Genomic DNA, 71,670 nt, shown 5'->3' on the forward strand with positions numbered 1-71,670 from the left:
CCCGACGCCCCACCCCGTCCTACATAATGTTCTCTGCCGGGAGGGCAGCGCCGCCGCGGACCGGCTGAAAACCCCCAACGGCCCGGTCCTGGTCCGCGGACCGGCGGTTGGGGACCTCTGCTCCAGACTATACAGATTGAGTTCATGAAGTCTTTCATGATACGTTTTATGCTTAAGGGACCGCCTTCTGCCGCACGAATCCCAGCGACGTTAGGTCCCACAGAGTTGGCCTTCTCCGGGTCCCGTCAACTAAACAATGTCGGCTGGCAGGACCCAGGGGAAGAGCCTTCTCTGTGCCGGCCCCGACCCTTTGGAACCAGCTCCCCCCAGAGATTAGGATTGCACCCACCCTTCTTGTCTTTCGTAAACTTCTTAAGACCCACCTTTGCTGTCAGGCATGGGGGAATTGAGACATCTCCCCCGGCCTATATATTTTATGCATGGTATGTTTGAGTACGGTATATGTTTTATTTTAAATAAGGGTTTTTTAGTTTTTTAAATTATTTAGGTTTTTTTATTATTAGATTTGTTACCGTATATTGTTCTTGTTATTGCTGTGAGCCACCCTGAGTCTACAGAGAGGGGCGGCATACAAATCTAATAAATAATAATACTAATAATAACAATAATAATAATAATAATAATAATAATAATAATAATAATTTATTAGATTTGTATGCCACCCCTCTCCGAAGACTAATAAATAATAATAATAATAATAATAACAACAACAACAACAACAACAACCATCTCTCTCTTTTTGATTCACCAGCAGAGGGCAGAGAAAACTTTATAAAGAGAGTTGCCAGAAGCTGATTTAAAGGGCTTTCCCCAATTCCAAACCCTGAGCAATTAAAATTCCTTCCAGACTCGTGCCGAATGTACTTTGTGGCTCTAATCCAGATCCCCACGTTAAAGCAGAAATCTTACTCAGCACTTTTTGGGAACGGAGGCCACACCGCATTTTTGGAGTATAAGACGCACCTTAGTTTTTGGGGAGGAAAATAGGGAAAAGAATCTGCTTTACCAGATGTTCCTCTGGCTAGCATCCTTAGCCTGGTCAGCTTCAGCACATTATTTTATCCCCTGGCTAGGACTTTTAAAAAAATCTTATTTGGAGAGAGTAACAATGAAAGAGCCGGTAAGAGCTGGGAACATCATTAGCACCTGGAAAGAAATATTCAGAGCAAGTAAAACAATGGAAAAAACCCTGCAAAGCTTGGAAAACATTTTTTGCAGAGAGTAACAATGAAAGAGCTTGCAAGCCGGTAAGAACTGGGAACATCATTAGCACCTGCTTAGGGCTGGAAAGAAACATTTGGAGCAAGTTAGACCAATGGAAAAGCTGAATCTACCTAAGATGATCAAAGGCGTAGAGACTAAAACGTATGAGGAACGGTTGCAGGAACTGGACATGGATAGTTAGGAGAAGGACCAGGGAAGACATGATAGCAGTCTTCCAATATTTGAGGGGCTGCTATAGAGAGGAAGGGATCAAACTATTTTCCAAAGCACTTGAAAGCCAGTTTTTGGTGGTACAACTTATTTTCAAACCATTGCTAAAGTGACTGAAAACACAACTACTGGCATATGTTGTGTACACAGAGAGAGAGAGAGAGAAAGATCACAACTCTAAAAGCACTCGGGAATCATCATTTATTGCAATGGGATTTACTTTGGAGTAAACAGAGGTTCTCACACTTACAATTGGGGGAAAAAAAACCTGTGCAAAACCAAAATTCAAGCAGACCCACATCTGCAACCAAAATTACACAGTTATTCCTGAATCCTTAGGAAAACAATCGTTAAATAATTCAAACCTTGTAGAAGAGAGTCAGGTTAAGTCTATGGTAGCAAAAATAAAATTAAAAAAAAAAAAACTCAGGAAGAATCCGGTGGCCTCTATTTTGACCAGTAATTTTTTTTTTTAAATTAAAAATTCATCTGCTTTTGATAAAAGCTTGGGCCTTTTAGTAAAGGAATAAGTAGCAAAGGGGCTACTCGGTTCTTCCTGGTTTGTGAATATTTTAAGCTTCACATTAACTGGATTGGTTTTTATGCAACGGTTCTAAATAAAGTTTAAGTTAAATAATACCTCTCGACCGAGAGGACTCTGTGAAAAATAAAACTCGCGTCTGCTTCGTTCAATTCTATTACAATATATAGGCAGGCGTCTCTACTCAACAATGTAGGAACTTCGCTTGAAAGGCAGCTGCTGAAAAAAGGAACGTCGAAAAGAAAAATATATTTATATATTAGAATTTGGCAGAAAAAAGAGACTCAAAGGGAGACTCCCTGGGATTTCCAAGTAAACTTTGCTTGGCATTGCCCTGCTGGTATCTCCTGTCAAATACTTAGCACTGTTTCTGGGACCATTAGCACTGTTTCTGGGAAATTATTGCAGCTTAGAAAGAAGGGAATTATTAATTATTTCTTTCTTCAGAAGGTGGGAAGAACTTCAAGTCCTGAGAATTTAAGGCCTTCCGTAAAGTAAAGTTCATTTGTCTTCGGGCACAATCAGTTGTGTGTGAGAGAGAAGGCCTCGGATTGTGCAAGGGCATTTAACTCTCCACCCCCCACCCCGGTCACTTCTGAGTGAGGAAGAGGAAGGTTAAAATGTTCCTGATGCCTTTTAGACGGGCTTTCAACGAGGTCATCGCTAGGAAGGGAAGCTGAGCTTTGTTCTCCAGAGGAAGGACGGCCAACATCCACCAGCACCAGGCGGGACCATCGGGGTTCACCTGTTAAGGAAAAAGGCACACCTGTATTAAACCTGTAGGGCAGGGGTCCCCAAACCTTTTACACAGGGGGCCAGTTCATTGTCCCTCGGACTGTTGGAGGGCCGGACTATAAAAAAAAACTATGAACAAATTCCTATGGACACTGCACATACCTTGTTTTAAAGTAAAACAAAACAAAATGGGAACGTACTATTTAGAGGGAGAAGGTCTAAAATTCATTTATGTTTATGTTTTGTTTTTAATTTTCTTTTGTTAACATCTGATTGGCTATACAAGGTTTTCTTGGTTTATAGAAAAATGTATAAAGAAAGAAGGAAGCACTTTGGCATAATGGTTAATAAGTTAGAAATATAATTGGTGTTGCACTTTTTGAAGGAACATTAAGGAGGAAATTTAATTAAAAGAAAATGAATGTAACTGGATGACAAAATCAGAAAGAAAAAAGTTTTGCAACTTTTTTGATGATTGATATTAGTTACTAACAAAACACTGCATTTTATTCAGGAAAAATTAAATGGTACACTGTGTTGTTTGAATGTATGTTGAGAGAAATTTTTTTAAAAATTACCCACCCAGCCCAAAACAGTCCTTCCTTCCTCTGTCCCTCCATTCATTTCATTCTTCCTTCCTTGTTCCCTCCATTTCTCCTTCCTTCCTTCCCTTCTTCATTCCTCTCCACTTCTCCTTCCCTCCCTCTTTCCCTTTTCTTGCTTTCTCTCTCTTTTCCCTGTGCTTGTCACTCACCGGCGGGCCAGATTAATGGCCTCAGTGGGTCGCATGTGGCCCGCGGGCCGTAGTTTGGGGACCGCTGCTGTAGGGGATGACAGGTCTGAGCTGGAAGGAGGGGTCAAATGTGTCATCAGTAACGAGGCTTTGCATGCCTTCCTTATCCCTCGCTCATTTCCCTTAACTGTTAGTTGGCCAGATTCTTGTAGAGAGCTTAAGCTTGCGACACACCTTGATACCTCTTTCAACTGCCTGAATCTTCCTCTTACCCAGGCTTGTGGTATAAATAAATAAATACCCTATTGTCATTGTATGTATATACACGGTATACCCATGCAACGAAATTCGTATGACGCCAAAGACTCATCTCAACACACATAACAATCTGAAAGAACATGCTCGATCCACCACAATTTCCCACTGGAACCATCCAACATCCACACAGCAGACCAAGCAGTATTGTCCAGCTGTTCACTCTCCATGCTTGCTTGCTCGCCGTACCTGTGGGTCTGGTTCTTTGACAGGCATGGGGCCGAAATGACGGATAATACGCACTCTGAGTGCAGATTTCAGATTGTTGAACCAGGTGTGCGCCTGGTCATAGACGGCACTGTGGAGGATTGTCAAGTAGTCAGCAGCTGCTCCGTTGACCTAAAACGGTCACAGAACAGAGCAAGAGGTTAGAGGTTGAAGCGGGAAATATAGGAAGAAAAATGACACGATCATGACAACAACAACAAAAACAGAAAAATGGGTGGAATTTTATTAACTGGGTAGAAACTGAATATAAATGAATATTGATAGAAATTAAATTAGAATGAATAGATAAGAAGACTATGGCAGAATTAATGGGGGTAGACCCAGGTGACAAAATTAGATTGAAGGAGGCAGCATTAGACTAACAGTACATACCTAGAAACATAGAAGACTGACGACAGAAAAAGACCTCATGGTCCATCTAGTCTGCCCTTATACTATTTTCTGTATTTTATCTTACAATGGATATATGTTTATCCCAGGCATGTTTAAATTCAGTTACTGTGGATTTACCAACCACGTCTGCTGGAAGTTTGTTCCAAGGATCTACTACTCTTTCAGCGAAATAATATTTTCTCATGTTGCTTTTGATCTTTCCCCCAACTAACTTCAGATTGTGTCCCCTTGTTCTTGTGTTCACTTTCCTATTAAAAACACTTCCCTCCTGGACCTTATTTAACCCTTTAACATATTTAAATGTTTCAATCATGTCCCCCCTTTTCCTTCTGTCCTCCAGACTATACAGATTGAGTTCATTAAGTCTTTCCTGATACGTTTTATGCTTAAGACCTTCCACCATTCTTGTAGCCCGTCTTTGGACCCGTTCAATTTTGTCAGTATCTTTTTGTAGGTGAAGTCTCCACAACTGAACACAGTATTCCAAATGTGGTCTCACCAGCGCTCTATATAAGGGGATCACAATCTCCCTCTTCCTGCTTGTTATACCTCTAGCTATGTAGCCAAGCATCCTACTTGCTTTTACTACTGCCCGGCCACCTAGAACAAAGAGATACCGTATTTTTCAGAGTATAAGATGCAACTTTTTCCTCCCTAAAAGAGGCTGATAATTTGGGTGCGCCCTCCCCCTCCAGTCCTAACTAGTTGCTAATAATCTTCCCAGCTTTTACCTTGCAGGCTCTTTCATTGTTCCCCTCTGCAAAGAATGTTTTCCAAGCCCTAAGTCTTTGCAGGGTTTTTTTCATTGCTCTAATTTGCTCCGAATAAGTTTCTTTCCAGCCCTAACCAGGTGCTAACGATGTTCCCAGCTTTTACCAGCTTGCAAACTCTTTCACTGTTTCTCTCTGCAAAGAATTTTTTCCAAGCTTTGCAGGTTTTTTTTCATTGTTCTACTTGCTCCCAATATTTCTTTCCAGATGCTAATGATGTTCCCAACTCTTATCGGCTTGCAAGCTCTTTAATTGTTACTCTCTCCGAATAAAGTTTTTTTCAGCCCTAACCAGGGGATAAAATAATGTGCTGAAGGGGACCAGACTATGGACACTAACCAGATGAATACCTGGTAAGAAAATTCTTTTCCCTATTTTCCTCCCCAAAAACTAAGGTGCGTCCTTCTTCTTTCACAAAGTGAAACACACTTTGCTCTGGTTTAGTTTCAAAGCGAGGAAAAATCAGCCCACAAAGGTCGAAGTCAGCAAAGCAATCACGAAACACAACGATCAGATAATCCTCTACAATGGCCAAACCCACAGGCTGCTCTTTATAGCAGCCCCACCCAACCACAGGTGGCCTCATTTTCTTTGATAATAATCTCTCCGTTGTTGTTGCCTATGTATCGCTCTCCGCATGCATGGCTGTATCATTAACTCTTGTTCCGAATCCAAGGAGGACAGAGATAATTGATCTCCTTCTGAGCTGTCTGCCACACTCTCCTCCTCCCTGTCACTCATGTCTTCTTGGTCAGAGGAGCCTTCATCAGCAGATTCCACCGGGGGCAAAACAGGCCTGCAGCATGTGGATGTCTCCCCCACATCCACAGTCCTTGGGGCAGGAGCTGGGCCAGAGCTAGCCACAACACAAATGTATACACATGTACAAAAACACAGAGAAAGTTTATGTAAACAGTGACCTTGGCCCTCCCTTCCACCTTTGCAGCGCTGACCCACCTTCTTGTCTTCGATGTACTCAATGTCCGCTGTGTTGTAGCCGTCGCGTTTGCTGTGCTTAAGGACCTTAAACCGCCTCTTGCCAATGCTGTCCATCACCGAGCGCCCATCGGGGAGGATTTGAATGTTCCTTATCTGCAGGACGCAGCCGAAATCTGCAAACCTGTTTTCCAGAAAGCCGGAAGGCAAAGAGAAGTGGGATGAATCCAGGAATCTTGGAAGCTCACGTGAAGCCACAGATCTCGCCGCCACGGGATTCAAGGGCTGGCTAAACAAAAGCGGCAACTAGCTGGGTCAGTTAGGTGTGAGCTCTTCGACAACCTGTGGGTATGAGATGGATGGGAGGAGGACGGTGGGATCCATGGGGCGCTCGGAGCTTGGTTGTTTTCCCGAAGACATTTTATGGACAAACTAAGTAACATCATCAGTGTGAGAAGGGAGTGGAGTTTGCAGAGTAGTAGTAGTTAAATAATTAAATCTCTACCTGGAGAAACCAGGAGACGGTGAGTTTTAGTTCTGCCCCAGGCATGAAAGGAGGTTGGGTGACTTTGGGCCAATCACCAGGAGATTGTGAATTCTAGTCCCACCTCAGCTAACTTTGAGCCAATCACCAGGAGACCCTGAATTCTCGTCCCATCTCATCTGACTGACTTTGGGCCAATCACCAGGAGACCTTGAATTCTCGTCCCACCTCATCTAGCTGACCTTGGGCCAATCACCAGGAGACCCTGAATTCTCGTCCCACCTCATCTGGCTGACCTTGGGCCAATCACCAGGAGACCCTGAATTCTAGTCCCACCTCATCTAACTGACCTTGGGCCAATCACCAGGAGACCCTGAATTAATGTCCCACCTCATCTGACTGACCTTGGGCCAATCACCAGGAGACCCTGAATTCTCGTCCCACCTCATCTGGCTGACCTTGGGCCAATCACCAGGAGACCCTGAATTAATGTCCCACCTCATCTGGCTGACCTTGGGCCAATCACCAGGAGACCCTGAATTCTCGTCCCACCTCATCTGACTGCCTTGGGCCAATCACCAGGAGACCCTGAATTCTCGTCCCACCTCATCTAACTGACCTTGGGCCAATCACCAGGAGATCCTGAATTAATGTCCCACCTCATCTGGCTGACCTTGGGCCATCATCAGGAGACCCTGAATTAATGTCCCACCTCATCTAACTGACCTTGGGCCAATCACCAGGAGACCCTGAATTAATGTCCCACCTCATCTGGCTGACCTTGGGCCAATCACCAGGAGACCCTGAATTCTCGTCCCATCTCATCTGACTGACTTTGAGCCAATCAACAGGAGACCCTGAATTAATGTCCCACCTCATCTGGCTGACCTTGGGCCAATCACCAGGAGACCCTGAATTAATGTCCCACCTCATCTGACTGACCTTGGGCCAATCACCAGGAGACCCTGAATTAATGTCCCACCTCATCTGGCTGACCTTGGGCCAATCACCAGGAGACCCTGAATTAATGTCCCACCTCATCTAACTGACCTTGGGTCAATCACCAGGAGACCCTGAATTAATGTCCCACCTCATCTGACTGACCTTGGGCCAATCACCAGGAGACCCTGAATTAATGCCCCACCTCATCTGGCTGACCTTGGGCCAATCACCAGGAGACCCTGAATTCTCGTCCCACCTCATCTGGCTGACCTTGGGCCAATCACCAGGAGACCCTGAAATCTAGTCCCACCTCATCTGACTGACCTTGGGCCAATCACCAGGAGACCCTGAATTAATGTCCCACCTCATCTGGCTGACCTTGAGCCAATCACCAGGAGACCCTGAATTCTAGTCCCACCTCAGCTGGCTGACCTTGGGCCAATTACCAGGAGACTGTGAATTCTAGTCCCACCTCATCTGGCTGACCTTGGGCCAATTACCAGGAGACCCTGAATTCTAGTCTCACCTCATCTGACTGACCTTGGGCCAATCACCAGGAGACCCTGAATTCTAGTCCCACCTCATCTGACTGACCTTGGGCCAATCACCAGGAGGCCCTGAATTATCATCCCACCTCATCTGACTGACCTTGGGCCAATCACCAGGAGACCCTGAATTATCGTCCCACCTCATCTGACTGACCTTGGGCCAATCACCAGGAGACTGTGAATTCTAGTCCCACCTCAGCTGGATAACTTTGGGCCAATCACCAGGAGACCCTGAATTCTAGTCCCACCTCAGCTGCATAACTTTGGGCCAATCACCAGAAGACCGTGAATTCTAGTCCCACCTCAGCTGTGCATGGCCTCAGTTCTGATGTCCATCATCTGCTACTTACCCTTTGACGGGATCTTTAATGCACATGCCAAACTGCCTGGTTCCTGACTCCATACATCTCCGGACCATCAGGCGATAGCAGGGCTCAAAAATGTGCAGAGGGCAAGGAACGGTGGGGTAGGCCATCGTGCAGACGAAGATGGGGACGTTCTTATTCAAGCTGCAGTGAGAAATTTTGTATGAAGTACTTTTAAAAAAAAAAAAAAAGACAAGAAGAGAAAAAATAACTTTTGCAGATTGAATATTTTTGCAGTTTTGTCAAACTTTTCCGTAAGTAGATTTTCCCCCTAAACACACACACACTTCAAATTACACAGTACAGTATTACATTTCCTCTAGATTTGTTTTATAGAATAGAATTTATTTATTTATTTATTTTTGTTTGTTTGTTTATTTATTCAATTTTTATGCCGCCCTTCTCCTTAGACTCAGGGCGGCTTACAACATGTTAGCAATAGCACTTTTTTAACAGAGCCAGCCTATTGCCCCCACAATCCGGGTCCTCATTTTACCCCCCTCGGAAGGATGGAAGGCTGAGTCAACCTTGAGCCGGTGATGAGATTTGAACCGCTGACCTTCAGATCTACAGTCAGCTTCAGTGGCCTGCAGTACAGCACTCTACCTCCTGCGCCAGCGCCGGCTGTATTGTTATTGAAGAATGTATTGTTATTGGCAGTTCTGTGTTAGCAAAAACTTCAGAAGAGAAGGATTTAGGGGTAGTGATTTCTGACAGTCTCAAAATGGGTGAACAGTGCAGTCAGGTGGTAGGGAAAGCAAGTAGGATGCTTGGCTGCATAGCTAGAGGTATAACAAGCAGGAAGAGGGAGATTGTGATCCTGCTATATAGAGCGCTGGTGAGACCACATTTGGAATACTGTGTTCAGTTCTGGAGACCTCACCTACAAAAAGATATTGACAAAATTGAACGGGTCCAAAGATGATCTACAAAAATGGTGGAAGGTCTTAAGCATAAATCGTATCAGGAAAGACTTCATGAACTCAATCTGTATAGTCTGGAGGACAGAAGGAAAAGGGGGGACATGATCAAAACATTTAAATATGTCAAAGGGTTAATTAAGGTCCAGGAGGGCAGTGGTTTTAATAGGAAAGTGAACACAAGAACAAGGGGACACAATCTGAAGTTAGTTGGGGGAAAGATCAAAAGCAACGTGAGAAAATATTATTTTACTGAAAGAGTAGTAGATCCTTGGGACAAAATTCCAGCAGCCGTGGTAGATAAATCCACAGTAACTGAATTTAAACATGCCTGGGATAAACATATATCCATCCTAAGATAAAATACAGGAAATAGTATAAGGGCAGACTAGATGGACCATGAGATATTTTTCTGCCGTCAGTCTTCTATGTTTCTAGAATAGAATTCTTTATTGGCCAAGTATGGACACACAAGGAATTTGTCTTGGTGCATATGCTCTCAGTGTACATAAAATAAAATATAGATTTGTCAAGAAACGTGTGGTATAACACTAACATGATTGTCATAGGAGTCAAATAAGCAATGAAGAAACACTCAATATTAATAAAAATCTTAGGATACAAGGAATGTTACTTCAACCAGTGTACTTCAGTGTATTTCAGCCTTTGCCATTTTAACATGTCTGGACTTCAACACCCAGAATTCCCCAGACACAGCCTACCAAGCGTGGGAAATACTGTTCTGGATTTTGAAATTTTTTTTTAGTATCCTGGAGAATTAAAGTCCTTCTGCAGTCACAAAATGATGTCAATTCAAGTTGAGCTGCCAAATACGAGGGTCGCCCAGAAAGCAATGCAACACATGTTTTTTCTCAGCCTACAGTAGTAGTAGTAGTAGTAATAATAATAATAATAATAATAATAATAATAATAATAATAATAATTTATTAGATTTGTATGCCGCCCCTCTCCGAAGACTCGGGGTGGCTCACAACAACGATAAAAACAATATTATAATGGTACAAATCTAATATTAAAAAACTGAAAACCCTATCATAATTAAAAACCAAGCAGCACATACATACCAAACATAAATTATAAGGAGCCGGGGGGAAAGATGTCTCAAATCCCCCATGCCTGGCGGTATAGGTGGGTCTTAAGTAGTTTACGGAAGACAAGGAGGGTGGGAGCAGTTCTAATCTCCGGGGGGAGTTGATTCCAGAGGGCCGGGGCCGCCACAGAGAAGGCTCTTCCCCTGGGGCCCGCCAGACGACATTGTTTAGTCGACGGGACCCGGAGAAGGCCAACTCTGTGGGACCTTATCAGTCGCTGGGATTCGTGCGGTAGCAGGTGGTTCTGGAGGTACTCTGCTCCAATGCCATGTAGGGCTTTAAAGGTCATGACCAACACTTTGAATTGTGACCGGAAACTGATCGGTAGCCAATGCAGTGTTGTAGATACGTGGGCGAATCTGGGAAGCCCCACGATGGCTCTCGCGGCCGCTTTCTGCACGATCTGGAGTTTCCGAACACTTTTCAAAGGTAGCCCCATGTAGAGAGCCTTGCAGTAAAGGAACCTCGAGGTAATGGTGCGAATGCGAAACTTCAGATATACATTATTTGAATTGTCAGGAGCGCGTGTGTAAATTTTGCATTCAGATAGCGTAGCTGGTGTTTCGAAATGGCGTCTGTAAGTGATGGACGTTACAAGCAGCGTGTCGCCATTGAATTTCTCACTGTGGAGAAAGAAACTGTTGGGAACATTCACCAACGTTTGTGTACAGTTTATGGGTGTCAACAAACTCAAACTCAACCCAGACGAGACGGAGTGGCTGTGGGTCTTGCCTCCCAAGGACAATCCCATCTGTCCGTCCATTACCCTGGGGGGAGAATCACTGACCCCCTCAGAGAGGGTTCGCAACTTGGGAGTCCTCCTTGACCCACAGCTCACATTAGAGAAACATCTTTCAGCTGTGGCGAGGGGGACGTTTGCCCAGGTTTGCCTGGTGCACCAGTTGCAGCCCTATTTGGACCGGGACTCACTGCTCACAGTCACTCATGCCCTCATCACCTCGAGGTTCGACTACTGTAACGCTCTCTACATGGGGCTACCTTTGAAAGGTGTTCGGAAACTTCAGATCGTGCCGAATGCAGCTGTGAGAGCAATTATGGGCCTTTCCAAATATGCCCATGTTACACCAACACTCCGCAGTCTGCATTGGTTGCCGATCAGTTTCCGGTCACAATTCAAAGTGTTGGTTATGACCTATAAAGCCCTTCATGGCACCGGACCAGATTATCTCAGGGACCGCCTTCTGCCGCATGAATCCCAGCAACCAGTTAGTGGGTCTTCTCCGGGTCCCGTCAAATAAACAATGCCGCTTGGCGGGATCCAGGGGAAGAGCCTTCTCTGTGGCGGCCCCGGCCCTCTGGAACCAACTCCCCCCAGAGATTAGAATTGCCCCCACCCTCCTTGCCTTTCGTAAGCTGCTTAAAACCCACCTCTGCCGCCAGGCATGGGGGAACTAAGATACACTTTCCCCCTAGGCCTTTACAATTTTATACATGGTATGTCTGTATGTATGTTTGGTTTTTTTATTATAATGGGTTTTAAATTGTTTTTAGTATTGGATTATTGTTATACGCTGTCTTATTATTGCTGTTAGCCGCCCCGAGTCTCCGTAGAGGGGCAGCATACAAATCCAATAAATGAATGAATGAATGAATGAATAAATAAATAAATCTGCAGTCGACAGAAGTACGGTTAGTCGCGGGAGACATTTTGAGGATGGCAAAGTGCAGAAATGGCTTCGTAATCAGAACAAGGAGTGGAACCGACATGTGGTGCATTACTTTCTGGGCGACCCTGGTATGTATGACCATGCAGGACATGGAAAACTGCGATGACCTACTTGGAAAATTCAGCCATCTCTTCTTCGAAAAGCATTTTTCTTTCGGCGAGTTCTTTCGGAAGGTACTTGGCGATCAAGTCCTCCATCAACACCGTCTTGCACAGCTTCCTTATGGCCAGGCACTGGATTGGGGAAAAGAGACTGTTCAGAAAAACAAGGTGGCGTCAACTGTACCTCAAGAGGAATGATTAAAGCAGGAGCCACCACATAAAAGGCCCTTTTTTTGGTGGTCCCATCCTTCTTCACTTGCACAAGCTAATGCAGGGGGGCCCAAACTTGGAAACTTTTAAGACTTTGTGGACTTCAACTCCCAGAATTCTCCAGCCATGCTTTTACGAGAAGAATCCTCCAATAGAATATTTCATGCCACTGGAGTTGAAATTGTGGGCTTAGACAACTTAGATATACGAAGAGCAGTTGCAGGAACTGAGCAAGGCCAGTCTGGTGAAGAGAAGGACCAGAGGAGACGTGATAACAGTGTTCCAATAATTAACAATAATAATAATTTAATAATTTATTAGATTTGTATGCTGCCCCTCTCCGAATTGAGGGGGTCGGGCTGTTTTCCAAGGCACTAGAAGGCCAGACAAGGAACAATGGATAGAAGCTGACCAGAGACTGAACCTAGAAGTAAGGAGGAACTTTCTGACGGTGAGAGTGGTCAACCAGTGGAACAGAAGTTGCCTGTGAGATCTCCAACACTTGAGGACTTTCAAAGGGAGAGTGGACTGTCATTTGTCCAAAATGGTGTAGCTGGAGCAGAGGGTTGGACTAGATGACCTGCAAGGTCCCTTACAAATCTAATAATTATCTAAACTAATCTAGAACTAGGCCGCCTTAGGTCTGAGCTAAGTGTAACACGTAAAACTATTTGCTACTTTTGTCAATGACTACTTCAGCTTCAACCACAACAACACACGAGCACACAATAGATACAAATGCAAGATAAACCGCTCCAAACTCGATTGCAGAAAATACGACTTCGGCAACAGAGTGGTCAATGGCCTTGGATGGACTACCTGACTCTGTGGTTTCTTCCTCAACCCCCCAAAATGGTAACCGCTTAGACTGTCTACCGTCGACCTCACCCCATTCCTAAGAGGTCTGAAAGGGGTGTGCATAAGGGCACCAATGTGCCTGTCCCAAGGTTGCCATATACAGTGGTACCTCTACCTAAAAATGCCTCTACTTAAGAACTTTTGTAGATAAGAAGTAAGATTTTTTTGCCTCTTCTTAAGAACCATTTTCTACCTAAGAACCCGAGCTCAGAAAAATTTCCCAGGAAATTTGAGAGCAGCATGAAGGCCCGGCCAGTTTCCTGCCATTCCCCCTGGGTTTCTCTCTCTGGTGCAGTGTATGGGAGGCAGCCTTGCACCTGGTGTATGGGAGGTGCGTGCTTCTCCTTGCCGCCTCAAAGCCCCTCTTTTTTAAAAAAAAGTCTTAAAGTTTGGGACTTTTTTGATTCCCCTCACCTTACCTTCTTCCTTAGGCAGTGACTGTCCTCCTCCTCTTCTTCCTCCTCTTCCTCCTCCTCCCACCCAAATTCCGAGCTTTTATTTCTTTCCTAATGGGTTTGCATGCATTATTTGCTTTTACAATTATTCCTACGGGAAAAATGGCTTCTACTTACAAACTTTTCTACTTAAGAACCTGGTCACAGAACTAATTAAGTTCTTAAGTAGAGGTACCACTGCACTCAAAACCGTCTCATGTATGCATATTTGATACTTTTACCGTAATCTTATATATGCTTGACAAAAATAAATAAAATAAATAACACGTTGCCAGGTTTGTAGACCTCTGGGTTAATGGCTTCCAAACTCTACGTGCTGCTGTGAGTTTAGCCGTGCTAATTTACCTCCAAGAGGTCTTCTTTGCACAAGGGGCAGGCTGTGTTGTGGTCCAGGCATCGTTGAAGGCACCTCAGGCAAAAGGTATGTCCACACCGAGTGGTGACAGGTTCATAGAAGAGCCTGGGAGGAAAAAGAGAAACCTCAGAAGAAGAAATCGCAACAGCTTCCATGGTCCAGGTTTTTGATTTACAACCTTATAAGGAAACTCAAAGGTCTGAAGACACAAAAGCCTGAGCTCAGGCCAACAAGCAATGTGGCAGATGAGCTTGGCCAATCCAGCTTGGTCTTTTCCGGGGTCGGTTAAATCCACTCTCCGCGTTTTCCAGGATTCCCTCTCCATAGGGCCTATACTGACTTTTAAATCTGAGCAACTTGATTTGCTCAGGGGGCTGGACTAAAACAGTGTTTCCCAATCTTGGCAACTTGAAGAGATCTGGACTTCAACTCCCAGAATTCCCCAGCAAGCGAATGCTGGCTGGGGAATTCTGGGAGTTGAAGTCCAGATCTCTTCAAGTTGCCAAGGTTGGGAAACACTGGACTAGAAGACCTCCAAGGTCCCTTTCATCTCTGTTCTTCTGTTATTCATTGCAGAAAAAATACACCTAAAATGATGCAACCACAACTTTTGGAGCGTGGTCTCTCTTAGAACTGGACTAATGCTTTGGAACTGGCCTGGCCATAGCAAACCCCCCCCCCCCCCCCACACCAGATACCTCATGCACAGGGAACACTCCATGTCGGATGGATCCACACAATTGAAGCTGATGCCATTTTCAGTACTGGGTTCTTCTTGCTTGTTGCTTTCTTCTACCAGGAAGGAGTGAAAGAGAAGGAAGAGGGGAGGAGAGAGGAAGAGAGGGAGAGAGAGAGGAGATAAGAGGGAGAGAGAGAGGGAAAAGAAAGTGAGAGAGAGGAGATAGAGAAGGAGAGAGAAGAGAGACAGGGGGAGAGAGAGGGAGAGAGATAGGGAAAAGGTGAGAGATAGGAGATAAGAGAGGAGAGAGGAGAGAGAAGAGAGACAGCGGGGGAGAGAGAAGAGAGAAGAGGGAGGGGAAAGGAGAAGAGAGAGAAGAGAGAGAGAGAGAAGATAAGAAAAGGAGGGGAAAGAAAAGAGAGAGAGGAGATAAGAGAGGGAGAGGAGAAAAGAGAGAGAAAGAAAGAGAGGAGAGAGAGAAGAATAGTAGAGGGAGAGGAGCAAGAGAGAAAGGAGATAAGAGAGAGAGAGAGAGAGACCAGTGCAATTGTTAGGAAAAAATATATATGCAAACTTCACTCCCCCCACCCCCATCGCGATGTCTAAACTGCAAATGTGCAACCATCCTAACACACATTTGGTGCTTTCAGAGAACTGGAGCAGCTTCTTGGATGAGAAGCGAAACGTTTTCAAGGAAAAAACAACAACAACCCAAAAAGTCCAAAAAACCCACCTTTGGGACAACAGTGATACGAACATTGGAGAACATCCATAGATTTCCAGGCCCAGTTTACACCTGATGATTTGACCCTTGCCAAAGAGCTTGGACTGTTTAACCCAACTTACCCATTTTCACTATTTTGGGGGGCAGATCTGAGCCCGCAGCCCCTTCCGCACGGCGTTTGTTGTTTTGGGGGGTCCGTTTCTCAGCGAGGGTCTTCACGGGTGGGGGGGCACCTCCAGGCTTTTCATCCAGGCTTTCTTCCTGGCTAGGGAGGGGATTTCCTGAGTTGTTAGGGTTGATCACATTCTGGTCTTCACAGTTTTCCTGGTCTTTGTCAACCTGAACCAAAAGAGAGGAGGGATCGTCCGGGATCTGTTTTGGAGACTTCCCTGGTCCATCTTAGTCTGCCCTTATGCTATTTCCTGTATTTTATCTTAGGGTGGATCTATCTTTATCCCAGGCATGTTTAAATTCAGTTACTGTGGATTTACCAACCACGTCTGCTGGAAGTTTGTTCCAGGCATCTACTACTCCTTCAGTAAAATAATATTTTGTCCCGTTGCTTCTTTTTTTTTTAAAAAAAAAAGGTTTATTTAGTTTTTCAAATAGAAACATAGAAACATAGAAGGGATAAACATATATCCATTGTAAGATAAAATACAGGAAATAGTATAAGGGCAGACTAGATGGACCATGAGGTCTTTTTCTGCCGTCAGACTTCTATGTTTCTATAATATATTGTATAATAATACGAGGCAACTTTTTTGGAGTTTAAAACTCACCTTCACCGAATAAGGCTGGAGTTCACAGGTTTTTTTGGCATTCTGCAACGCCTCCTCGTACCATTTCAAAGTATAACTGATTTGTGACCGGTTGCGATGCAGCAAAGGATCAGAAGGAACTGTAAAACAGTGGAAAACATTGTCTTAAATTGTTTGGTAATGCTATTTGCACTCAGGGCTATTTCTACGTTTTGGGCATTTCCTTAAAAGAAATATTCCTTAAAAATATTTCCTTCTACGAGACCGCCTTCTGCTGCACGAATCCCAGTGACCGGTTAGGTCCCACAGAGTGGGCCTTCTCCGGGTCCCGACAACAGAACAATGTCGCTTGGCGGGGCCCAGGGGAAAAGCCTTCTCTGTGGCGGCCCCGGCCCTCTGGAACCAACTCCCCCCGGAGATTAGAATTGCCCCCACCCTCCTTGCCTTTCGTAAGCTCCTTAAAACCCACCTCTGCCGTCAGGCATGGGGGAATTGAGACATTCTTTCCCCCTAGGCCTTTACAATTTATGCATGGTATGTTTGTTTTGTATGGATGTTTAGTTTTATAATAAGGGTTTTTAAGTTGTTTTTAGTATTGGATTTACATGATGTTTTTTATTACTGTTGTTAGCCACCCCGAGTCTATGGAGAGGGGCGGCATACAAATCCAATAAATAAATAAATAAATAAATAAATTTCCCTAAGGGAAATATTCAGAGGGGGGGGGGGGGAAATCTTTTCCTGAAGATTAAAAATGAATGTTTCTATGATTGGTTTAATAGAAGAAACGAAATTATAAATTGAAATATAATAATAATAATACTTTCATTCCTTTTTTTGATATAACAAATTTAAAAAAAAGATCTATGTATAGTAATTTTTCAGGAAGATTTGTATGAATTTAAAGAAATTAAATACGAATTTACGAAGGCGGTTAAGAAAATAAAAATAATGAAAAATACATGGACAACCAAAAAGAAAAAAATAGTGGATACCGATGAGGACATACTTCACCAGAAAATAATTTGAAAATATAAGATGACTTATAACTTTCCCTCTTACAAGGGAATTTAAATTTAATATATAATATGTTTATTGTTATTGTTATTATTGTTAAGTGTATTTAAATAAGTAAATAACTATATTGCTAGGACTATCATCTTTTTTGTTATTGTTGTTGTTTGTTGGTATGTTTTAGTTTTTTGTTTCTGTTTCAATTTATGAATTATCTTATATTTTTGTAAATTTGTATATATGTGTTTTTTTAAAATTAATAAAAATTTATTTAAAAAAAATAAAAAAAATAAAAAAAGAAAAGAAAATGAAAAACTTTTTTTTTTATAAATGAACCGGAGAAGTTCTTTATTCTCTCTCTCTCCACTCCACCCTGCTGTTTCTCTTCGGCACTGCTGTCCTCAGCCATCCCATTTCTCTTATATAAGCACTTTGAAGGTTGCATAAATGTGTGAAATGCCAAAGCAAAAACAGCACCATAACAATCCCGGAAGCCAGAAGAGGAAAGGAGGAAGAGAGACAAAAAAGGAAAGCAATATTGCAATTACTATACCAAAAGAGGGTGGGAAAACATCGTAAAACTCTTTGTTGTACAACCTAAGTTTCACACACACATAAAAAAAAGCCAAGGGAGACAGCTGTCCGAATTTTCACACTGTCCGAATTTTCACACACTGTCCAATTTTTTTGGGTTCGCTTTCCAAGTACCAGGAGAATTCAAAATCGGACGTTTGCTGGAAAGCACCCCTAAAAAAAGACGTCCTCTGATTTTTACAACTTTCCTGCCATCATTAAAAGACCCCCCTGCCCAAAATTCGGCTGGGAGCGTCCGGAGGGAGTGGCGGACAGAGAAAGTCATCGCTGACCGTTTCTGCAATGGTAGCCATCTTAGATTGCGGCAGTAAAACTGAGTTTGATGGCAGATGCTCAAAGCCAGGCGGCTTTTGGTCACAAGTGAGAAATCTCACAGTGGAGGGGTGTGTGTTTAAAAACCTGTGCCGAGACCCCTCCCGATTCGATTGATGGTCCATCGCGGGTCAATTTCTGGCCAGAGAAGATGGGACTGAAAGACAGCAATGCGGCGTGGCAAGCTCCAATAATAATAATTCTCTTTTTAAAGTACCTTTAAAGGTTTGTGTTGTCTGGATAAATTCCTCCTCACCCCACCCCCTGGCAGGAATATGATCTCACTAGCTACACTTTGGAAATGAAATGGCACCAAGCAGGGATGTCCTTTATCTCCAAAATTATTTGTAATATCAATAGAGATCTTAGCTAATAAGATAAGACAAGATAACACTTGGGAAGGATATAGAATAGGGGAATTAGAAATGAAAATAAATTTATTTGCAGACGATGCAATTATATTGACCCAGACCCCGATGGAGATGATTAAAGGTATAATAAACATTTTACAAGAGTTTAAACAGGAATTGGGACTGTCGGTTAATATGGAAAAATCAGAGATTATGTGTTTAAATATAGGTCCGAGAGAACAGATAGAAATCAGGCAAGAATCAGGGTTGAAATTAGGACTTAAAAAGTAAAATACTTGGGAATTTGGTTATTGAAAAACCCAGTGAAAATTGAAGAGATGAATTATAGATTAATATGGAGGAAAATGTTGAAACAGATGAGGAGCTGGAAAGAGAAAAAGCTAAGGAGACTCTCTAAAACCCTCTGCCGTTTTTTTTTTTGCAACCTAGCCGAGTGCAAACACTTTTGCTGCTAAGTGAGAAATGAGTGAAATGACTCCTGCCCCATTGCGTAAATGAGCCACAGGATCATTCCACAAATCTGGACTTGGCTTGTTAGAAAGGCGTAAAAGGGGATCCCAGAACACACACACACATCCAGGGGGAAATTGCAACCGTCATAAATTGTGAGTCGGTTGCCAAGCCTCCAAATCTAAACCATGCAACCGTACGGATGTTGCCATGGTCGTAAGTGTGAAAAATCGTTGTAAGTCATGGTTGGTTTTTTTTTCCAGTGCTGTTGTAACTTCGGTAACTACGTCAAAAGCGATTGTGGCATTTAACACCACAATCTGGTGCAACCAATCTTATAAACCCTCCTTTTATCCGTTCATCCAATAGACAATAAACCCAACAAAGGGAATATTTGCAGGTTGAAAAGAGGGGTCCCAGGTTCTTTCTGAGCTTGGTGAGATTTTTTGGGGGGGTGTTTGGGTAATAAAATGTCGGCAAGACAATTTTTAGAGGTTTGAGTAATAAAATGTCTGCAAGACGGAAATGGATAGGTTAATATTAAAGATAAAGGATGAAGAAGATACAGAATATTTTTTAAACATGGGATTTGTTGCATCCATGGTTAGATATTAAGAGGTAGAAATAAGAAGCTGGATGAACACCACTATGTGCAAGTAAATAATATTATTGCATGAGTAAATGGACTCAGATGATACACTGTTTACTAAGCACTTATGTATGTTAAAGATAAAGGATAAAGAAGATACAAAATATTTTTTTAACATGGGATTTGTTGCAGCCATGGTTAGATATTAAGAGGTAGAAATACGAAGCTGGGTGAATACCACGATGTGCAACATTATTATAATTGTTATTATGTATGAGTAAATGGACTCAGGCGATACACACTTACTTATGTACATTAAAAGAAAAAACGTATCAATAATATGTTAAAAGTCTGCAAAAAAACCCCTCAGAGAGTAAACAAAGATTTACGATCGTAAACCCTGATTGCAGGACAGTTGAAAGGAAGGGAGGGAGGGCAGGTTAGGGGAATTTGTTGGCTGGTGAAAATGAACCACTTGGAGAAAAAAAAACCCCAGCTCAGCTTGTCCACCAAAGGAGACCTTGGAGGAGGAATCAACAATAGGTTGTAAGACATGGAGCAGGGTGACCTGCTGTTGATTTTTGCCATTTCTCGGCCTTTTCTTCTCCCCCCCATCCCTAGTTATACAACTGTTAAAAGTGGGAGAGAGAGAGACACTGGTCCAAGCTAGCTTATGCAACCAACTGTCCTTCTGACCTATTTTCGGTTCTGATTTCAAGAGAGCAGGCTGCCATTTCAACTCTGTGCAAAAAAACCCACCCCAAAACAAAAAAACTCCAGCCCATTTCACAGATGTGGGGATTTAGTAGCAATGTTTAGCCTCCTTTGGCCGGTGGCCCCAAACTACACACACAAAACCCCCCGATGCATTGATTTGCTCACACCTACAAGTATGCTGCTCGGAATCTCAGTTTATCGGGGAAGAGAAAGGTCACTCAATTTGAACCCAGGATCGTCCGACATTTATCACTGGTGCTCTGTTCCAAAGGTCAGGGCGAGACGTCAGAAACAAGCTACAATCTCCTTCAAAAGAGGCTTTCCTACAAAGTTCAGGCACCCCCCACCAAGAAATCACCACTAAAACACCTTGACGCTGTTTCTGAGTGGTCTAACACAGTGGTCCCCAACGTTTTTTCCACCAGGGACCAGTTTCAGCAAGACAATTTTTCTATGGCCCGGTGGGGGCGGAAAGGGGTGTGGTTGGGGGCGGGATTAAGCATGGGGGTGCTGGTCCTCCCCACCCCTCTTTCCCGCCATCGCCCTGTGGCCGGCAGAACCTGCCTCCCAAGCCCTCTTGCCCAGCGGGAGCTAAGCGCTGGAGACAGGGGGTCAGGCTGGCCCTCCTGCCTCCCCCCAGCCAAAAATGCAAAAGTGCCCCGCGGCAGAAGCCAAAAGAGGCTTGAGCCTCTCGGTCCTTCCCGCCCCTCTGTCCCGTCCATCGTCCTGTGGCCGGCAGAACTGCCTCCCGAGGCCTCTTGCCCGGCGGGAGACGAAGCGCTGGAGGGAGGGGGTGGCGGTATGAGGGCCGGCAGCTGCTGACTCCACAGACCGGTGCAACATGCCCCGCGGCCCGGTACTGGTCCGCGGCCCGGTGGTTGGGGACCCCTGGTCTAACACATGGCAACTCCAAATCTCAACTAGCAAATGCTCTGTCCTACACATTGGGAAGAAGAATCTGAACTCCAAATACGAACTGAATAATCAAATTATCACAGATAATCCCCACTCGGTTAAAGACCTTGGTATACTAATAACAAAAGATTTAAGTGCCAAAGCCCACTGCAACAATATAGCCAAGAAGGCTTCAAGAGTTGTAAACCTAATCCTACGTAGCTTCTGCTCTGGCAATCTCACACTTACAAAGCTTTCACCAGACCCATCCTCGAATTCAGCTCATCTGTTTGGAACCCATATCGCATGTCAGACATTAACACCCTTGAAAATGTCCAAAGATACTTCACCAGAAGAGCCCTTCACTCCTCCACTCGAAATAGAATACCCTACGAGACTAGACTTTCAATCCTGGGTCTTGAAAGTTTAGAACTAAGACGCCTTAAACAAGATCTAAGTATTGCCCACAAGATCATATGCTGCAACGTCCTGCCTGTCGACGACTACTTCAGCTTCAACCGCAACAACACAAGAGCACGCAACAGATTCAAACTTAATATTAACCGCTCCAAACTTGACTGTAAAAAATATGACTTCAGTAACCGAGTCGTCAAAGTGTGGAACTCATTACCGGACTCCATAGTGTCATCCCAAAACCCCCAACACTTTATCCTTAGATTATCTACGGTTGACCTATCCAGATTCCTAAGAGGTCAGTAAGGGGCGAGTGCACTAGAGTGCCTTCCATCCCCGTCCTATTGCTCTCCTATATCTCCTATACCTTTCTTCTATTCCTATATCTCTTCTTCTATTCTTTCATTGATATGTTCTATTACTGTATCTTCTTTTCTATTATTTTTTAGATATATTTTACTATGAGTATCTCCTCTATAACCTTCATCATGTATTTTACTATGTGTGTGTATATATATACAGTATATATTTTCGTAGATTACGTAGATATATATATACCCACTAAATCCCTCATTGTGTATTGGACAAAATAAAATAAATTAAATAAATTAAATAAAAGTTGGGAAAACATATTCTCACATTTGGGTACTCAGGACTGTCTGAGTTCGGGTATTTGAAACAATGATTCAATGACTTTTTTCCCCTTTTTGGGGGGGATGGTATATTCTGCATTAGTTCAACTCTTTTAAGCCTTGAATGAAGGCCTCCGAGCAAACCTGGGCTAATTTGAACTATGGTTTTTAACTTTATTCTGTGTCATTGTCCCTGAAGGATATATAGCGCCTTCTGTTTGAACAGGGGGTCGAGCTAGATGACCTCCAAGGTCCCTTTCAACTTTGTTCCTCTGTTAATAATAATTATCTTGCTATTGTCTTGAGCTCAAGGCAAAAAATATGAATTAAAGAAGGAAGAGAAGTCAAAAGATGTTTGAAGAATGCTTGTTAACCTCAATCAAGAGCCGCAGATGAAAGCTAGGTAAATAGGAAAGATCTGAGGAAGCGGGTTTTTCAAAGGACCAAGTTGGACCATCCTGGCTTAACCAAGTCTTGATAGTTAATCAAACCTCTGTGTAGATAATGGTTGATTTGTTGGCCTGTTTTCTTGGGGATAAATATTGCAATTGCTGCATTCATAATAAATAACTTTTAGGCTTTTACACTTATTAGGAGTTAGCACACATTATCAGTTTAGGAGAAAACTTGTATCAACTTCTGGAGAAGTTAATACCTTCACACGTTTGCTGAGCTAGGTTTCAGCCAAGCCTGTTGTATATCCCATCTTAACTACGTTACTTAGGGTTCTCCTGGGTCATCCAAACTCACAATGTTGGGCTAAAGGAATAAGCCACAATCATGATGGCTTGCCAATACAGGCCAGAGTTGATACGGAGGAGAATGGTTGTTTGAATATGTTACTTCCCTGCAGAGCGCAGGAAGGGTCCAGGCAGTTAAAAAGAATAAAATTCACATGCAAGTGGTACTTTTGAATGAAAGACAAAAATAACACTTGCAATAAATTGAATCCGGAGGAAATAAAGGAAAAAAGGTAAGGAAGGAGAAATTATCTGAGTAATGGAATCATTCAATGGAAGGTAGCCAACTAAAAAAAAAAAGAATTAGGGAAGGATGCTTTATTGGCGCCTATCAGGAGAGACAGTGTTACCCTCCCATCAGTTCTTAAAACTACATTTTTCTCCCCATTCTTACAAAAATGAAAGTTAATAAAAGTTTACAAACAGGAAGCAGCAAGCTACCCCTTCTCTTTAAAAAAACAAACCCCAATTGAGCAAACCAGGTGGATTCCATCATGTAAAAACTAGGTTCAAAGCTGCAGCTGTCGCTCCAGGAAGCCCACCCCCCTCCTTCACCTGTTGAATTTCTGCCTGCTGGCAAAGAGCAAGAAACCAGGGAGAGCTGTAAAAATTGCAGCAGGCCCTTTTCTCCCTAACTCACAGGAGGGTTGGGCTAGAAGACCTCCAAGGTCCCCTCCATATTTTATTCTGTCTTCAAAGTCACCAGGTACAGAACAAGGGGAGAAGTTAACTTAGATTTGTTGAATGTCCCTCACCCACTCTCCCAGTCACTCCCACAACACACACGTGGTTGTCTGAATGAATGGAAAGGTCTCCTACCACCTGAGCAAAGGTTGGACTAGTCTAGAAGACCTCCAAGGGTCTCCTTCCAAAATTTCACTCTGCCTTCAAACAAGGAAGAAAGTCAACAAGGGGGGGAAAGTTAGCAAGGGTTTGTTGAACGCTTCCCTCCTCCATCCACCCTTTGTCTGGAATGGTAGAGGGTCTCCTGCCTAAGCGGGGTCAGACTAGAGGACCTCCAAGGCCCCTTCCAACTTGGTTATTCTGCATTTAAACAAGGAAAAAATGTCACAGGGTTAAAAATAAAACAGGGGGCCAAGTTAACCCAGGTGTGGAAGGCTTCCGCCCACCTACCCACCCTGTTCTGCCAGGGTGTTTCAACCGCCCATAATTACAGGGTAATTAGTCCAGGAGGACACACACCACAAGATAAAAGGAAAACCCAAAAGTTTTTATAAACAGAAAAACAGAAACAGCTCCCTTTTTAAATGTCAAAGGGATTTTCTGGTACACACAAGGCACAGGTTAAATGCAGTCCAATTGCTCACCCAATAACTGGGAAATTGAGCCCAATTCTAAAGTCCAGAGAGTCCCCACACAATCTTGAACAGCACAAAAACCACGATATTGACCAAACAATGAATCAGATAAACTGCCATGAGGCTAAAACATGAGGCTGCACTTTTATCTGTAGCACTAATTACAGCAGCCCCACCCAACCACAGGTGGCCTCATTTTCTCTTGTAATAATCCTTCAGTTGTTGTCTCCTATGCATCACTGTACGCATTTGTGGATGTGTCATTCTTGTTCAGAATCCAGGGATGATACAGATGATTGATCTCCTCCTGGGCTGTCTGCCAAACTCCCCTCTTCCATGTCACTCACGCTTCCTTGGTCAGAGGAGGCTTCGTCGGCAGATTCCATCGGGGGCGAAACTGGCCTGCGGCATGTGGATGTTTCCCCCACATCCACCTGCACATTCCTTGGAGCAGGAGCTGGGCCAGAGCTAAACACAACACACCCATTGTCTGAAACGGGAGGGGTTCTTCTGCTTGAGCATGGGTCAGACTAGACAACCTCCAAGGCCCCTTTCCAACGGTACCAATCTAGATCCTGCCCAGGAGATACGAATGGCTTTTATTTTCTTTCTTTTTCTACCGGCTTTTAACTGTTGTTTTATACTGTTTTTTAGATATATGCGGATAAATTAGATAAACTAAATTAGGACGTTTATATTGTTTGGTTTTTAAAAAATATGTTGTACGCCGCACCAAGTCCTCAGAGAAGGGCGGCATATAAATCCAATAAAATAAAATAAAAAATAAAATATACTGCTCCAAAAAAAAAAGAAAAAAGGGAGCACTCAAATAACACATCCCAGATCTGAATGAATGAAATATTCCCATTGAATATTTCATTTGCACAACTATTCCATTTGCCCAACAGCATGTGAAATGGTCAATCAGCGTTACTTCCTATGTGGACAGTTTGATTTCACAGAAGTTTGATTTACTTGGAGTTATATTGTGTTGTTTAACAGTTCCCTTTATTTTTTTGACCAGTGTAAATAAAGTAAATAAATAAAATAATAAAATAAAATATATACTGTAATATAATATAAAATAAGATAAAAAATAAAAGACATACATACATAAATAAGTTAGCTCCGGGGTAGGCAAAGTTGGCTCTTCTATGAAATGTGGACTTCAACTCCCAGAATTCCTGAGCGGGCATGAGTGGCTCAGGAACTCCGGGAGTTGAAGTCCAGGAGTCATAAAAGTGCCAACTTTGCCTACCCTGGAGCTAGATAAACAAACAAACGAGGAAGGGGGTCAGACTAGACGACCTCCAGGGCCCCTTTTCAACTTCAATATTCTGCAGGAACATTGCGGGGTTAAAAGAATGCGGGGACAAGTTAACCCCGGTGTGGTGAAGGGTTATCCCCCAACCAACCCAACCATGCACCTGGGAGTTCATCCCCACCTGCTCCAAATGCCCCCTTTCCCCTCCGCTTGCGGCAGACTGACACACCGGCGACCCGAGTCATGTGTGAACACCCCGCTTTATCCCAGACCTGCGTCATGTCTGAACGCCCCACTTTCCCCCAGACCCGCGTCAAGTGTGAACGCCCCACTTCCCCCCCAGACCCGCGTCACATCTGAACTCCACACTTTTCCCCAGACCGGCGTCAGGTGTGAACGCCTCACTTTTCCCCAGACCCGCGTCACGTGTGACCCCCCCACTTTATCCCAGACCTGCGCCATGTGTGAACGCCGCACTTTCCCCCAGACCCGCGTCACGTCTGAACTCCCCACTGTTCCCTAGACCCGCGTCACGTGTGAGCGCTCCACTTTATCCCCAGACCCGCGTCACTTTTGCTCCCCCCCGCACTTTCTCCAGCCAAAGCGTGACTCACCCAGGCGGAGGGCTCGGTCGTACTTCTCCAGCGCCTCCCGCAGCCGCCCCTCCTTGCAGAGCGCGTTCCCTTCCTGGCGGAGCCGCGCCGCCCGCACCTGCTCGGGGAAGCCCTTGTCCAACAGGTGGCCGAGCACCACGTTGGGCCGGAGCGGCGACTGGGCGAAGCGGGCGCCGGGGCAGAGGCTGCAGACGGCTCGCGGGGGCGGCTTGGGCGTGGCCGGGGTGGCCCCGCGCCGTCGCAGCGCCCGAGCCCCCCGCCGCCTCAGGGCGCACTCCCGGCAGAAGGTGTGGCCGCACAGGAGCGAGACGGGCTCGCAGAGGAAGCCGCCGCACCGGCCGCAGCCCCAGACGCCCCACGGGCTCCGCTCGCCCGACGCCCCGACCCGACGCCCGGCTCGCAGGCGCCGCTTCAAGCGCTCCACCAACACGCGCAGCGCCGGCAAGCGGGGCAGCATCGCCTCAGCGGCAGCAGCAGCAGGACGAGGCGGCGGCGGCGGCGGAGATCCCGGCTCGGCACCGGCGCCGCTACGGCCAGCAGCGGCGGCAGCAGCCCGGGAGCTCCGGCGAAGCGGCTGGCCCCGCCGGGTGAAGAACTGCGGGAGCCGCCCGTCGGGGTTCCCCAGACGACGGCTGCGCGGCGTCGCTGTTGCGGTGCCTCGTCCCATCTCGTCGGAGTTCTCTCACGCCCCCCTCTGCGGCGCCCACCCCGCGCGGCCAGGCTTATATAAAGCAGGTCGGCCGCTGATTGGCTGGCCGGTTCCGGACGGCGCCCTTTGATTGGACGGGGCGCCCCCGACGCCGACGGGGCTGGTTACAAAACCGGACGCGTTTTATAACAGGCGTCTTTTGTGGCAAAGCGGGGCGGCGGCGGGACGGAGGGAGGCTTTTTTTGGTGTGTGTGTTTGTGTGTGTCTCCGTTGATGAGGAAGATTTAATTGTCGTTCATAAGTGCACCAGCGTGCCGGCCATCCCCTGTCCTAATGCCTTTTATGTTTTTACTAGCTTCATGAATGTGAAGTCTTCGGAGAGGGGCGGCATACAAATCTAATAAATTAATTATTATTATTATTATTCCCAATGATTATTCTATATTATTCCTAATGTTTTTCTATTGATGTATATTACAATGATTACAGTACTCCTTTTCTATCCCACTAACTTTTCTTCTATTCCCTCATTGATATATAGCTCATCTGTTTGGAATCTATATCGCATCTCAGACATCAACACCCTTGAAAATGTCCAAAGATACTTCACCAGAAGAGCCCTTCATTCCTCCACTTGAAACAGAATCCCCTACGAGACTAGACTTTCAATCCTGGACCTAGAAAGTTTAGAACTAAGACGCCTTAAACAAGATCTAAGTATTGCTCACAAGATCATATGCTGCAACGTCCTGCCTGTCGGCGACTACTTCAGCTTCAACCACAACAACACAAGAGCACACAACAGATTTAAACTTAATATTAACCGCTCCAAACTTGACTGTAAAAAAATATGACTTCAGTAACCGAGTTGTCGAAGCGTGGAACTCAATAGTGTCATCCCCAAACCCCCAACACTTTACCCTTAGATTATCCACGGTTGACCTCTCCAGATTCCTAAGAGGTCAGTAAGGGGCGAGTACAAGTGCACTAGAGTGCCTTCCGTCCCCTGTCCTATTGCTCTCCTATATCTCCTATACCTTTCTTCTATTCCTATATCTCTTCTTCTATTCTTTCATTGATATGTTCTATTACTATATCTTCTTTTCTATTCTTTCTTAGATATATTTTACTATGAGTATCTCCTCTATAACCATCATGTATTTTACGATGTATATCTATATATACAGTATATATACCCACTAAAACCCTCATTGTGTATTGGACAAAATAAATAAATAAAAATAAATAAATAAATATCCCTATCCCCTTATTTTCTCTTCTATTCTTTCCTTTCATTTTACTGACCTTGGAAGGAAACCCCTGGCAGTGAGCAGAATTAGCCTGCAATACTGCATTCTAACCACTGCGCCACCACGTCCCTTCCTTCTTTCCTTGCCACTTAGCACTAACGGACATATGCCGCTTAACAAGCCCTAAGTGGTTTAGAGTCAGCTTATGGCCCCAACAATTTTCCCCACGTTGGAAGGACGGAAGGCTGAGTCCAACTTTGAGCCAGGTGAGATCTGAACAGCCAAATTGCAGTCAGTTGGCAGTCAGCAGAAGTAACCTGCAGTACCACACTCTAACCACTGTGCCGCCGCGGCTCATTCAACATGAATTGGTGTTCACAGGATGAGCTGTTAGTCTGATGCCTTGACCACTAGACCAAACTGCCTCCTTGCTATTTTGCAGAGTTGGGGAGGGGGACGATGACTATCTACCCCTCTAAAGAGACTAAGATCCATTTTGGCGCACACAGATCTGACACTGAAATAAACCAGATTTCAATCACACAGTTTATCTGAAAGGCTCTCTTTATCCATTAGGATAATTATTATTTTTTAAATGTTTGCAACGAATTATACAGAAAAAAAGGTTAAATAGGAATTAGGCTATTAACGCTCCTGCAGATAATTCAAAATTGTTATTTTTTTTTTTAAAAAAATCCACGTAAACAACCTTCTAACCAGCAGTTTCTGACCCAGAAAAATAATAACAATAAAAAAAAGTATTATATGTACAGCCAGCTCCTGTAAGGTTGTATAACAACACATGTAATCGTGCATACAAAAAGGTGTCCTTGTGTGTTCTTTTGAGTGTAAATTGCGGAAAACTTGATAGTTTTTTGTTTTCAGTGTTCAGTCCTGTATCTTCAAAATGCTTCTTTTTTCTAAGTCGTTCATCTCCTTCAAGATGAGCGCGATGTGGTATCTTAATTCTTGGAATTTGGCCACGGGGACCTGGCAGATAAGATAAAACAAAAATAATCCCTTTGGCCTAAATGTAATAAAATTTAACAGATAAGTGAAAGCAAACAGATGAGATGTAATAGCAAACAGTGTTTTAAATTTATATAGCGATATTGAAAAAGTTTAACCCCGTCTCAAAAGTCACCCCTTTTGCCTTGCGCTGCTGGGAATCCCCGCCTCCGGACTTCCATTGCCAGCCGAAGCGCGGGGATTCCCCGGAGGCTCCCCTCGCTGGGAAACCCCACTTCCAGACTTCCGTTGTCAACAGAAGCACTGGGATTGCTCCCCTGGCTGGGATTCCCTTCATTTTTGCCGGCGTTGCTTTGAATCCCAGCAAGGGGAGCCTCAGGGGAATTTCCGCGCTTCGGCTGGCAATGAAAGTCCGGAGGCAGGGCATCCCAGTGACGGCGGCTTGGGTTCATAAGGTGAAAACAGTTCGGAAGAAGAGGCAAAAAAATCTTAAGCACCGGATTCGTGTCACGAAAAGTTCATATGAAGAGGGGTTCGTAAGACGAGGTATCACTGTACTCTGAAAAATACGGTAATTAAAGCATCCGCGGTAAAAATGTAAACACATTAGAATGACGATAACAAAGCTCTCCTTAGATTCCCTATCAAAGAACTCCTTGTCTGTGTTCCCTATGTCATAATTTAAAACATTAAAAAATGTTTTTAAAAGAACCTCATCAAACTACACATTTTTATGTGTTTTTTAAAAAATACGGTAATTAAAGCATATGCTGTAAAAATTTAAACACATTAGAATGACGATAACAAATACGCTCCTTAGATTCTCTATCAAAGAACTCCTTGTCTGTGTTCCCTAAGTCATAATTGAAAACATTAAAAAAAAAATGTTTTTAAAAGAACCTCATCAAACTACACATTTTTTGTGTGTTTTTTTAAAAAATACGGTAATTAAAGCATCTACGGTAAAAATTTAAACACACTCGAATGACGATAACAAAAACGCTCCTTAGATTCTCTATCAAAGAATTCCTTGTCTGTGTTCCCTAAGTCATAATTGAAAACATTTTAAAAGTATTTTTAAAAGAACCTCATCAAATTACCGTGTTTCCCCGATAGTAAGACCCCCCCGATTGTAAGACATATGGGGGGTTTCAGGGGGGTTGGCTAATATAAGCCATACCCCGAAAGTAAGACATATGTCTTACTTTCGGGGAAACACGGGGGGTATTGCCGCCGGGCCGATTGCCGAGCGGGGACGGGGCGCGGGAGGAGGCAGCGCTGCACCGGACCCCTCAGGCTGCTCCTCCCGAGCCCCCGTGTGCCCCTTCGGAGGAGCCCCATCCCGGGCGGAACAGCCTGAGGGGTCCGGTGCGGCGCTGCCTCCTCCCGCGCCCCGCCCCCGCTTAGCAATCGGCCCGGCCGCATTGCTGGCGTTCCAGGCGGGCCGCCCGGCATAAGCAGCGGTTTCGTGCCTCTCTTGCCGAGCGAGGACGGGGCGCGGGAGGAGGCAGCGCTGCACCGGACCCCTCAGGCTCCTCCGCCCGGGATGGGGCTCCTCCCGAGCCCCCGTACGCCCCTCTGGAGGAGCCCCATCCCGGGCGGAGCAGCCTGAGGGGTCTGGTGCAGCGCTGCCTCCTCCCGCGCCCCGTCCCCGCTCGGCAATCGGCCCGGCGGCATTGCTGGCGTTCCAGGCGGGCCGCCCGGCAGTCCAGGTTTCATCATTCATTTATCTCGGCTCGGAAATTATGCGGGTCTTTCAATCCTGCTGCTTCTTTTTAGCTCCTTTCCTCCTTTTTTTCGGTGCCTTTCATCAGCTGATGGACCCCAAACATTGCAGACCCTGTGCTTTTCTGACTTACCCTCGTTAAGGATGGAAGACTGAGTCAACTTTGAGCCTTCGGGAACGCGACCCTTTCAATTTTTTTCCAATATAAGACATACCCCGAAAGAAAGACATAGGGGGGCTTTTGGGGGTACGGTGACACTGCCTTGACACTGCCTTACTATCGGGGAAACACATAGTTTTGGTGTGTTTTTTTAAAAAAACCTCACGTTTTCTGTCCTCAAAATTCACATTAGTTGTACAACTCGGATTCTGCAGTAAGTTAGAAACCCAGTTATAAAATACAGATTCTCGGGGGCATTTTGAGCTGGGGGAAAAAAAATCTATGGTAAAATTCAAAGGAACTTTTGCCCAAAACTTCAGCGATCTTGCTAGCTAGACTTACTTCAAAGCGATGAGCGGATCCATCGGACAGCTTCACTTGCATTAAGATGGAGGGCTGCAAAACCCGGGCCAGAGAGCTGTAAACATAAATATTAACACTGTGAGAAACGATCTAGGAGGGCAGACAGAGGGCTGAATCCAGAATTGGCAAATGTCTTTCCACTTATTTCCCCAGGAAAAGCCATTTATTAATCACCAAGAGAAGCCAATAAAAGAAATTATCTATTGCTTGGGATTAAACTCTCCGAGCTGGTTGGTTTTCTTGTAGACGTTTCATTATTAAATTCTAATCTCCGGGGGGGTGGGGGTTGGTTCCAGAGGGCCGGGGCCGCCACAGAGAAGGCTCTTCCCCTGGGCCCCGCCAAATGACATTGTTTAGTTGACGGGACCCGGAGAAGGCCCACTCTGTGGGACCTAACTGGTCGCTGGGATTTGTGCGGCAGAAGGTGGTCCCTGAGATAATCTGGCCCGGTGCCATGAAGGGCTTTATAGGTCATAACCAACACTTTGAATTGTGACCGGAAACTGATTGGCAACGAATGCAGACTGCGGAGTGTTGGTGTAACATAGGCATATTTGGGAAAGCCCATGATTGCTCTCGCAGCTGTGTTCTGCACGAACTGAAGTTTCCGAACACTTTTCAAAGGTAGCCCCATGTAGAGAGCATTACAGTAGTCGAGCCTCGAGGTGATGAGGGCATGATCAGGGAAAGAGGAAGGATTGTGGTGTCTTTAGATTTCTCTGACCTTGGTTGTCTTCTTGCAGGCGTTTCATTACCAAACTAGATAACATGATCAGGGAGGGAGGAAGTATTGTGGCGTCCTTAGGGCTCTCTGAACTTGGTTGTCTTCTTCCAGACGTTTCATTATCAAACTAGATAACGTCATCAGCACCGATGACTTATAATTGGGGTTTTAAAATAAAATTCAGATTAGTTTTAATTAATTGGGTTTCTTATGTGTCTTTTTTGTATTGCGCCCGCTTTGTAAGCCGCCCTGAATCTACGGAGAAGGGAGACACAGAAATCCAAATAATAAATGAATAAAATAAATAATTAAAAACTATTGCTATAATTCCCAACCTGGTTGAAATGGCGACATCAACCCTCCACTGGAAGTCCTCAATCGTGGGAAGCCGGTTTCCTTGTTTTTGAAGGGCAACGTCGAGGATGGAGCGCCTGTAAGAAAGAAGAAGGGGCAATGTTGCCTAGAAAGTAGAGCGAGTTGGGAAAAAGGGGCCGGTTCTCCAGACAGAAGGAAGGGACATTATTATTTTTTTTTTTTTTTAAAAAAATAGTGTTTATTATATTACAAAGGTTAAAAAGGAAGAGCAAATATATCTTGTTTTACATCACTGTTTCAAAACATACTCATAGTTGTTCTGTCTGGGTCCCTCCAGAAGCAAACACCAACCCAAAAAGAGAATCCAGACACACTGGTAAAAAGCAAAGGCAGTTTATATAATTCAAGGAAAACACAGGTAACAGAAAATGTCCTTACAAACAGGAACACGCTGGAACGTCAAAGATGTTTCACGAAGGCCATGAAGTAAAACAGGATTCTTGCTGTCAAAAAGAACGCTGGAGATAACAAACATACGCCTCCCCCAAGTCTTCCAGACTTCTAGGCCACAAGCCAAGATCAGAAGCAAAGCAGGGTCACAGAACTTCCAGTTGATAACACTCCACATGGCTGAAAGGGCTGGCCTGCCTTTTAAACCCTGCTGAGAACCACACCCAAACCCAGCTGTTGCCAATTCAGTGATGCCAATACCTTTCTAATTGGTCCCGTCTCTGAGCTGCACGTCGCTGTCTCATGTCAATTATAGCCTGTGCTTCCTCATCCAATGAGTCCAGGCTACTGGCTGGGGAGAGCCCCCCCCCCCCTGGGGCTCTCAGGCTGCTCTCCCTCATCCTCTTCCTGACTTTCATCTCCCCCATCTGCCTGTTCCTCCCCCTCCTGTTCACTGTCCTCCTCCTCCGGGCATGGATCCAGCAGAGACGCAGCCGGTCCCTGAGGAGCCTCAGGCTGAATCACAACAATAGTTATATAATCATTGTGCTTAACTTATTATTTTGTACAAATATTCCATGTCATTTCAAAGCGAAAACATTGTTATATCAACATTGAGATTAAATTCTAAACTTTCTATATAAATACTTTATACACTATTGCCCTTCGTTAGCCCGTACCCCCCCATTGAACTGTTTTGTAACAGTTCCAAATTTCTTTTAATTGATGGTGTGCGGCATATGGCGGCCGCGGTTTTTATTTTATTTTTTTCAAATGTTTTTATTATTTTTCATAAAAACAAACAAATACATACAAACAATAAACATAAAGTGGGGGTGTATTTCCCCCGCTTCTTATGAAAGTATACATTCAAATGTAGAAAAAGAATACATAATTAAATATATGTTAACTATTATTAAAAAAAAAAAAGTTAATAAATTTGAGTTAAAGTTTTACAAATCTTAATTTCGATGTAAGTGTTAAATGAGGTTAGTGTAACATAATTGCCAAAGAACACCTTTAATATAATCCTAATTACTATAGTAAAATAATGTCAAACCTTCAATCCAAACAATTAAGCTAAATTCAGCTATTATACATCGAAGATCTTGGTATGTTGCTTATACTTATACATAGACTACTATATCATAATCATCAAAAAGTCCTTTTAAACTAATATTAATATTGTTATCACCTAGGTAAAAACTAATACAAAAAAAAAGACAACTAAAGATCAATCTATATGTCTTATTTTTTCTTATCTATCCATTTATAAACATTGTTCCATGTTTCATAAAATTTAGTATCCTCTTGATCGTTTAATCTTCTTGTCATCATGTCCATTTCAGCGCAATCTAATATTTTAGCTATGACCTCTTCTTTCTTGGGGATTTCCTCCCCTTTCCAATTTTGCGCATATATTATTCTAGCCGCGGTTAATATGTGTATAATTAGATAAAAAATTTCTTTCTTGTAGGTCTGATTTGTAACACCTAGTAGGTAAAATTCTGGGGTATTATCTATATCTTGCTTTATTATTTCTTTTAATATTTTTTCAATCATCTTCCAATATATTTTTGCTTTGCCACATGTCCACCATTGATGATAATAAGTTCCTATATCCTTCTTACATTTCCAGCATATTGGGGATGTTTTGGGAAACATTTTTGTTATCCTATTTGGTGGGAGATGCCATCTATAAAATGGTTTTTAAAGGTTCTGTTCTGTCATACACTTTATCTAAGGTCAGTTTGGATTGAGTTTAATATCAAATCAATTGATGATTTTCAGAATCTAGTGTTTATTCACTATCATTGTTATTTTCATGTATCTTCTTGTTTTATTACTTTTTTATTTTATTATTATTACTTAGATTTGTATGCCGCCCCTCTCCGAAGACTCGGGGCGGCTCACAACATGTAAAACAAATCATAAGCAATCAGACAAATTTAAAATATTTAAATATTTAAAAAACCCCATATGCTAACAGTCACACACACAGACATACCATGCATAAACTAAACGTGCCCAGGGGGAGATGTTTCAGTTCCCCCATGCCTGACGGCAAAGGTGGGTTTTAAGGAGTTTACGGAAGGCAGGAAGAGTAGGGGCAGTTCTAATCTCCGGGGGGAGTTGGTTCCAGAGGGCCGGGGCCGCCACAGAGAAGGCTCTTCCCCTGGGGCCCGCCAACCGACATTGTTTAGTTGACGGGACCCGGAGAAGGCCCACTCTGTGGGACCTAATCGGTCGCTGGGATTCGTGCGGCAGGAGGCGGTCTCGGAGATATTCTGGTCCGATGCCATGAAGGGCTTTAAAGGTCATAACCAACACTTTGAATTGTGACCGGAAATTGATCGGCAACCAATGCAGACTGCGGAGTGATGGTGAAACATGGGCATACCTAGGTAGGCCCATGACTGCTCTCGCAGCTGCATTTTGCACGATCTGAAGTTTCCGAACACTTTTCAAAGGTAGCCCCATGTAGAGAGCATTACAGTTTTAGTTTTAATTTTTTATCTTTTTTCCTTGTTGTTACCCATTCATAAATTTTCCCCCAAATATCATAGTATTTTGAGTCTTCTTTGTTTTTGAGTTTTTGGGTAAGTCTGTCCATTTCTGCACAATCATATATTTTTTTAATAATTTCTCTTTCTGATGGTGTTTCCTCTTTTTTTCCAGTTTTGTGCTATTGTAATTCTTGCGGCTGTGATTATGTGTTGAATCAGATAGTAATGATCTTTTTAAAGTTTTTGATCTATTATGCCCAAAAGAAAAGTCTCTGGTTTTAATTTTAGTGTGGTTGCAGTAATATTGCGAATCCATCCTTGAATTTTTTTCCAGATCTTTTTTATATGGGGACATTATTACCGTACTTTTTGGATTATAAGACACACTTTTCTGTCCCCCCAAAGGGGGTGAAAATATCTCTGAATCTTATAGATCGGATATTGCTTCCCCCCCCCTGAAAAAACGGGCCCCAAACCCTCAAAAAACAGGCTGGAAAAAGCCTCAAAAACAGGCCAGAAATGGCCTTAAAAATGAGCAGAAAAACCCCTAGAAAACAGGCAACAAAACAGCCTCGAAATTGTGCAGAGAAAAGCCTCAGAATTGGTCAAAAAAGCCTCAAAAACAGGCAGAAAAAAGCCTCGAAAATGGGCAGGAAAAAAGGCTGGAAAAGGCTAAAAAAAATTAAAGGCCCCAAAATGGAGGTCAAATTTTTTTGTTTGTCTTCAAAATTTAGGTGCGTCTTACAGGCCGAAAAATATGGTATTTTGTTTATGGAGCGTAGAGTTATGTTGATGCACGGTGGGCTGAGCTGCAGGTTTCTCCCAATGCTTTTCTTTAGAAATGAGAAAACATGAGAAAATATTATTTTACTGAAAGAGTAGTAGATGATTGGAACAAACTTCCAGCAGACGTGGTTGGTAAATCCACAGTAACTGAATTTAAACATGCCTGGGATGAACATAGATCCATCCTAAGATAAAATACAGGAAATAGTATAAGGGCAGACTAGATGGACCATGAGGTCTTTTTCTGCCGTCAGTCTTCTATGTTTCTAAGAGAACACGAGGAATAAACGGACTAACCTGCTTCCAAAAACCACCGTTGCAAAATCGGTGATGAACTCCTCTGGTATCCTGAAAAAGAAAGGAGTATTGATTAAGGGAAAAGCAAACGGGCCCCATAAGTCCTCTCCTTCCCAAATTAACAGACATTTTTTAAAGATGAAAATGGTGGAGGCGAGGGAAGGAGACGAAGGAAGGATAATAATAATAATAATAATAATAATAATAATAATAATCCACTGGAACTTGTGCAGGAACTACCATTTACCAGTGGCAAAGAACTGGTGGGATCAATAATAATAATAATAATAATAATAATAATTTAGATTTGTATGCCACCCCTCTCTGAAGACTCGCTCACAACAATATGGATTGGATGGATGGAAGGAGAAAAGGAGGAATGAAGGGAGGGAGGAGAAAGAAGGGAGAGGAAGGAATGAAGGAAAGAGAGAAGCGATGGAGGGGGAAGGAGATAAAGGGAAAGGAGGGGAGGAGACAAAAGGATGGAAAGGAGGGATGGAAGGAAAGGAAGAAAAGAAGGAATGGAGGAGAAATAAGGGATGGAGAAGGAAGGAAGAAAAAAGAAGGAATTGAGAGAGGAGAAATAAGTGATGGAGGAAAAGGAAGTAAGGAAAGGAGGGAGAAGAAAGGAGCAAAGGAGAAAGAAGAAAGGAAGGAAAGAAAGAAAGGAGAGAGGGAGGGAGGAGAAATAAGTGATGGAGGAGAAGGAAGGAAAAAATGGAAAGGAAAGGAGGAAGGAAAGGAGAAGCAAGGATTTTGAAGTTGTTTTTTCCATCTGCCATGGAAGATTTAATAAAGACTCCCCACAATTTACAAACATTGGCCAAATCCCTTGCACCGTCTAATTTTTATGAGGTTAGACATAGAAAAAAGGAAACTGTTTTTTCCGCAGAGTGAAAACCACACAACGCTATTTGACATGGGAGGGAAAAGGAGGAAGGGAACACAGAGACAAAGGAAATTTAAAAAAAAAAAGAAGAAGAGAGAGACAAAAGAGAGATTAGGAAATGTGGAAAAGCAATTAAGAGACAGGAGAGACAGTTTAGCTGGCTGGGGAATTCTGGTAGCTGAAGTCCCCATAATTTCGGAAGCCTCTTACAAAGCAACACAGGTTGGACTAAATGGCCATCAGTTCCACTAAAGTCTCTGTTGCTAACAGATGAAAAGGACACATACCTGAGCAATTTCAAATCTTCTTTAAACACCTGTCAAAGAAAAGAGGGAGACAACATTAGGCCGTGATGATTTGTAGCTCATGATTAAACTTTAATTAAAGTTATTTTCTTGCAGATGTTTCATCACCAAACGAGGGAACATCATCAGACCTAATTCAAATTTGTCAGAATTTCCTTGGAGTTTTACTAAGTAAGGCCTTATAAAACACGTTGGAATCTATCCATTCGTTCATCCATCCATTTATCTATCCAAATCAGTGTTTCTTAACTATTCATCCATCCATCTATCTATCTACACAGGTGTTTCTCAACTATTCTGTTTATCATTCACCTATCATAAAACGTATCAAGAAAGACTTCATGAACTCAATCTGTATAGTCTGGAGGACAGAAAGAAAAGGGGGGACATGATCAAAACATTTAAATATGTCAAAGGGTTAAATAAGGTCCAGGAGGGAAGTGTTTTTAATAGGAAAGTGAACACAAGAACAAGGGGACACAATCTGAAGTTAGTTGGGGGAAAGATCAAAAGCAACATGAGAAAATATTATTTTACTGAAAGAGTAGTAGATCCTTGGAACAAACTTCCAGCAGACGTGGTAGATAAATCCACAGTAACTGAATTTAAACATGCCTGGGATAAACATATATCCAGTGTAACATAAAATACAGGAAATAATATAAGGGCAGACTAGATGGACTATGAGGTCTTTTTCTGCCGTCAGACGTCTATGTTTCTATCTGTTTATCTATTCATCTATTTATTTATTTATTGGATTTGTATGCCGCCCCTCTCCGTGGACTCGGGGCGGCTATCTACACATCAACTATACATACATACATACATACATACATACATACATACATACATACATACATACATTTATCTATCTACACCTGTGTTTCTTAACTATTCATCCATCCATGGATGCCAAGCAGATCATAGGTGGTTATTGAAACGGAGGTCCATGTGCCACCTGTATGTTGGTTGAGGCAGGTAGGGTTCCCTTGGGTCCCATTTGTTGGGGGTCAAGGGAAAGGGAGAGTCTTGCCTTCTCTTTCTGCTCAAGATCCCCAAGGACAATTGATGGGCCACTGTGTGACACAGAATCCTGGACTCGATGGGCTTTGGCCTGATTCAGCAGGACTCTTCTTAGGTTCTAAACACGAATACTCACTTCCTGCTTGAGAGAGGATGGAGGGAGTCTCAAAGCTTCGCGGAGCAGAGCGTACATGCCGGAAAGGAGGATTGCCAGTTGCTCCTCTGATAGATTGGCGTTCTCAGCAACCATCTTCACTGAAGTTTGGCATTCTTTGCCTTCCAAGGCACTGACTGTGGCTAATGGAATTTAAAAAAAAAAACCCAAATAAAATAGAGTTAACAATGAAAATGAAGGATAAAGAAGACTCGGAGTTTTATAAAATTTGGGGGGAAACTTTACGATTGAGTTGAGAATAAAAATGGTTAAAATCGATAATGAAATGAAAATTTAATGTAAAAGAAATGAGGAATAAAATTGAGAAACCTGGATGACAGAAAGATAATATTTAACTAATGGCAGCATTAGTTAAATATGTAACATGTTTGGAATTAAATGGAACATAAGTTTGGAGTGAAGTTGAAAAACTAAGAATATAATGAGGATGATAAGAATTGAAAATGTAGATTATTATTATACTACCTGTATTTGCTAGTAAAACCCCAAAGAGGATCAACTTCTTGACGTTTTCAGATTTCTAAACTGACTGACAAGGCCTAGATTACATCTCTCTTTCATGCCTGTATCTTATCAAACACCTGACCCAAATATTTTGTATTATTTGCACGACAGCACTGTGGTATTTTTAATCGATGCTTATTTATTGGTTTTCAGCAAAATCAGCTTTAGATGAAAAGAGAGAGGGAGGGAGAAAGGAAAAAAGGAAGGAGAAAGGAAGGAATGGAGGGAGTGAGGAGAAAGAAAGGAGGGGCAGGAAGGGAGGAGAAAGAAGGGAGGGAAATGGAAGGAAATAAGGAGAAAGAAAGGAAGGAAAGAAGAAAGTAGAAAGGAATGGAGGGAGGGAGAAATAAGGGAGAAGAAGATAGGGAGGAAGGGAGGAAGAAAAGGAGGGAGGAGAAAGAAAGGGAGAAAAAAGGAAGGAAAGGGGGGAGAAGGCAAGAAAGGAGTGAGGGAGAAAGAAAGGAAAGGAGGGAAGAAGCTAGGAGAAGGGAAGGAAAGGGAGGAAAAAGAAAGGGAGAAGGAAAGGAGGAGGAAAAAGGAAGGAAAGGAGGGAAGAATGTAGGAGAATGGACAGAAAGGGAGGAGAAAGAAAGAGAAGAAAGGAAGGAAAGGAGGGAAGGAGAGAGGGAAACGAATGGAGGGAGGGAAAGGAAGGAAGGAAGGAGGAATGGGAGAAGGTTTAAGGGGGACCAAACGATGCTGGGAAAGTATAAATTCAATGACTGGGCCTTACATATCCAGGGCGATGATGCCCATCTCATACCGGCTAATTCTAAATTAACTTCCTCCGCCAAGTTTTTTCTCTAGGCCGAAGTTCCGGTTTCCAAAGAATTTCACTTCTCCCTTTCTGCTATCTTTTCAAGGACAGAGAAATTTCTCTTTCACATCCCCCTTTTGCTTTGTTTTGAATTGATAACATAAAAGATCAAGGCCACATAACCTAAGCAAAACCTCCAGTGACAGTGCAATACTTTGAAGGAAGGGAAAAAAAATGTTGAGTGGCCTTTTTTTAATAAACCGCACTGAGATTGGGGAAGAAACTATTTTACTTGCATGGGCCGAAGAGAAGATAAACGTGCCTTGACCTTCTCCTGTTGTTCCAAAGCAAAATTCTTTCGTTTTGGTGCTTTCAAGGATTTCCTGCCTGAGCAATGGGGTTGGAGGACCAAGTTATATTATATTATACCACTCGGTGCCCTGCTGTTTTTCTTGAGCTTCTCCCGAGCAGGGGTGGATGGGTGGTGGAATCTAGGCAGGCGATTTTGCTCAGTCCGACTTTAAGAGAGGTCAGGATTTTACTACAGGCAAAACAGGGTTAGCCTATCACTTAAAAAAAAATATTATTGGAAACACTGCAACTGTCAAAATCAAGGATCCTAAAGCCACCCAAAGTCCTTAGGGAGCTGGGCATCATATGAATTAAATTAAATGAATTATTATTATTATTATTATTATTATTATTATTATTATTTATTCGATTTGTATGCCGCCCCTCTCCGAAGACTCGGGGCGGCTCACAACATATAACAACAAATCATAAATAATCCAACAGTTTTTAAAATGTTTAAAGATTTAAAAAAGATTTAAAAATCTTTTTAAAGACTTAAAAAATTAATTAAATGCATAATAAAGAAGAAACAAGCTCTGATTTAGGTGTTAAAAAATTAGGAATGACATATACTGTGGATTCTGTGTGATTGTGTGTGTGTGTGGGGGGGGGGGGGAAATCTCCCTAGGAGGCAATTCCAAAAAATCACCCATCCTCATGTCCAAAATTCTCAGGTCCAAATTTTCCAAAATTGCAAGAAACGCCTGCAAATGATCCAAAGCCAAATTATCTAATCTAATAAATAAATTCAGGAACTGAATGTAAACATGCCTGGGATAAACATAGATCCACCCTAAGATAAAATACAGGAAATAGTATAAGGGCAGACGACATGGACCAGGAGGTCTTTTTCTGCTGTCAGTCTTCTATGTTTCTATTCATCTACACCCCGCTTCACCCGTTTTAAGGAGCTCGCCCTGCTTCCTTCCCCGAGCAAGAGATGTTTTTTTTTTTGCTTGTTTGTTTGTGTTACCTTTCAGGAGTTTCCGGAAAACCTCCTTTTCTAGGTCTTGCAAACTCTTGGCCATGGCTTCCACCTGGGCGGGTATGCGAGCCCCCCAAAAGCTCGCCCTGTTCAGGCTGCTTTCGCCGGCCAGCCCCGGGGGCAGGTAAGGGGACGACACCCCCTTCCCCGCCGCCGTCATGGCAGGCGCCTTCCTTCGCCCTACAAAAAAAAAAAAAGGAAGACGAGGCAGGCGGCGAGCTTTTGTTTTTGCAAAGCCCTGCAAAAAGCCAGCCAAAGCAAACCGAGCCGATCGCTCACGTGACCCTCCCCATTCCCGGGGAACGTTCCATTCGTCGCGGACGCACCCTAGCGACCGGAAGCCGTAATTGCACGACGCGTTTTCTTTTTGCCTTTTTTCTTTCTTTCACCGGAGGGTGAACTTTCAGGCTTCGCTTGGCGATTGGTCGGATGTGACTGAGAGGCTTCTGGGAATTGTAGTTTTTGCATTCTCCAAACTTTCTTTAAAAGCAGGATGGATGGATGGATGGATGGATAGTTAGATAGATAGATAGATAGATAGATAGATAGATAGATAGATAGATAGATAGATAGATAGATAGATAGATAGATAGATAGATGACAGACAAACAGATAGATAGATAAATAATAAATAAATAAATAGATGAGATAGATAGATGATAGATGATTGATAGATGAGATTGAACGATCGATCAATAGATGCTAAATGATAGATGATAAATAGATAGATGATAGATAGATAGAGTGCTGTAGTGCAGGCCACTGAAGCTGACTAGATCTGAAGGTCAGCGGTTCAAATCTCGTCACCGGCTCAAAGTTGACTCAGCCTTCCATCCTTCCGAGGTGGACCCGGATTGTGGGGGCAATAGCCTAGCTCTGTTAAAAAAAGTGCTATTGCTAACATGTTGTAAGCCTCCCTGAGTATAAGGAGAAGGGCGGCATAAAAATTGAATGAATGAATGAATGAATAAATAATAGATTGATAGATAGATGAGATAGATAGATAAATATTTTTTAAAATATTGATCCATATTTATTTTGCTATGAGCCACCCTGAGTCCCTATGGCGTTGGGCGGCATAGAAATAGAAATAAGTAAGTAAGTAAATAAATAAATAAATAAATAAATAAATAAATAAATAGGTGAACTGGGAAGATAGATGGATGGCTAAAGATGTTAATGATGAGGACTGTAGGGCCTTTGGTGGTCTCTGAGCTTGCTTGTTTCCTTCCAGACCTTTCACGACCCAACTAGGTAACACTATCAGTACAACAGCCGAGTGGCGTTTGCTCTTATTCTTACATATCAGTGTTGAAGATCCCCGCCTCCTTGTGGTTCCCACCCTCCAACGCAGGGGGCGCTGCAGACCGCAGAGTGAGAAAGAGAGACCGCCCTCCTTGCGCGAGCGCGCTTTCCTCGCCCTCCCAGCCAGCGGAAGTTCGGAATAGCCACTTCCGGCAGCCGGCCTGCGCTTGAGCCTGAGGCGATTTTTTTTTCCGCCGTCCGGCGCGGCGGGACTTCGCCTCATGGCGGCCGGCTGAGGGCGGCCTAGGCCCGGCTCGGCTCGGCCTTTTTCTTCGCGCTCATGGCCCTCGAGGAGCCGCAGAAGTTCCTGGCGCCCGACGAGCCCGGCGCCGCCGTCTTCTCATCGCTGCTGCCTCAGCTGCGCCCCCCGCCTCGCTTGGGCGACGAAGGGCCGGCCTGCCTGGACGTCAGCGACTTCGGCTGTCACCGAACCGACCCGCTGCGCCGCCTGCACGCCCACAGGTGAAGCCCGGGGATTTGGGGGCGGGGGGGGGGCGGGAGAAGCCTCCGCCCGGCCTACCTCGCGGGGTTGTTGTGAGGAGACCGGAGTCTGTTTTTCGGCCGCAGCTACCCCTCCCTTCGCTGACTAGGGGCTGCCCGGTGGGCCCTCGAGGCAGAAAGAGGGCGGGGATGAGAGGTCCGAAGGGAGGGAAAGGGGTCGGGCAAGGGTCTATGCTTGACTGCATAGCTGGAGGTATAACAAGCAGGAAGAGGGAGATTGTGATCCCACTGTATAGAGCACTGGTGAGACCCCATTTGGAATAATGGAGACCTCACCTGCAAGGAAAAATGTGTAGTAATGGAGAGCTCACCTACAAAAAGATATTGGTATCATTAAACGGTTCCAAGACGGGCTACGAAAATGATGGAAGCTCTTGAGCATAAAACTTATCAGGAAAGACTTCATGAACTCCATCTGTAGAGGACAGAAGAAAAAGGGGGGATATGATCGAAACATTTAAATATGTTAAAGGGTTAAATAAGTTTTAGGAGGGAAGTGTTTTTAACAGAAAAGTGAACACAAGAACAAGGGGGCACAATCTGAGGTGAGTTGGGGGAAAGATCAGAAGCCACGTGAGAAAATATTATTTGACTGGAAGAGTAGTAGATGCTTGGAACAAACTTCCAGCAGACGTGGTTGGTAAATCCACAGTCACTGAATTTAAATAAACATAGATCCATCCTAAGATAAAATACAGGAAATAGTATAAGGGCAGACTAGATCGACCATGAAGTCTTTTTCTGCTGTCAATCTTCTATGTTTCTATGAAACCCTCATGCTTTCCCCTCTCCCACCCCCCCTTCTCCATCTATCCATCTGGAGGAGGAAGAGAGCAAGAGAGTGGAGGGTTGGGGCGGCTCCCAAGTGTGCCCTTGGCTCCTGTGATTTGGTGCTGATTTGGTGCCATGGTTTGGTATCATCCAAATTCAGAGCCTGGGTGACTGACTTGTATTGATGATGGTTGCAGCATTCCCTCTGAGGTCATGGGAGCCCCCCCTTTTTTTGTCACCTTCTGATGAGCAAAGTCAAGAGGGGGAAGGCAGATTTGTTTAACAACCAGTGGGGTGACTTCATTCCATTCCACTCCAATCTCCTATTCTAATTCTATATTCTATTTTAATTCTAATCTATATTCTAATCTATGTTCTGTTCTTATTCTATTCCCTATTCTATTCTACTTCTATATTCCATTCTCATCTATATTCTATTTTCTCTTCCAGGGGTAGGCAAAGTTGGCTCTTCTATGACTTGTGGACTTCAACTCCTAGAATTCCTGAGCCAACCATGCTAGGTCAGGAATTCTAGGAGTTGAAGTCCACATGTCATAGAAGAGTCAACCTTGTCTACCCCTGTTCTATTCTGTTCTATTCTATTCTATTTATATATTTATTTGACTTCTATGACACCTTTCTTGAAGCAACTCAGGGCGGCGTACAACATTGTAAATGTAGACAATATATGTGAAGAAATCTAATTCTTTTAAAAAAATTATACAAAATTAATAAAATTCTAAAACCCCCATGTTCTTATTCTAATTCTATATTCTATATTATATTCTAATTCTAAACTATATTCTGTTGTATATTCTATTCTATATTATATGTTCTATTCTTATTATATTCTAATTCTAAGCTGTATTCTCTATTCTAATTGTATTCTAATTCTAATTCTATTCTCTCTCTCACACCTACCTACCCTTTAACAGTGGTTGCCGGAAATATCATAAAATGAGGGGGGAAACTCCCTTTTCCTGATTAAATGTTTTATTAAATTATAAGGTACAGTATTTGTAAAATAATACAAAAGCAAATAAGAGGACAGTGGGGAAAGAAGGGGGGGGAAAGTGAAGAAGGATAAGGAGAGAAAAAGAAAAGGAAACATTGACTTCCAACTCTGTTACAGTGAAATAAGGCATGAACCACAAATCACATCTTGGGAGTGACAGGCTATTATTTCACTCCTAGTCCTTTTCATTAAAGTAGGTGTGCTCAGTTCCTGCAGTCATTCTGTCTCTGTTAAAAAGACTTGTGAAGGATGGTGGAATTTCAAGTGATAATGGTTGGTTGATTGATTTCTATCAATCTAAACTCCAGACAACTTTGGGCATTGCAGGGATCTCCTGCCCTCTTATGTTTGGGGGCTATTTACAGACCCATTCTTGTTTTGTACGGCTAATTCACTATTTGCAAGTCACATAACTACTACAAATATTGCTGTATTTGTAGAGGTGTACTGTTTTTGAAATGCTGTAGAAAGGAAGTGAGTTTTGATTTGATTGCTTTTGTAGGAGACAAATTTTGTTTTTGCAGAAAAGTTTTGGATGGTTTGTGAAAAGTAATGAAACATGATCAGTTGGATTACTTAGGATACTCTGCTTTGTAAATGATAACTTATTACATCTGTATGTTACCCAGTTCCCAGCAAAACTGAGTGATGACAAATTAAAAATATTAAAACTAAGAAAAAGGTACAATGGGAAGCAAAAAAAAGAAAGAAAGAAAGATGAGAAGGGTGGCATGATTCTTGAAACAATCCTTTAAAATAAGTAGCATTTTCTGCTTCTCTTACTTTGTTTCAATATTGGCATTTTCTTTTTCAGATGGAACTTAACTTCTTGTGGCACCAGCGTGGCCAGCTCCGAATGCAGCGAGGAGCTCTTCTCTTCCGTCTCTGTGGGCGACCAGGATGACTGTTTCTCTCTCTTGGATGATCAGGAGTTAACCTCTTTTGATTTGTTCCCTGAGGGGAGCGTCTGTAGCGATGTTTCTTCCTCCATTAGCACATACTGGGACTGGTCAGACAGTGAATTTGAATGGCAGGTAAAAAGAAAAATATGAGTTTTCAGTGGCTTGGGTGAAGGGGAGAAACTCTGCTATCCAGTGCATTTAGAAGCTGCCAGAATTGTTAGAACAGCCCTCAAAATGTTAGACCATTTCTTTCCTTGATGACTTTCCATCCATTGTTTCTTGTCTTGCCTTCTGGTGCTTTGGACCCCCTCTTCTTTGGGGTGGCCCCTCAGATTTTGGAAGACTGCTATTATGTCTCACCTAGGCCTTCTTTTCTCTAAACAAACCGAATTCATGCCATTCGTATATCCTTGTCTCTCATGACAAAAGATTGTGGAAGTCCTTTGAAAGGATGGTGAGATCAGGTTTCTCAACCTCACCAACTTTTAAGTTGTGTGGACTTCAATTCCCAGCTGTGCTGGCTGGAGAATTCTGGACGTCCACATGTCTGAAAGCTGCTGAGGGTTGAGAAACATTGCCTTGGACATGGTTATTTAAAAAAAAATAAACACTACTTCTGCAGTGGAACGTCTATTTACTCTTGAGTGTAGATTTAATTGTTAATGATCTGTGTGCATTATTAAGGGCAGTATTCTGATTCTATTCTATTCTTTAGCTGCCTGGCAGTGACATTGCAAGTGGAAGTGAGGTGCTGTCTGACATCATTCCCAGCATCCCAAGCTCCCCTTGCCTGCTTCCAAAGAAGAAAAACAAACACCGGAATCTCGATGAACTTCCCTGGAGTGCAATGACCAACGATGAGCAGGTAAATCCTCGGCAATTTGGAATTATTATTATTATTATTTATTATTATTATTTATTAGATTTGTATGCCGCCCCTCTCCGAACACTCGGGGCGGCTCACAACAGTAATAAAAACAATATAGTAGTGGAATAAATCTAATATTTGGAACCAACCCCCCCCCCCCCAAGATTAGAACTGCCCCCACCCTCCCTGTCTTTCGTAAACTACTCAAGACTCATTTATACCGCCAAGCATGGGGGAGTTAAGATAGCTCTTCCCCCTAGGCCGTTACAAGTTATGCATGGTATGTCTGTGTGTATGTTTGGTTTTATAATAAGGGTTTTTTAGTTGTTTTTATTATTGGATTGTTCATGTTGTTTTTATTATTGTTGTTAGCCGCCCCAAGTCTACGGAGAGGGGCGGCATACAAATCCAATAAAACAAACAACACATTCATACCAAACATAAAACCAAGTATAAAAAAGCCTGGGGGAAAGGTGTCTCAACTCCCCCATACCTGGCGGTATAAGTGAGTCTTGAGTAGTTTACGAAAGACAGGGAGGGTGGGGGGCAGTTCTAATCTCCGGGGGGAGTTGGTTCCATAGGGTCAGGGGCCGCCACAGAGAAGGCTCTTCCCCTTGGGCCCGCCAAACGACTGGTGAGCCTCTTCCCAAATACAGTCCTGGACGTGGGGCTGGGAGTACTGGGTATGCAAAGGAGCCAGATCAAATGATAAAGAAAGAAGAGGGTGTCTTACCATAAATTACGCTAGCGAGAGTCAATTAGACTGCAATGTTAAATGCATCTTTCTTCTCCCATTGGCTGTGCTTGTTGCAAGCCAGCTGGGAAGGATGCAAATGGTGTTCACAGGATACGTCAGCCATTATAAATGCATGCCAGTTGTCAAGCAGCCATTTGGCTTCTGTAGGGCAACGTCTTTCGGCAACGTGAATAACATTAAATATTTATGGGTTTTGTTTCCAGGTGGAATATATTGAATACCTGAGTCGGAAAGTCAGTATGGAAATGGGTCTTCGGGAGCAGCTTGATATTATCAAAATTATTGATCCGACGGCTCAGATTTCACCCACGGACAATGAATTCATTATCGAACTGAACTGCCTCACAGATGAAAAACTGAAACAGGTATGTGAAGGCAGTCTGCTCCCTTCTAACAGCCTGTGCTGCATCTATTTCTGTAAATACTAAAAAATTTGTTCCAAAGTCTCCGACTTTATACTTGAACAAGTTCAAACAGCAAATGCAGACTGGATTGAGTGTAGTCAGTGTATATTACAGCCAAGGTATAGAGATGGGAAGGCCTGGGGGGAAAATTGGGGAGGGGTTGAAACATGGTTTTTTCATGTTTTTTCCCCCAGAGCCATTTAGAAAAAACTCTTATTTCCCTCCACCTCAATTTTCTAGCTTTTTTCCGCCCATGCCTTCCCATCTCTAGTCAAAAATCTATAAAGAATCTTTTTTTAGCAATCCTCATCCTCATCCCAGGAGACAGCAGAATTGAGGAGAAAATCGAGCCGCAACGACTCTGGCACAACCCAGAGAAAGTGGTCCCAGTGGTCCTTGGCACGCTGGGTGCAGTACCAAAGGATCTCAGCGGACATTTGAAAACCATCGGAATTGACAAAATCTCCACCTGTCAATTGCAAAAGGCCGCTTTACTGGGATCGGCAAACATAATTCGCCGCTACATCATGCAATCCTAGGTGCTTGGGAAGCGCGGGACTGGTGATGAAATACAAAATCCAGCATATTGATCTCGTTTGCTGTGTTGTATTGTTAATAATAATAACAACAACAAACAACAACAACAGCAGCAACACCAACACCCTTCTAACAGCACTTTTGGAGGAAAATTACAAGGTGTCCTGTTCAGGCAAAGGCTTTGTCCCTGTGATGAAGGAATTCTTGAAACATTTAACTCCCATTTTGCTAAGCTACCTTTCTTATAAAAGGTGCACTGTTGCAACTATTAACTCTCCACCTATTTATATTTCTGGTCCCACCTATGCTGTTGCTATTGCAGGATATTCTTTGCTTCCATCCTTAGCGTTCTTCACTTCAGTAACATATACTGGGACAGTGGAAATCATTTTCATGTGGCTCTTAGTTATAACCATTACGAATCAGAACTCCATACTCTTGAAATCATCCAAGGATCTCTCAGAGCAAGGTTGCATTTGGGATTCCCAAATACCATTGACTCATAAAAGATGCCCTAGAATTGCTAGTCAGGACTGGAAGTGACTTTCTGATAGAAACATAGAAGTTTGATGGCAGAAAAAAACCTCATGGTCCATCTAGTCTGCCCTTATACTATTTCCTGTGTTTTATCTTAGGATGGATCTATGTTTATCCGAGGCATGTTTACATTCAGTGACTGTGGATTTACCAACCACGTCTGCTGGAAGTTTGTTCCAAGCATCTACTCCTCTTTCATTCAAATAATATTTCCTCCCGTTGCTTCTGATCTTTCCCCCAACTAACCTCAGATTGTTCCCCCTTGTTCTTGCGTTCACTTTCCTATTAAAAACACTTCCCTCCTGGACCTTAATTAACCCTTTAACATATTTAAATGTTTCGATCATGTCCCTCCTTTCCCTTCTGTCCGCAAGACTATACAGTTCATTCAGTCTTTCTTGATACGTTTTATGCTATTAGGGTTACATTGTTGTTTCTATATATTTGTAAATAATAATATTGTTGTATATACAGTACAGTGGTACCTCAAGATACGAACCCCTCGTCTTACGAACAACTCGTGATACGAACCCGGGGTTCAGAAAAATTTTGCCTCTTCTTACGAACTTTTTTCGAGTTACGAACCGACGTTCGGAGACTGCTGGGAAGCCGCACGCCTGTTTTAAAAGGTCACAGCCGGCCTGGGGGGCTTCCCAGCACCCCCCGAACCCCAAACCCGGGTTCAGGGGGGTGCTGGGAAGCCCCCCAGGCCGGCTGTCACCTTTTAAAACAGCTGCGCGGCTTCCCAGCAGTCGCCGAAAGCCATTTTTTTGCGGGGGTTTTTTTGGTTGCACGGATTAATTGACTTTACATTGTTTCCTATGGGAAACAATGTTTCGTCTTACGAACCTTTCATCTTACGAACCTCCTTGCACCAATTAAGTTCGTATCATGAGGTATTACTGTACATTGATACTAAGTCTGAGTCATTGTCTGGTTAACCCACATTACCTACACCCACAACACCTCTGCTTAATGTATGTTGAAGGTTTTGCACTGAGACAAACTAACAAACCCTTTAACATATTTAAATGTTTCGATCATGTCCCCCATTTCCCTTCTGTCTCCAGTGTTTTCCAAGAAGATATTTGGACTTCAACTCCCAGAATTCCCCAGCCAGCATTTGCTGGCTGGGGAATTCTGGGAGCTGAAGTCCAAATATCTTCAAGTTGCCAAGGTTGGGAAACACTGTTCCAGACTGTATAGATTGTTGATGGTGTGGAACACCTTTAAAAGACAGTTCTGCCTAGAATTTGTTGCCGTGATGTCTTTTTTGGGGAGTGGTGGGGGGAAATCTATCCAGTTCCTAACCCTCTGCCACTTCCCAGGTCAGAAATTACATCAAGGAGCACGGCCCTCGGCAACGCTCCGCCAGGGAGACCTGGAAGCGGAGCAGCTACAGTGGGGGCAGCGCCAGCGGAAGTGAGCGGCGTCAGCGCCAGCAGCAGCAGTGCCAGCATGGTCAGCACGGCCAGCAGCAGCAGTTCGAGCATCGGGAACTCTGGTTCGAATTCTAGCGCCAACCTGAGTCGGGCTCAGAGTGAGAATAATTTATCGACAAGTGCTGCGGAACGCATCCGGGATTCAAAAGTAGGGCTCTCATTTTGCAGTCATTAAAAGCAAACCTGTTGTTGCTCTGTCTATCTGTGTACCTATCACCTATCTATCTATCTATCTATCTATCTATCTATCTATCTATCTATCTATCTATCTATCTATCTATCTATCACCTATCTATCTATCTATCTATCTATCATCTATCTATCTATCATCTATCTATCTATCTATCTATCTATCTATCATCTATCTATCATCTATCTATCTATCATCTATCTATCTATCTATCTATCATCTATCTATCTATCTATCATCTATCATCTATCTATCATCTATCTATCTATCATCTATCTATCATCTATCTATCTATCATCTATCTATCTATCATCTATCTATCATCTATCTATCATCTATCTATCATCTATCTATCATCTATCTATCTATCATCTATCTATCTATCTATCATCTATCTATCTATCTATCATCTATCTATCTATCATCTATCTATCTGTCATCTATCTATCATCTATCTATCATCTATCTATCTATCTATCTATCTATCTATCTATCTATCTATCTATCTATCTATCTATCTCATATATCAATCATTACATATCTCTATTATCTACCTCTGTCAATGATATAACTATCTACATCCATCTATTCCTGTCTGTTTGTCTATTTTATCTATCTGCCTGTTTATTTTATCTGACTGTCTGTCTATTATATACATGCACACACACACACACACACACACACACACACACACACACACACACACGAAGTATACTTCCAATAGCTCATTTGATGACCATTCAAAGTTGCATCACTGAAAAATGTGACCAGTGACCCGTTTTTCATAGTTGCGATCTTTCCAGCCTCCCCATAGTCACATGATTGAAATTCAGATGATTGGCAACTAGCTCACATTTAGGCTGCTAACTTAAGAACTGTTCACTGAACAACACATACACACAGAGCGAGGGTGGGAGAGAGCCTTGGAATTTTACTTTTTTTAACGTGTGCCAGGGTGTTCACAGAAAAAAAAAGTGAGGGACACACACACACACGATGAAAAGGTCATCATCTTTCACCTGGTCTTAAAAGTGAAAAACTGAGTGTGGCTTCCTCCCCCCCCCCCTGCCCATTTTGACAGAAACGTTCCAAGCAGCGCAAACTCCAGCAGAAGGCTCTGCGCAAGAGGCAGCTGAAAGAGCAGCGTCAGGCGCGGAAGGAAAGGCTGAGCGGCTTGTTCCTCAACGAAGAGGTCTTGGCGCTAAAAGTGACCGAAGAGGACCACGAAGGAGACGTGGACGTCTTGATGTGAGAGGGGAATGGGACGATCGATGTTCTTTCTAAGCCTTAAGCTTCACTCTCTTGTTTACATACACTTGTACCAAAACGAGGATTGAATCAGGACTAGCTCTCCTCCTCCTCCTCCTCCTCTTCCTCCTCTTCCTACCACTTAACCTGTGATTGACTAGTTTGGGTTGTTTGGCTTTTCTTTATTTTTTGCAAAATTGTAGGAAAATCAGGAAGTCGTTCTTTAAAATTAAAACCACGAAAATGTAGGCTGGAGTATTTTGCTTTCCAAGCAACCCACTGGTTTAAAAAAAAAGAAAAAAGGAAAGAAACCTGCAATTCTGTCTTGGATTTCATTAAAATTATGGAAAGAAAACCGTTGGGTTTAAATTGGAAAGTATTTCCTTCTGTCTTCTCTCGAGATGTAAGTATTAACGGTCAAAGGAATGTAGTCTGTGAAAGCAAGGAATACGCTTTTGCCAGGACTTTTTTTCTTCTTCTTCTTTGCCACTGCAGTTTTGTATCAAAGCCTAAAACTTTATATTTTAGGTTTCCTGGAATTACCACTGTAATTTCATTTAATGTGAGGTTTCAGAGCTGGGTGACCTAATGCTGTGTGACAGGGCCATTCTGGTGAACCAGTTGGTGATTTTAAACCTGTGTTTCCCCCCCTATTTTCCACTGCAAAGCAAGCAAGTATATTTTGGATTAGTCACAAAAATCCTTTATATGTAGAGCTTGGTAAGGGGGGCATTTTATAAGTGATCTGCAGTGGACAACAGATAAGAAATGCTTATTGACAAATATATATTTATTTTCCCCCCAATGCATGTATTTCTTCCTCTGTTCCAAATCCCCATCGTGTCTTGTGCCTTAAGATTAATTTGATTTCTTTTCTTCTTCTTGATGCTTAATATGGAAGTTTGGGGGGTGGGGTGGCAAGAAGAAAGAAGATCAAAGCACCCCAAAGTTCTTCAAATCATAATTTATTTCATCCTGCATTTTTTCCCCTTGAAGAACCCCAAAGCCAGTCACCATTGTACATAAAAGATAATTTTTTATATGGAAAAAAACCCCCATATGTTACAAATTCAGCTGAACGGCTGCATTGCCCTTTAATTAACATTGATTGCTAATATTGAAGAAGTGCCACAAGATGAAGAAACTGCTTAGGCAAATGTGTTTGAAAGAATATTGCAATATTCTATGAAGTTGCCTCGAAGTAATTTAAGCTTCCATTGTTTGTGCAGACGGACTGAGATGTATTTCTTTCTCTGTTCCAATTAATATTAATATTTTAATTTTAGATGCACATGCTTCCAGAGTCAAGCTGTGTATTGCTTGCTTTCGGATAGAAACACCTTTCTCTGTTTTAACTTACCATCTTGTTCTTCCATCTGATTTAAAAATCTAGGCGTGATTAGACAAAACTGTAGTTTGCCTGTAGTTTGCTCATTCCAGCATTTTCAGATAATGTGTAATTTAGAAAAAAGATTTATTCCAGGTATGCATGAAGCAGTAATCTCTAAAGACTGAAACAGAATGTGAAGCTTTTCTGAGGTTTTTTTTTTAATTCTCCCCTGTGGTTTACACAGGGGAACTATTTAAATTGTATTTCAACATTCTAGTTGATCCATATTAGGGTAATGTACGCAATATTGGATAGATGTCAAATATTTATAGATGTTTAAAATTCACTAGATTATTTCTACAAGCTAAATTCCTCTTTATTTCAATTTTTAATTCTGGATTGTAGTTTTGGAGCATAGTTACATTTAGTTATAATCATTGACTCTGCTCAAGAACAGGAAAATTATTCTAAAGTACTGTAGCCAAATCATACTCTGTGAGTACTAAGGCAGATTAAAATGTTGTCGTAGGCCAATACTCAGTGTTGTAACAAACAAAGAAGTGTGACTCCCTCTACATCTACTAGCCCTTTAGTTCTATAATTACTCCCAAGTTTCCAATTGCTTTAATCCTGCCCACTCTAGCTAATTTTTCACCTCTGTGTGGATGTGTTAAAATAATCATTGTTTACTCATGAATTCCTGGTTAACATCTGCTAAGGTAGGTTTAAAATTCAAGATGTTTTTGACTAAACTGTGGTCTAAATCCACTTGTTTAGGGGGTTTTCTTTTTCTTTTACAAATTTAAAAGCAATGTTAGACTATAGGAAGGAGCTGTTTTGTAGCCCGTTGCCTGTGTTCTATTTATTGTAAGCTGTTTACAAGCTGCATAAATATTTAATAAAATAACTCAAGCAATTGAGAGAACAAGTAATCAATATCTCTTGCAAAGCTTAGAAGGAACACTGAAAACCTGATAATTTTTTATGGCTGTTCTGGTAGCTGAATGTAACTATGAAAAACCTGTTTACATTTTGTGTCTGTCTGTCTGCATTCTGTTTCCTCACCCTCTACAATGTTACAATAATTCAAGTACAGTATTTGACTTTAAACAAAGGAAAAAAGTGTAAAAAAAAAAAAGATTGCCTAGAATGCTTTGGTAGTTCCTAACAGCTGAGATATTTTCTTGATCTAGAGTAAAGACTTTACTCCTTTCCATTCTGTTCGTTTTATTTTTCTACATGGTGTTGAAATAAAAGAGTTTCTAGAGACAAAATATCTACATCAAATTGTATGTATACACGACTGTAAAGTCCTTTTCAAGGATCCTGTATCATAGCTGTAGAGAATATTATAGAACATTAGCCAAATGTCTTAATTCTAAAAGAAACACGAATAGGTATGTGCTCTATCTCTTCTTGAATTATCTCCATCTCATCCCCTCTGGATCAGTTCAGCAATAGTTAACTCGTTGATCCTTTCGAAGGTTAGTAACCCATTTTTTTTTTTTGTGATCCAACAGATCACGGTGTTTCTCATGGCATTCTCCGTTCTTTTGGTACATTGGCTTAGGATACAGTTGCCGGGGGAATCCGATTGAGAAGATTTCTTCCCTCCGAGGTCAATGTTTTTCTTGACGCTCTTGAGCTCTCGTGGGGAATTTGGGGTGATTTATATCGCAACTTGACCAATCCATTCAAAAGCAATCGTTAGTAAATCAGGTCGTGATCACGAGCTTTTTACGTCAGAGTGGGCATGTGTGAAGGCGTAGAGCCAGTGCATGTGGCCTCAAATGTCCTATTTATAACCGGGTTGAGAGAGAATAGTGTGTAAAACGGACACAAAGAAATGTGAGCTCCATAACCAAAGCAAAAAGAGTGTTTTTAACTTTGGCGAGGATGCTTCGGATGGAGAGCTATCTTATCTATCTATCTATATATATACAGTATCTGAACTGTTTCCTAATTTTCTGCCACAATGTATATTGAAGCGGACTTGTATATACAATTTTTCATTGTACATTCTGTATCTACTTAACTGCAGTGTTTGTAGAATCGACTCCTTTTTTCTGTTCTTGATGTTATGAAAAAATTTAACTGCTAAGTATAAAATACTGGGCATCGTGGTTTGTTTGTTTTCCCCCTTCCTCTTTAGCTATGAATTGTATTTAAAAATAATAGTCTGGGTTGACATTAAAGACAAAATATGCTGATGCAAAATAGCATGTGCCGTGTTGTATCTGGGAAGGTGTAGCTGGGAATTTTACCTAATATTCGGGGATATAAAACATGATACTCAAGTTTCTTGACCTCTTTCTTTCCTTCCCTTTAAGTTAAACCCACCCTAGGCTTCCCACGCACTAGCTTGGAATTGGTAAGAAATCAAATTGTTTGCAGTTATTTTATCCTAGAGCAGTGGCTCTCAACCTGGGAGGTGGGACCCTTTTGGGGATCGAACTACCGTTCCACAGGGGTCACCTAAGACCATGGAAAAAGACAAATTTTCCACAGTGTTAGGAAGTAAAGCTTCTATTCTGGTGCCGTGGTGTTGTAATCATAGGTTTATGGGCACTGAAATTTGGGAATAAGATATTACTGGAGAGTGATGTTTTAAGCCTAATTATGTGCTGAATAAAACCTTAATTCTTCCTCTATGGAAAGGCAGCAAAGTCCATGCTGAGTAAGCAAGCTGCAGAATCTATGACCACGTTTAACTTGGTATGCAATATGAACAAAACCTATAGAACTTCCATATAAGGAAATATATGCTTTACACATTCCTTTGCTAATCACCAGTAAACACACAATCCAGGGAAAAGGCAAAGAATGTAGCTTCCATTAATTATCTGTAGGGAAGTCAGGAGAAGCTTGCCTTATATGGTGCAAGAGTGAATAGTAGTTGGAGGATGGCTTAATGTATGTGGCGTTCATGAATTGGTTATTTTGTACCACATGTCAGAAGAGTAAAATACAATAAAAAGGAGAGATCTTGATTCATTCTAGGTCGCCTCATCGAGAAAACTTTCTCTGTCGCTTCATTCTGATGTGGCAATCATGGCATGCTGTGCCTCCCTAGAGGGCGACCCACTGGGGGAGGGCTGCATGCTTTCACCGTGGAACATATTTTTACAATCCGACCAATCAGATGCTGACAGTGGGGGTGACCCTCTGGCCTTCCTGCCAATCAGCTTAAAGCTCTGTTGGGAGAATTGGTGCTAGACTTATGGTTGGAGGTCACCACAACATGAGGAACTGTATTAAGGGGTTGCGGCATTAGAAAGGTTGAGAACCACTGTCCTAGAGGAATTCCAGAGGCGGCCAAAAATGGGAATGGACATTCCTGATAGAAGGTAGAATCTTACAGTGTCTAAAGTCTAAAGCAAAGACCGTAGGGCAGGAGAACATAAGCATAATGGACAAATTCTACTAAAGGCAGATAAGTTTATAACTACAACATTTAGTCCGCGGAGAGGGGCGGCATACAAATCCAATAAATGAATAAACAAACAAACAAACAAACAAACATTTAGGGTTTTGGAGATTTACATTTAAGTGTTGGTTATGACCTTTAAAGCCCTTCATGGCATTGGACCAGAATATCTCCGAGACCGCCTCCTGCCGCACGAATCCCAGCGACCAATTAGGTCCCACAGAGTGGGCCTTCTCCGGGTCCCGTCAACTAAACAATGTCGGTTGGCGGGCCCCAGGGGAAGAGCCTTCTCTGTGGCGGCACCGGCCCTCTGGAACCAACTCCCCCCGGAGATTAGAACTGCCTCTACTCTTCCTGCCTTCCGTAAACTCCTTAAAACCCACCTTTGCCGTCAGGCATGGGGGAACTGAAAGATCTCCCCCTGGGCATGTTAATTTATATATGGTATGCTTGTGTGTATGTCTGTTGGTATATGGGGTCTTTCTTAAATCTTTAAATATTTTAAATTGTCAGATTATTTATGATTTGTTTCCACGTGTTGTGAGCCGCCCCGAGTCTTCGGAGAGGGGCGGCATACAAATCTAAGTAATAAATAAATAAATAAATAAGATGGGTAAAATAGCTCCTTATTCACATTCGGAAAAGCAATTCTGTTTATCACCATCTTTTAACGACTCCATAATCCCTTGCAGGGTGGAGTCTGGGGAACTGAATGGAGCTAGCAGTGTTGAATGGCCAGATGCCCTCCCTGTTGCCTCTGCGGAGTTTTGTTCAGCAGATATATTCTTATTGTGCCCAGAGAGAGAAATATCTGACTCTCTCTAGGTCAAACTCACAACCTCCTGATTGTGAGGCAACAGCTCCAACTTTAGGCCACCGCACTACTCCAAAAGCTATTCTGTTCGTAAGAGAAAGAAATGAACTTTTCTTTAAAAAGCAGTCTTTACCTGGCGGAAGCCATTTTATTAACTACAGTATTTGGCATCGTCTATTAACTAAGCAACCCTTGTTAATGGAGAAAACGGTGTCTGCTTGGATAGCGTATAAAATGCCAGCTAATCCAGAGTCGTTGGGTAGAATTACTATAACAGTAAACCTCTCAGATTACTTTGCTTGAAGCATCTGATTGTTCCCACAAGAGGGAGCAGCGTTTTCATGCATCTCTGCTTTTAGAAACAGCCCAAAGCAGGAGACAACTTCTTTCAACCAGCAATAGCTTTACACCCTAAACATAATGAATTATTTAAGGATCAGCCTATTTTCCAAAGCACCAGAAGATAGTTAGGACAGGTGGAAAACTAATCAAGGAGACAAGCGACTTAGAACTAAAGAGAAATTTGCTAACAATGAGGACAATTAACCAATGTTGCTTTCAAAAATGATGACTGCTCCATCACTAGAGGTTTTGAAGAAAAGGTTGGACAGCCATTTCTCCAGATGATAGGTAAAGGATCTCCTGCTTGTGCAATGGGTTGGATTAGAAGACCTTCAAGGTCCCTTCGAGGTCTGCTATTCTGGATTTGATCTATATCCGAGTCTACGGAGAGGGGCGGCATACAAATCTAATAATAATAATAATAATAATAATAATAATAATAATAATAATAATAATAAATAATATCTTGCCTTTCCTGGTGATCACTTGTTTTGCATGGGAGGTGATCTTAAGATGCATGGAAAAAGTACATCATCGTTTGATGGAACCCTAGATAGGTTTTCACTTAAGCAAATATATTTTGTGTGTGTGTGTGTGTGTGTGTGTGTGTGTGGAGAATTATGGGAATACAGTGGTATCTCTACCTACAAACGCCTCTACTTACAAACTTTTCTAGATAAGAACCGGGTATTCAAGATTTTTTTGCCTCTTCTCAAGAACCATTTTCCACTTACAAACTCGAGCCTCTGAAACTGTAACCGGAAAGGCAGGGAGAAGATTCCGTGGGGCCTCTCTAGGAATTTCCTGAGAGGAAACAGGGCCGGAAAAGGTGGGGAGAAGACTCCGTGAGGCCTCTCTAGGAATTTCCTGGGAAGAAACAGGGCCTCCATCCTCCCTTTGGTTTCCCCAAACGCATGCATTATTTGCTTTTACATTGATTCCTATGGGGAAAAATTGCTTCTTCTTACAAACTTTTCTACTTAAGAATCTGGTCACAGAACGAATTATGTTCGTAGGTAGAGGTGCCACTGTACTAAAAATGGCCTTCGATAAAATTGGCTCTTCCAGTAGGTCTACCAAGTTCTACAGGTAGAAAGAGATCCCCACCCCCACCCTTACGTGCCAACTGACCTTTTGATTAGCTTTGGGGTCAGGTTACCAAGACACATTAGCTTAAGTTGAAAGAATTAACTCACGGTTAATTATATCTGTATCCTTAATCTCTACTTTGTACTTTGTCTTGGCTGCAATACATCTCTCTCTGATGAATTGAAAGCAAAGCCCAGAAAGTAGTGATTTATTACACGTTCTTAAATTTTCACGCTTGGCTGTCACCAGAGTAGATCTGCCAAAACAGTTGACAGAGATGTTTAAAACCAGCAGGCAGAATAGTCGATTCTATGGCCTTAAAAGAAATGTATCTATTGACTGATAAAAAGTATTTGCAGATTGATAAAACAAGTTATTAACGGAGCTGAACCACATCTTAAGGGCCTGTATTAAAATTCGGAGAGATCTCCCATCTGCTTGCCGATTGCCACTAATGCAATTTATATAAGGCTCAATTTCATCTCTGTATTTGCTGAACGAGCTATCGGATACACAAAGTGCCAATATATATATATACGAGTGGGTCATCCCCCGAGCTTAATTGCACACAAATTTCCAGCAGAGTTAGTATAAACGCAATTAGCCTGTAAACAGTGTATCTGTTATATCCGAAGAGGTGGATCGTCTCTGATAAAGCTTGGTCACACCGATTTCTGATTAATCATTTTACTTAATGACTCATCTGTAATCACCAGGGCAGTGAAAAAACATTGTGTTTGTCTACCGGGCATTAAGTCACTTTGCCATTGTTTGAAGAATCACCCTGCCAGCGTTGGATATAAAATGTATTACAAGTCTACAAAAGGAGGAAGCAATTGTGAGTATTTATAACTCATGACAGTTTGTTTAGTGACCAAAGTTACTGAAAAATGTGACATGATTGTTTTTCACACTAAAGACCAGTGAAGGGCTACTAAAAATTTTACTACCACACCGTGGGCGTGGCTTATGCAGGACGCCCTGCATTTTCTTTCAACATCTTTCAGTGCAAATTGGATGCTGTGGGGTGGAGCACCATTTTCTCTACCCCACTGCTTTCCCCACTGTCCAGGCAGTAGCCCACCCCTGCTTATTGAAAAGTTCAGTTCAGTTATTACATTTGTATAATAAAAATATATCTATACTCCTCCAGTTAAATAATTATTTCTATTGTTTACTAATCCTTAAGACTGACCTCCAAGATTGATTATATTTAAACTAGTCTGGAAAGGAAAAAAAAACACCCTATATATCATAGCCATGCTTTTAGGACATAGAAACATAGAAGACTGACGGCAGAAAAAGACCTCATGGTCCATCTAGTCTGCCCTTATACTATTTTCTGTATTTTATCTTACAATGGATCTATGTTTATCCCAGGCATGTTTAAATTCAGTTACTGTGGATTTACCAACCACGTCTGCTGGAAGTTTGTTCCAAGGATCTACTACTCTTTCAGTGAAATAATATTTTATCACGTTGCTTTTGATCTTTCCCCCAACTAACTTATGACCCTTGCAAGCATCCCCATCAAGGTTCCTTCCGGATCGGACCAGATCGGCCAAACTTTTAGCAACCCACTGGTGATGTAATTTTTGGCATCACGGATCCGGTCTGCTCGCTACCATCTTTTTCCCCCCCTGAGTTTTCGGCCGTTTTCCTTGTGTTTTGATGGCTTCTGCTCAATCTATGCTTTGAAAAAAGCCCTCCCGCTCACCCCCAAGTTAATACTGACCTTTATTTCTTTGCCTGAAGCACAGCTGATCCAGTGAAGGGCTGCAAAATTTTTTACTACCACACTGTGGGTGTGGCTTATTTTGTGGGTGTGGCTTACCGGCCATGTGACCAGGTGGGAATGGCTTGATGACCAGGGCGCTGGCTTAAAGCTCATGTGACTGGCTTAAAGACGAACTTGATGTCACTCACGTCAAGGGTTTGGGTTAGGGTGCCTAGCCTCTCCTTGCCTCAAAGAAATACAATTTCCCTATCTATTTACTATTACCTGTTCTGTCGGGCTCTCTGGTAGACTCCTCCCAATAATTCACAGGTACAAATGTCAGACACACACACGTTTGAAAATTCAAAACAATGTTCTTTATAATGAAAATTCACTTAACCTAAGCCCTCTTTTGGGATAGCAAAGAGCACTCGTCTCCAACCAAACTGGTAATTAGTACAAGTCCCTTATCAGTTCTTTGATACTTAGCTTGCAGCTGGGAGGCAATTCACAGTCCTTCTTCTTTCACAACGTGAAACACACTTTGCTCTGGTTTAGTTTCAAAGCGGGGAAAAATCAGCACACAAAGGTCAAAGTCAGCAAAGCAGGCATGAAACACAACGATCAGATAATCCTCCACAATGGCCATACCCACAGACTGCTATTTATAGCAGCCTCACTAATTAGCACAGCCCCACCCAACCACAGGTGGCCTCATTTTCTTTGATAATAATCTCTCAGTTGTTGTTGCCTATGCATCGCTCTCCGCATGCGTGGCTGTATCATTAACTCTTGTTCTGAATCCAAGGAGGAGCTAGATAATTGATCTCCTTCTGAGCTGTCTGCCATACTCTCCTCCTCCCTGTCACTCATGTCTTCTTGGTCAGAGGAGCCTTCATCAGCAGATTCCACCGGGGGCAAAACAGGCCTGCAGCATGTGGATGTCTCCCCCACATCCACAGTCCTTGGGGCAGGAGCTGGGCCAGAGCTAACCATAACACTTAGCAGCATATTTTTTTGGCCTCAATTGTGGTTAATAACTCCAGGGCTACTTGTGTTAAAACAGATCCAAGAGAGGTTTTTAAAAAAAATTTAACGTCCTCTCTCTACAATGATAGGGAAAAGTTTAAAAATCACTCCAAATCACGTTCACTCTTTTTTCTACAATTCTTAAAACAACAGCTTAATCGTTTCCCCAATAATTAATTTTTAGGATTTCAGTCTTTTTTTCCCCCAGGGAAACAAGAGAATCTGCAATCAGTGAAAACATTTTTATGGGAGAAAATTTCTGATGGTTTCCCATCTCTTCCCCCTTCCATCTAATCTTTCCTCCCCCTTAGTAACTTGTCAAGATGGTTGCGGATCCCAAAGGATAATCTCTTTAACCATTCAAAACAAGGTACAACTTCTCAGTTGCTAAGAGCAACGTTTATATAGCGGATATGATTGAAGCAATTTGGAAGACAATTTGAGATTCTTCAAATACTAATGCTGTTTGTTTCTGTCTCTCTTTCTCGTTGGGTCTAATGTGAATTCACCTTCACACCAAGAGGTGAAAGGCAAAAAAGATTGAACATTTACACCTGCTTTTCCATAAAATGTAAGGTTTTCAAGGAGGTGGGAATCGACAAATCCATCAACGTAGTTTGTATTTAAGTTAAGAAACATGTGCCTAATAAACAGAGACCATTCTGATTTACATCATAATGGTCTCTTTGGCATAAAAAAGTACAGTATTCATTACTTTTACATGACCTCCATATAAATCATAAACGTGATGCTGACGGCTGTATACTCCATCCAAAATTTCTGTTCTGAAGTGAGACGTTGATTAAGTGAATTTTGTCCCTTTTTAACAACCTTTCTTGCCGTTAAGTGAATCACCGCAGTTATTAAATTAATAAGACAGTTATCCCAAAGGTGGGGAGGGAGGGTTGCCTCCTAACTGGACTTTTTGTTTTTTCTTTGAAGACCTTTCGCTTCTCATCTGAGAAGCTTCCTCAGCTTCTCTCAAAAGACAAGCTTAATATTTCTTTCTGCTGTGGGAAATACGGCTCCCGGCGAAATGAAACATTCTCGGGTAGAGCCCCTTTAATCCAGACGGATTTCCTCTGACTTTCCCTTGAAAATAATCATTTCTAACCGCTTTGGAGGAGGAAGAGAAGGCGGCTAACGACATTGTGTAATTGTCTTAGCAGAGCAGGTTAAACTGGGAAGTCGAAACCGGAAGAATGCGATGATAAAAATACTTCCATATTCATGCCAAGGAAGGTAAATGGAGGTCTCTGGGAAAGCACTAGGAATCAAAGGTGACTTGGAAAAAAAGAAATTATATATATAATATGTTTTTTTGCTGAATTTGAAAATTAAGGGAGACTAGAATAGATCTATTTCGGCCTTATTTTGGCCTCATCAGCTAGCCATACCCATTGGGACTTGAACCTGCAACCTTTGCCTTGTAAGGCAGAGAATTATCCTCTAGGCTACAGTATCCAATCCGTTCAGCTCTGCACCAGGGAAGGGTTACATATTTTTGTGTCGAATCACCCTGGTGTATTATATATATATAATTATATATATAATTTTGGCATATTGTAAAAGGATTGGACTAGATTAGTGTTTTTCCACCATGGCCAGCTTAAGAAGTGTAGACTTCAGCTCCCAGAATTCCACCATCATCAAAATGGGGAATCCTGGGAGTTGAAGTCTACCGTCCTAAAATTGTCAAGGTTGGGAAACCATGTTGGATAATCCTTGTGATTCCTTCCAACTCTACAATTCCAGACGAAGCAAAACATTTTTAGAATTCTGCAACACCCAGAAGCCACCCAGACTTTAATATGTTACAAAGTGTAGTGTGAGTACGTTGAACATCAATACATCTCTCTACATATTTGATTTAGTTCTTATTTATATACTAGTAGCTGGATACACGTGCTTCTCTACGAAACTATGTGATGGGGCTTGATACATTGACACTTAAAGCGTGAAAATTTATGTAGCGTGTGTAACTCCTTAGCATCAGAGCGTGTTAATATAAGCCAACTGGCATTTGGAACAGAGTTCTTTTCAGGTGGGGAGGGGGAGTAGAACGCCTAACTCCTTAGCATCAGTGTGTGGTTTTTTTTTTTTGATAAATTTCTTTATTGTTTTCCAAAATATTTTATCACATGTTTTGTTTACGTTTTACAGATCTTATTCCATCTCTGTTACCTTTTGTATATATCTTCCATTTCTCTATATCATTTATTTAATAGTATACATTCAATTATATATATCATTGGTATAATACATCTTTAAAATAAAAGGAAAGAGGGAAAATGTTTGCTCTTTGTTTCTATTGACATTGGTAAGGTATTTGCTATTCTTTCTATATATACTGTTACTTTGTATTGTAATATTTTATATTGTGTTAATATAATAACTGTATAAGAAATACTAATGATCTGATGGTCATTTCAGAAAAAAAAAAATTCTTAGCAACCACCTAAAAGCCAACTTTCACGTTTGTAGGCTTTACAGTTCTGGAGATTTCGTGATGAGTGAGTGGCATTTGGCTTTTATAAATATACATTTATTTACATTGTGCTGCACTCTTGTCAACAAACCCTTGTAACTCACTTCTCAACTTTTTGTGTACAGTACAATTTCAGGGTTGAGAGCCTTTGCTTGGGTGAAAATGGAATTTGGGCTAATAATACCCTGCATAAAAGCAAAATAATTTAGCCCCAATCCTTGAATCACCACTCCTTTTGCCATGCTAATTTGCCTTTGTCCTTGCAAAACAGCCTCGAACGGAACAAGGGTGAGGTTTTCCACCAACGCTGAAAAGTTGCATTTGCTGTAAGTAATTTAAATGGAACTCTATTACTATCCACGGATTTATTCTGTTTAGAGTCAATAATAGGTGGCTCGAAAGCAAAGCCCTATCAATTGTGGTTCAGCAGCTCTTTGTATCCCACTGGCCGACGAGCTCCCCTCCTGAATTTTAGCAATTTGTCTTTTGGCGGAGGTGGGGTGGGGTGGGGAGAAACACAGACTTATGTTTCATTAAAGCGACCCGTCCCGAAAGCCTCCCGTCTTTTTAATGAAAAACAAAAAGCTGGCGTTTGAAAATAGGCCATGCGACTCATTTCGGTGCCAGGGGGGAACTTGGGCTTTGCATTCCTCAAACAGGAGTTCGGCCGTAGTACATAGCAACTTGGTGTGGAAATGGAAGAAGGATTCAAAAGGGGGGAAAAATAAAAAGGCCACCAGAAGGTCTTGTTTCCTGACGTTGTTTGTGGGTTCTCCATCGCTGGAGGCTTTCAAGAAAAGACAATCTAGATCAATGATAGCGAACGTTTTTCTCCTCGGGTGCCGAAAGATCGTGAGCGCGCGCTACCGCGCATGCGCGAGGACCCACATCAATAATTCAATGCCTGGGGAGGGCAAAAACAGCTTCCCCCACCTCCACAGGCCTTCTGGAGGCCAGAAAAGTTAGTTATTTAGTTATTTGTTTGTTTGTCTCTATTTGCTTGTCATGGGCTTTCCCAGATATGCCCATGTCACACCAACACTCCGCAGTCTGCAACCATGCCGATCAGTTTCCGGTCACAATTCAAAGTTTTGGTTATGACCTATAAAGCCCTTCATGGCATCAGACCAGAATATCTCCGAGACTGCCTTCTGCCGCACGAATCCCAGCGACCAGTTAGGTCCCACAGAGTTGGCCTTCTCCGGGTCCTGTCGATGAAACAATGTCGTCTGGTGTAGCCCAAGGAAAGAGCCTTCTCTGTGGCGGCCCCGACCCTCTGGAACCAGCTCCCTCCGGAAATCAGAACTGCCCCCACCCTCCTTGCCTTTCGCAAACTCCTAAAAACCCACCTCTGCCGTCAGGTATGGGGAAATTGATTCCCCTGGGCCGTTTCATTTTATGTATGGTTTGTCTGGGATGTATGACTGTTTTTTATAATGGGGTTTTAAACTGTCGTTTTTAACCATTAGATTTTATTTATTTATTTATTTATTTATTTATTCATTCATTCATTCAATTTTTATGCCACCCTTCTCCTTAGACTCAGGGCGGCTTACAACAGGTTAGCAATAGCACTTTTTTAAAAACAGAGCCAGCCTATTGCCCCCACAATCTGGGTCCTCATTTTACCCACCTCGGAAGGATGGAAGGCTGTCAACCTTGAGCCGGTGATGAGATTTGAACCGCTGACCTTCAGATCTACAGTCAGCTTCAGTGGCCTGCAGTACAGTAATGTTGTTGTAAGCCGCTCCGAGTCTCCGGAGAGGGACAGCATTCAAATCTAATTAATAATAATAATAATAATAATAATAATAATAATAATAATAATAATAATAATCTATCTATTTATTTATTTATCTGTCTGTCCGTCTATTTATTATTTCTATTTCTAGGCCGCCCTTCTCTGGAGACTCAGGGCAGCTTACAACATAAAAATAAATATGTTGTAATCATAGGTTTATAAGCACTGAATTTTGGGAATGGAATATTACTGGAGAGTGATATTTTAGCCCAATTGTGTGCTGAATAAAACCTTAATTCTTCCTCTATGGAAAGGCAGCAAAGTCCAGGCTGAGTAAGCAAGCTGCAGAATCTATGACCATGTATGGAAAGCATTTAACTTGGTATGCAATATGAAGAAAACCTATAGCTAACTTCCCTATAAGGAAATGTATGCCTCACTCTCATTCCAATCCAGGAAAAAGGCAAAGAATGGAGCTTCCGTTAATTACCTATAGGGAAACCACAAGGGAAGCCTTATATGGTGAAGAAATGAATGGTAGTAAGGGGGATGGCTTAATGTATGTGGCGTTCGCGAATTGGTTATTCTGTACCACATGTCAGGAAAAGTAAAACACAATAAAAAGGAGCGATCTTGATTAAACAGAGGTCATCTCATCGAGAAAACTTTCTCTGTCATTTCATTCTGATGTGGCAATCACGGCACTCTGTGCCTTCCCTGAGGTCGACCCACTGAAGGAAGGCTGCATGCTTTCATAAATAAATGCGATGACTCTAAAGTGTGCAATAGGGTTTATATTCCTGGAGGCGTCTGTAATATGGTAAATGATTTAGCTTTACTAGATAAATGGTCAAAGCAATGGAAACTGCAGTTTAATGTTTCCAAATGTAAAATAATGCACTTGGGGAAGAGGAATCCTCAATCTGAGTATTGTATTGGCAGTTCTGTGTTAGCAAATACTTCAAAAGAAAAGGATTTAGGGGTAGTGATTTCTGACAGTCTCAAAATGGGTGAACAGTGCAGTCAGGCGGTAGGGAAAGCAAGTAGGATGCTTGGCTGCATAGCTAGAGGTATAACAAGCAGGAAGAGGGAGATTATGATCCCGCTATATAGAATGCTGGTGAGACCACATTTGGAATACTGTGTTCAGTTCTGGAGATCTCACCTTCAAAAAGATATTGACAAAATTGAACGGGTCCAAAGACGGGCTACAAGAATGGTGGAAGGTCTTAAGCATAAAACATATCAGGAAAGACTTAATGAACTCCATCTGTATAGTCTGGAGGACAGAAGGAAAAGGGGGGGACATGATCGAAACATTTAAATATATTAAAGGGTTAAATAAGGTCCAGGAGGGAAGTGTTTTTAATAGGAAAGTGAACACAAGAACTAGGGGATACAATCTGAAGTTAGTTGGGGGAAAGATCAAAAGCAACATGAGAAAATATTATTTTACTGAAAGAGGAGTAGATCCTTGGAACAAACTTCCAGCAGACGTGGTAGATAAATCCACAGTAACTGAATTTAAACATGCCTGGGATAAACATATATCCATCCTAAGATAAAATACAGAAAATAGTATAAGGGCAGACTAGATGGACCAGGAGGTCTTTTTCTGCTGTCAGACTTCTATGTTTCTATGTAATACATAAACATAGCATATTAGAAATTGAAGTTAAAAACCAAACCAGTTAAAAACCTAAAACCCATCAGACCTCCTAAAATTCAATTTAAGCAACTCTAAAAACCCCTGTCTTAAAAACCATTCAGTCACATATCCTTTAGTCGTGCATTTTTCTAGCCAAGATATCTTTTTTTTTCTAAAAAAGAAAAACCTACTCCGACCCCTGTACACCCTTTAAAACTTTTGTTGTCTTCCAAATAAGCTTGAAGAGCTAATGTAATCTTTTGGTGCGGGTGAGAAAAAAAACCCACATCAAAGGTTTGAATAACAGGGAGCCCTGCCTTTTGTAATGCCTGCCTATTGAATTTCCATTTTGCGATTCTACTTAAAGAGCAATATTTATCACGGCTCATTTCCTTGCCAGCTCCTTCTATTCCCCCCCCCTGCACAACAGGGGGAGACAGGCCCCTTTCAGGCCCCGTAAATTATTCCTCACTCCATTACAGAATACTAAACGGCTGTACCTGCGTTGGGTGGAAAGATAACACGGCAATCTGGCTTTGTGAGTTTCTGCCTAGGTGACAACTAGGTTGTGGGCCCACTGGATCTAGGCAGGGTGATAAAAACATCGATGCGTTAGACCTGCAACGGGGAGGGAAAAAAAGTTTACTTTGATTATGTACTAAATGTCCCCGAGATGTTTGGTTTCTCTTGTCGGGTTGACAGCTCTCCGAACGGATAATGGGTTGCCTTTTCTTTCATGGATGATTGGAGGCTAATTTTTTTTTTTGGTCTAATAAAAGGGGCTAAGAGTGGAAAGTGGTTCCAAAGTAGTTTTCTCCCGTTCCCTCTCCTCCTCCTCCCCCTGCCCCCAAAGGGAAATCACTCGTGAAATTATTTTAACGTTTGTTTGGCTTGTTGCCTTTAGTTTCTTTTTTTCTTCTTCAATATTTCCTTCTCCAGCTCACTTAAAGCCTCTTCTCTGCTCAAGTTTGATGATGTGTGTTCCAGCAATTTTCGGCACATTTGCAGTTTTTGGGGAATGATCTTCTTGCGTTGAAATGATTGTTTTGAAGAATGAATAGTTGCAGTCTGACTTGCAGGTGGAGAAGGGGGAGATCAGATGGGAGATTTTCTCCTTCTTCTTCTGGTCTTTCTCCTTTTCCTTCTGTTCTTCTCCTTCTGGTCCTTCTCCTTCTGTTCTTCTTCTCCTCCTTCTCTTTTTTGTTGTTCTCCTTCTGTTCCTTCTTCTGCTCCTTCTCCCCCTCCTGTTCTCCTTCTCCTTTTCCCTCTGTTCTTCCTCTTCTCCTTTTGTTCTTCTCTTTTTCCGTTCCTCCTTTCCCCCCCTTTATTTATTTATTTATTTGTTTGTTTATTTATTTATTTATTATTTAGATTTGTATGCCGCCCCTCTCCGCAGACTCGGGGCGGCTCACAACAAAGTGAAAACAATTTACAACAAATCTAAGTTACTGTTTAAAAATATTTTAAAAACCCCATTTTCTAAACAAACATACATACAGACATACCATTCATAAATTGTATATGCCCAGGGGAGATGTCTCAGTTCCCCCATGCCTGACGACAAAGGTGGGTCTTAAGGAGCTTATGAAAGGCTTTCCTCCTCCCCTTCACCTTCCCTCCTTCCTTCCCTCCTTCCTTCCCTCCTTCCTTCCCTCCTTCCCTCCCTCCTTCTTCCCTCCCTCCTTCCCTCCTTCCCTCCCTCCTTCCTTCCCTCCTTCCCTCCCTCCCTCTCTCCCTCCTTCCCTCCTTCCCTCCCTCCTTCCTCCCTCCCTCCTTCCCTCCCTCCTTCCTCCCTCCCTCCTTCCCTCCCTCCTTCCCTTCCTCCTTGCCTCCCTCCCTCCTTCCCTCCCTCCTTCCCTCCCTCCTTCCTTCCCTCTCTCCCTCTCTCCCTCCTTCCCTCCTTCCCTCCCTCCTTCCTCCCTCCCTCCTTCCCTCCCTCCTTCCCTTCCTCCTTGCCTCCCTCCCTCCTTGCCTCCCTCCCTCCTTCCTTCCCTCCCTCCCTCCCTCTCCCCTCCCTCCCTCCCTCCTTCCTTCCCCTCACCCCACCTTCTCCTCCTCCTCTCTAGTAACACCTTGCTTTACGTTGAGAAGCCAAACAGGGTGAGTTTTCTGGATGGATTTGTTTGGCTAAATCACAGTCGTCCCCCCCCCCCCCCAATTCATGGTGTGTTTCCTTTTTTGCTATGCTTTGTTTACTTGTCAGTTTACTCTGACTTCTTCAAAGTGAGAAGTAACGCCGCCATTTCTTCTTCCACCAACATTAATCCTGTGATTTCGGTCAGTGCTAAAATGAGGCTGCAGATAAGGTGTTGTCCGGATCAGCTTCTGTGAAACCAGAAAACTGAAATTATTTGGGTTAATTAGGCGTGAAAGTCAACTTTTGTCAAAAGCCTCTGGCTGAAACTGGACCCTCGCACATGTATTCTTTTCTTCGTAATACCGGACGAGTCTATAATTCCAGCTGTCTTGCAGTCTTCTGCATTAGTTCACAATAACATATCTGGGCGGTTGATTTCCAAGTCTGAAAAGTTATGCACAGATTTGATTTCTCCGCCTTCCTTCATCTGTATCAATGCATCAAGTAGTCTTGGTTCCGGTACTTTGCTTAAAGCAGTTCCCTTTTTTAAAAAAAAATTAAGGAATTTTCTTCTCCTGGCATTCTGTATATTTTTCCGCTACTAAGAATTAGTGTTTAATCCATTGCTACATAACCTTGTAATTTCACTCTCCCTTTATTCCTTTTATTCTGGTTCCTTGGCTCTAGCGCAAGTGGAAGGACCAGATAAAATTATTTCTTCCTCTCCCTTCAAATATTTTGAGAGCTGAATTGCAAATAGATAAGCTGAATGGGAGTTTTTTTGTAGCTTAGGGTTGGGTTCCTTGGTGCTCTCTGAGGTTGATGGTTTACTTGCAGGTGTTTTATAACCCAATTAGGTAACATCATCAGGGCGAGAAAGGGTTTGCATATGAACAGAGAGCAAAGCCCCACTCCCTTCTCGTCCAGCCAGAAACACTGGTGCAGGTGGATGGTGGATGAGAAAAACTGATTTAGATAGATAAATGGATGGATGGATGAATTAATGGATAGATGGATGGATGGATGAACAGTTAAGAAACACCAGTGTAGATAGTTAAATAGATGGATAGATAGATAGATGGATGGATAGATAGATAGATGAATGAATAGTTGAGAAACACCACTGTATAGATAAATAGATGGACTGATAGATAGGTAGGTAGATAAATAGATAGATGAATAGTTGAGAAACACCTATGTAAATAGATAGATAAAGGGATTAATGGATGGATAGATGGATGGATGAATAGTTAAGAAACACTGGTGTAGATAGATAAATGGATGGATGGATGTATAGTTGATGTGTAGATAGATAAAATGGATGTTTAGAGAAATGTATAGAGGGGTGAATAGTTGAGAAACAGTTGTGTAAATAGATAGATAAATGGATGGATAGGTGGGTGGATAGATGAACAGTTGAGAAATACCGGTATAGATAGATGGATAGATGAATAAATAGATGGATAGATAGATAGATAGATAGATAGATAAATGGATGAATAGTTGAGAAACACCTGTGTAAATAGATAAATGGATGGATAGATGGGTGGATAGATGAACAGTTGAGAAATACCAGTATAGATATATGGATATATGGATAGATAGATAGATAGATAGATAGATAGTTAGGTAGGTGGGCAGATAGATGAACAGTTGCAAAACACCTGTATAAATAGATAGATAAATGAATGGATGGATAGATGGGTGGATGAATAGTTAAGAAACACTGGTGGTGTAGATAAATAAATGGATGCATGTATAGTTGATGTGTAGATAGATAAATGGAAGGATAGATAAATGTATAGATGGATAAATACAGGGATGGGCTACTGCCCGGATGGGGGGCGGGGAGTGCAGTGGGGTAACGAAAATGGAGCTCCACCCCAGAGCACTCAATTTGTACTGAAAGATGTTGAAAGAAAACGCAGGGCATCCTGCATAAGCCACGCTCACAGTGTGGGAGTAAAAATTTTGGTAGCCCTTCATTGGATGAAACTGGTATAGATAGATAAATGGATGAGTGGATGGATGGGTAATTGAGAAACACTGAGATAGATAGATAGATAGATAGATA

General features: G+C 42.5%; 3 protein-coding genes across 4 annotated transcripts; 1 reads left to right on the forward strand and 2 right to left on the reverse strand.

The window, feature by feature from the left end:
• Positions 1-1,642: 1,642 nt before the first annotated feature.
• LONRF3 (LON peptidase N-terminal domain and ring finger 3) lies at positions 1,643-26,918 on the reverse strand. 2 transcript variants are annotated; one of them, XM_070759929.1, is made up of 10 exons: positions 26,233-26,918; positions 16,330-16,448; positions 15,670-15,886; positions 14,843-14,933; positions 14,135-14,249; positions 12,277-12,398; positions 8,431-8,589; positions 6,128-6,290; positions 3,969-4,118; positions 1,643-2,741 (listed from the first exon to the last, which is right to left on the reverse strand). In XM_070759929.1, the coding sequence occupies exons 1-10, from the start codon at positions 26,897-26,899 to the stop codon at positions 2,586-2,588; spliced, it is 1,959 nt and encodes a 652-aa protein (XP_070616030.1). In that variant the 5' UTR covers positions 26,900-26,918; the 3' UTR covers positions 1,643-2,585. The 2 variants fall into 2 exon arrangements, with proteins under 2 accessions (XP_070616030.1, XP_070616028.1); XM_070759927.1 differs by having other exon boundaries at positions 14,843-14,936.
• A 1,759-nt stretch (positions 26,919-28,677) lies between these two features.
• On the reverse strand, positions 28,678-41,764 carry COMMD5 (COMM domain containing 5). Its single transcript, XM_070759931.1, has 7 exons — positions 41,406-41,764; positions 38,782-38,942; positions 37,605-37,633; positions 36,429-36,479; positions 32,409-32,504; positions 31,329-31,404; positions 28,678-29,121 (listed from the first exon to the last, which is right to left on the reverse strand). The coding sequence occupies exons 1-7, from the start codon at positions 41,575-41,577 to the stop codon at positions 29,020-29,022; spliced, it is 687 nt and encodes a 228-aa protein (XP_070616032.1). The 5' UTR covers positions 41,578-41,764; the 3' UTR covers positions 28,678-29,019.
• Positions 41,765-42,913: 1,149 nt separating this feature from the next.
• FAM199X (family with sequence similarity 199, X-linked) lies at positions 42,914-54,440 on the forward strand. Its single transcript, XM_070759913.1, is given in 7 exon segments — positions 42,914-43,184; positions 45,824-46,043; positions 46,627-46,776; positions 47,740-47,901; positions 50,343-50,435; positions 50,437-50,604; positions 51,728-54,440. Coding segments are annotated over 7 exon segments (1,146 nt in total). The 5' UTR covers positions 42,914-43,002; the 3' UTR covers positions 51,899-54,440.
• Positions 54,441-71,670: the final 17,230 nt, after the last annotated feature.

The sequence above is a fragment of the Erythrolamprus reginae genome, chromosome 8, assembly GCF_031021105.1.
Source record: "Erythrolamprus reginae isolate rEryReg1 chromosome 8, rEryReg1.hap1, whole genome shotgun sequence".
Taxonomy (NCBI): domain Eukaryota; kingdom Metazoa; phylum Chordata; class Lepidosauria; order Squamata; family Dipsadidae; genus Erythrolamprus; species Erythrolamprus reginae.

Excerpts from the sequence above, each read along its gene's own strand:
- LONRF3 (XM_070759927.1), bottom strand. The coding sequence starts at position 26,899 with ATGGGACGAGGCACCGCAACAGCGACGCCGCGCAGCCGTCGTCTGGGG. Across the intron at positions 14,250-14,842 it reads GAGTGTTCCCTGTGCATGAG|GCTCTTCTATGAACCTGTCA; the intron begins GTATCTGGTGTG and ends TTTTCCTCCCAG. Across the intron at positions 2,742-3,968 it reads TCAAAGAACCAGACCCACAG|GTGAACCCCGATGGTCCCGC; the intron begins GTACGGCGAGCA and ends TTTCCTTAACAG.
- COMMD5 (XM_070759931.1), bottom strand. The coding sequence starts at position 41,577 with ATGACGGCGGCGGGGAAGGGGGTGTCGTCCCCTTACCTGCCCCCGGGG. Across the intron at positions 38,943-41,405 it reads TTTCCGGAAACTCCTGAAAG|CCACAGTCAGTGCCTTGGAA; the intron begins GTAACACAAACA and ends AAATTCCATTAG. Across the intron at positions 31,405-32,408 it reads GATGTCGCCATTTCAACCAG|CTCTCTGGCCCGGGTTTTGC; the intron begins GTTGGGAATTAT and ends TTATGTTTACAG.